At 43.3% G+C, this 72,089-nt stretch overlaps 2 protein-coding genes and 1 non-coding gene across 5 annotated transcripts in view; 2 read left to right on the top strand and 1 right to left on the bottom strand.

Annotated features, from left to right (window-relative positions):
- Positions 1 to 23,837: 23,837 nt before the first annotated feature.
- E2F8 (E2F transcription factor 8) lies at positions 23,838 to 41,778 on the top strand. 3 transcript variants are annotated; one of them, XM_061167980.1, is made up of 13 exons: positions 23,838 to 24,096; positions 25,277 to 25,397; positions 27,045 to 27,323; positions 27,669 to 27,825; positions 29,892 to 30,206; positions 30,431 to 30,592; positions 32,510 to 32,647; positions 34,304 to 34,507; positions 34,825 to 34,912; positions 35,170 to 35,701; positions 40,014 to 40,146; positions 40,264 to 40,658; positions 41,030 to 41,778. In XM_061167980.1, exons 2-13 carry the CDS (start codon positions 25,383 to 25,385, stop codon positions 41,210 to 41,212), a joined length of 2,601 nt encoding a protein of 866 aa, XP_061023963.1. In that variant the 5' UTR covers positions 23,838 to 24,096; positions 25,277 to 25,382; the 3' UTR covers positions 41,213 to 41,778. The 3 variants fall into 3 exon arrangements, with proteins under 3 accessions (XP_061023963.1, XP_061023950.1, XP_061023956.1); XM_061167967.1 differs by having other exon boundaries at positions 23,838 to 24,108; XM_061167973.1 differs by lacking the exon at positions 23,838 to 24,096 and adding an exon at positions 24,559 to 24,946.
- Positions 41,779 to 49,024: 7,246 nt separating this feature from the next.
- On the bottom strand, positions 49,025 to 49,129 carry LOC133040985 (small nucleolar RNA U13). Its single transcript, XR_009689090.1, has one exon. It is a non-coding gene; the product is annotated as a small nucleolar RNA U13 (small nucleolar RNA).
- A 17,482-nt stretch (positions 49,130 to 66,611) lies between these two features.
- Positions 66,612 to 72,089, top strand: part of CSRP3 (cysteine and glycine rich protein 3) — a 20,335-nt gene continuing 14,857 nt past the window's right edge. Inside the window, exon 1 of the mRNA XM_061158396.1 lies at positions 66,612 to 66,621. The gene's annotated coding sequence lies outside the window, so the exon portion shown is untranslated. The remainder of the gene's footprint in view (positions 66,622 to 72,089) is intronic.

Here is a 72,089-nt window from a genome sequence, read left to right as displayed (position 1 = left end):
AGATAACCAGACTTCTCAGGAGGGCAGGCAGTGACATGAATTCTTGACATAAGCAGAATTGAACATACTTTGAAATGCCTTATTTTGTTCGGGAATGAAAGAGAGGTCTGAGTCCCGTTATAACTTCCCATGATTTCATCAAGTGAAATTTGACTTGTCAGGGATGATGGGGGCACAGTTGTCGTTCAGTCGCTCAGTCATGTCTGACTCTTTGCGCCAACCCCATGGACTGCAGTACACCAGGCTTCCCTGTCCTTCACTATCTCCCAGAGTTTGCTCAAAGTCATGTCCATTGAATCCATGATGCCAACCAACCATCTCATCCTCTATCCCCCCTTCTCCTCCTGCCCTCAATCTTTCCCACCAGGGGACACAGAGACAACGTTAAGTCAAATTTCAATAGATGGCAGATATATAGGTTAAGTTAAGCTTCCAAGCCGGAGGACCGTTTGCCCTGGTTTGGGTTTACGATCTGCTACATTTGGGGTTTCCTCGCCTTTTGTAATGGCGTTTGAGCAAGTGACACTTGTCATACTACACTTTTCTAGTGTTTGCAGTCAGCACCCATTTGATAGATGACATTCAGAGTTGGCTATGCCTACTAAGAAAATAAGCTGCAGAGCCATTCACCCAGACACACAGGGCAAGCACTCACCCACTGCTTCATTCATTCACTCACCCATTCATTCATTCACAAACATTTATTAAACTCCCACTGTGCCAGCATTCTCTCTAATGCTAGGAAAGTGAAAATAAGACTTAGTATCTGATCTCATGGTCAGGTGAGAAGCCTGTAGTGAAATATATTACAACCTAGCGTGTCAGGAGCAATGGTCAAGGCCTATGCACGAAGCAGGACAAAGAACTGAAGCAGCAGTGTAGTCCAAGAAGTCTTCATGGAGGAGGGGGCCCCTAGTCTGTATCATGAAAGATAAGTTGAGGTTCACCAGCTAAATGACACTAACTACATCCTGATTCTCATTTACCAGTGTGTTTATTTCTGCACAAGTACATGTGTGTGTATGCACCAGTGTACACAGAGCACTAGCATATCCACACAGTGAGGTGGGGGGACCTGGTCTCACTGCTACATCCCCGAGAACCTAGAAAGATGAATGGCACATATTTGTCAAATGAATTATAGGACTATTGCTGTCAAAGAGCATGGCTTGTTCAAAGTGCTCACTTAGAGGAATTAAGTTAAAAAGGACAAAGAAGTGGTGTCCATTGACGCTGGAAGAGAAATCCTGTGAGCTGGCTCAGGAATGGGCAGCTGCTCAATCCAGTGGGCAGGAGGTTTGCCAAAGAGGAAGTTTTCTGCCAATGAACAGGGAGATGTAGCTGAGGCTTTTAAGTGGCCGTATTTTTTGGAAGGGTTCAGATCCTCCACTCCACCCTACCCCCCCGACACACACAATTTTTGCACTAAATTTGCCTGGAAATCAGCAGACAGAGCAGGCTGGCACCAGCCATAAGGGCAAAGGCATTAACCAGACTGAGAAAAACGCCGCAGAAAAAGGACGGGTGGGCACCACCCATAAACCTTCCTCCCCTGACAAGCCAAGACCCCCCAGACGGGCTAAGATGACAGCTACAGGGCCTAGAAGGCCATTCTTACAGAGCCGCCACTTGGAAGGCAGTGATAGGAGCAAATAACGCTCATTCCCAATTCCACGGGCTTAGGTTGAAGGATCTCGAGACAATCGAAGAGGCATGACTTGGAAGTGAAGTGAGAAGAGTACACCTTAACACCGCATTTATCACTTATTCCTGAGCCAGAGAGTAATCGGGGCCTTGGATCTGCAAGTATCAAATGGCAAAGTAATGTCTGACCTTGCCAAAGCGTACGGACTTTGTCAGGAGAACGTGTCAGCCACGGCGAGCTCGGTTTGCAAAGGATCAGAGCGGGAGCAAAGGAGGGAAGTTAATTCTCCAAGGGGAGAGAGGCTGGTGCAGGCAGCACGCGCTGCAGCCGGTCACCCAGGTGGCTGCAAATAAAAAGATGGGACCTGCCTAAGTGTTCAAAGTGGAGAACAACTCCCAAGGAAGATGCATTTATCACAGCTTCAGAACAGACTTCAGAGAGAGGCATGCACACGAGAGAAGAGAGAAGTGCCTTGATTCTGCTCACAGAGGCAGGCAGAGGAGCCTCCAGCCAGAAAACAAGCCCGTGCAAAGAGAGTGGTGGAAAGCCACTTATTGGGCAGAAACGGAGAGAGAAGTGACACTCAGAAGAGGTAAAGCTTCAAGCGATGGGGTCATCAAAGGGAACGTGTAGATTTAACAGGTTGTGGAGATGCACCCATTAAGTGATTTAGGTCCCCTAAACCACACCTCTTCCTTTGAAGTGGTCACTGACTTCTAGCTGGCAGGGCCAGACAGTCCTGCAAAACAAACCCATCCCTCATCTTCCACGAGACATGGTGATGTGGCAGGATGAAAGGGAAAGTGTCAGTCGCTCAGTCATGTCCGATTCTTGGCGACCTCATGGACTGTAGCCCACCAGGCTCCTCTGTCCATGGGATTTTCCAGGCAAGAATACCAGAGTGGGTTGCCATGGCCTTCTCCAGGGGAACTTCCTGACCCAGGACTCGAACCTGGGCTCCTGCATTGCAGGCAGATTCTCTACTATCTGAGTCACCAGGGAAGCCCCATGGCAGGATAAGCTGGGAGTCAAAAGTGCTTCCTCTCACTAGCTTCTAGCCCCTGCAGCCTCTAAGCGGCAGGATCTTCATCAGGGATACAGGAAAAGTGAGATCGATAGAACATGACTGTAGGGAAGCTTCCATCAGAGATGTGAAACTGCATCAGAAATGTTGGGCGTGTGCCTATATTTTTAACAGGTGAGGGCACTCAGGTTGAGTTCAATTCAGTTCAGTCGCTCAGTCGTGTCCAACTCTTTGCGACCCCATGAACCGCAGCATGCCAGGCCTCCCTGTCCATCACCAATTCCCAGAGTCCACCCAAATCCATGTCCACTGAGTCTGTGATGCCATCCAACCATCTCATCCTCTGTCGTCCCCTTCTCCTCTTGCCCTCAATCTTGCCCAGCATCAGGGTCTTTTCAAATGAGTCAGCTCTTCGCATCAGGTAGCCAAAGTATTGGAGTTTCAGCTTCAACATCAGTTCTTCCAATGAACACCCAGGACTAATCTCCTTTAGGATGAACTGGTTTGATCTCCTTGCAGTCCAAGGGACTCTCAAGAGTCTTCTCCAACACCATAGTTCAAAAGCATCAATTCTTTGGCGCTCAGCTTTCTTTATAGTCCAACTCTCACTTCCATACATGACCACTGGAAAAACCATAGCTTTGACTAGACAGACCTTTGTTGGCAAAGTAATGTCTCTGCTTTTTAATATGCTGTCTAGGTTGGTCATAACTTTCCTTCCAAGGAGTAAGCGTCTTTTAATTTCATGGCTACAGTCACCATCTGCAGTGATTTTGGTGCCCAGAAAAATGTTGAGAGGTGAAGTGATTTTAGCCCAAGAAATCAGCAAAAGGGAAACAAAAGCAGAATTCCCAACCTTCCCTCAGTGCACATCTTGTCTCCTCAGCAAGTTTCTCTGGGACAAAGATTATGTGCTCTCCACAGTTCAGGGTATTTAACAACAAAGACAACATGTATGGAGCTGTTAAATGGGGCTAGGCTTTGCTCTAAGGGATCTTCCTGCACTAACTCATTTATCTACCTGTGAAATCTATCAAGTAAAGTATTATTATCTCCATTATTACAGGTGCGGCAGTCGAGGTCCAGGTTAAGAAACCAGCTCGTATCACTCAGTAAGGAGGTTAGTGGTATTTCTCTACTGATACGTTTTAATCAAAGCTCTGCTCTAGGTACCTAAACAAAAGCACTAGGGTCACCCAGAGCTGCCTGCGCCACCCCCGGGAAGCCTGGCATAAGGCTTGTACACACCAAGGATGCAATCGACTGTGGATTCCCTTAACCTGAAGAAAATCCTGTGATTAAAAAAAATTAACCACCTTCAGCCCTGTCCCAGCTTCCTGCTCTTGGGATGACCTGAAACACTTCCCTCCTTCCCCTTCTCTCACAAAGGACTCAGGGAAATGTGTCCTAAAATGTGATGGACAGTCACAAAGAGACATTAACAAGCCAGGAGAAATCTTCACCCTCGCCGGGAGTCAAAAAACACAAATTAGAATTAGACAGTCTTTTCACCTGTCAAATTAGAAAAGATTTTTTTTTAAATGATAAAATCAAATGCTGGCAGGCATGCAGTAAAACAGACATCTTTACCTCCTGCTGGTAACAGGCTGCATTGACTGTACTTCTCTGGAAAACAGTTTGGCCTTGTTCAGTCAATTCTTGCTATTCCCCATAGTTACATCTTATAAAGTCACCACAAACATTGAATTTTAGTGAATACTGAACCACAGCTCCTAGAGGGAATACAGGGTTAGGTGACTGTGTGCCTCTGGTCATGACAATTTTGTCAACCGATCAATACGTAACATATCTTATGTGTGTCTTTGTTTAAAGAATCTCTCTTTCAATATTGGGCTTCCCAGGTGACTCAGACAGTAAAGAATTCGCCTGCCAGTGAAGGAGTTCTGGGTTCGATCCCTGGGTCAGGAAGATCCCCTGGAGAAGGAAATGGCTATCCACTTCAGTATTGTTGCCTAGAGAATTCCATGGACAGAGATTTTAGAGGGCTACAGTTCACGGGGTTGCAAAGAGTTGGACATGACTGAGCAACTAACATTTGACTTCACTTTCATTCAATGTACTGGATATTGTTGACTTGTTAGTACTGAAGTCACAGCAGCAGTATCAGGCAGGCCTAAGTGAAGCTTACCAAACACAAGTATTTTCTGTGTGAAGCACATCACAGCTTTCTTGTGCTTACAAGCACTAGACAGCACAGCAGGCGGGGGACACTTTGAACAGAAAAACTGCCAACAGAAAACCCCCAAAATGCATGGCCCTGAGCAGGCCACGTGAAGGATACTTCTTCATAAGGGAATGAGAAGGCAGGACATCTCAGCTGGAAGTAAGTCTGATGGAGACTCAAATTTTTCAGTAAATAACTGTAAATACCCAGCAAGCACTGACTTGGAGGTTACCAACAAATTTTAGCAGGAGGTAAATTTGCAAATCCACTTAAAATGAGGAGCCACGGTGTCTATTAAGAACCTAAAAAGCACAGGAACCTTGAAAAGGACAGGTGACACAAAGCCAGACTTGATTTCATAAGTACCTTCTGAACGCATCCCATTTCAGCTGAAAAAGATCCACCTGACTCTCAGAGTCAGGGCTTGCCTGGTGAGAACCACTGGGCGTTTCAGGCTGAGAATGGCAGTAAGGAGAGTTAAAGGCCCCCCACTTGGATTTGGGGACGGGGAACATCAGCACGCCAGGCACAGGCTCCTCTGCCCCCTCACAGACTCCAGGCTCTGTCCTCTGGGGGAAAGTTCCCAAGAACCACGCCCTCCTCAAGTCTGTGCCAAACCCTTGGCCCTTGGGACAGCGTGGGGTCCGAGGCCCCTTCTCCCTGACTAGTCTCTGTCCCACTGGCCTCCCTTCTGTTTCCTTGAATGCACCAGGCAGGGTGTGATCCCACCTCAAGGCCTTGGCACTTGCTGTCCACCCCACCTAGAACTCCTGCCCCCAAATCAATGGCTCTCTCCATCACCTGTTTCCTGTCTGCTCAGCGAGGCTTTCTCTGCCTGTCCTCACCCATCTCTCGACTCTCTCCTCTGCTTCATTTTTCTTTACCCATTATCATCTGACTTATCATTCACTTTACTTGTTCATTTACTGCTATCTTTCCCAACAGAAGCTAAAAGAAGGGGCTTTTTATCTCTTTTTTACCCCCCATTCCTAAAAGAAGGCCTAACCCATGCTAGGCACTCAGCATTTGTTGATCAAATGAATGAAACAAATTCGTGTCAGATACTAGTAGTAATACCAGTAGTATAGCAACAGGAGTGAACATTTTGGTACTACTCACTGTACTGCGTGCTTTATACTTGTTTCTTCACCGACGTTCCAAGCTTTAACAGATGTGCACTATTAAGCCCATTTTATTGGTAAAGGCACCAAGGCACCGGGAGATAATACCCTTGAATTAACATCAACCAGTTAGTAAGCGACTGAGCTGCAATAAAGCCCAGATTTTTCTCATCCTATAGCTCCTACACCAATGCTTTTCAAACTGTCTGTGATGAAGGATCACTAGGGTGTTTCTTTCTCGGTCCATCCCAGACTGACAATAGAAAAATAAAATGAAAACAAATTATAAGATACCATCGGCACTTGGATGTGGCCACAGTGTCAGAGTTTTCGAACGCTTTCAGAGTTTGTATATATCTCACCAGACTGGTGGAAACAGTGCCATCCAGACGGTACTGAGCAGGTCTGCCCTCACAGCTAAAGAATCAAACAGTCCTGAGTTTCCAGGGGGCCTGGAGAGCAGGGCTGAGGTTCCATGAGAAAAGTTCATAATCCTTTTCACACACAGAGAACTTGAAGATTTCACACATCAACCTTCCTTCATTCAACCCTTTATAGTTCTGTGAGGTGGGAAGTAGGTTTTCTCATCTTCAATATGCAGGTAAGAAAACCTGCTTTTCCCTCAGCCCAGAAGGCCCCTTCCCTGGACTGACTCCTCATCAGCCCCGGGGGGTGCGGGTGGGGGGTCTCTGCTCAGCATCACCTTCTCAGGATGCCCCTCCCGCAACCCCCGCATCCAAATAGCACCTCTGACCCTCTCTGTTCCGCATCCTATTTATTTCTAGCACAGCACTCGTCGCTATCAGAAAGTGTCTTTTTTCTGTGCTTTACCTGTTTAATTTCCCTCTTCCTTCTTTATAAAACAAACTCCAGGAGGGCAGAAACCTCCTTGGTTCATTGTCTCTGCCTAGGACCTAGCAGAGTTAGGCTCCCTGAAAGAAGTCTTGAAGGAACGCGTTAAAAAAAAAACAAAAGCACAACAGAAACAGTGTGGTTAACTAGCTTACCTAGGGTCAAAATCAAGTAAGTGCAGGAACTCGAAAGCAAATCCATTCAGTCATTAGTCCAACAGACAACGTGTCTGCGCATCTTTCCCAGGGTCGGCCACGTGGCCGGGCGCTGGGGTTGCTGGGGTGGGTAAGAGCAAGGTCCCTGCCCTACAGAGGCTCACAGGGCTCAGTTTCCAAACCCAGGGGTCCTCCTCCCTGCCTTTCTGGCCCTCTCTAGTTTCTTTCACCTGTATGTAGCTTTCTGCCCACACTTTGTCACAATTGTGTTACATGTAGCAGGGAATGTTTTACACCTGTGTTTGCCAGATAAAACACAGTTACATCTGAATTGGAAATAAACAGTAATTCTTTAGGATGGTCAGGAGGTACTTATTCTAAGAAATTACTGTTTATCTGAAATTCAAATTTGACTGGATGTGCTGGGGTTGTCCTTCTTTTCATCCTCTAAGCCTGGTAACATTACCCATTTTACAGATAAGGAGACTGAGGCTCAGTGAGAACAAGTGGCTTGCCCCAAGGGTACACAGCCAGTGGGAGAACCAGCACTAGCCTTATCCGCTGCCCCACAGTGACCTGTGTCCACATCCACTCAAAGACCCTGACCTTCTGCTGCCGTTGTCCAGTCACTCAGCCATGCCCGACTCTTTGCGACCCCATGGACTGCAGCATGCCAGGCTTCCCTGTCCTTCACCATCCCCCGGAGTTTGCACAAACCCATGTCCACTGAGTCGGTGATGCCACACGCTTCTGGGCCTGAGCCAGTTCCCGGATGGCTCTCTAAACCCGCATACGGTGAGGATCATCTTGCCGTTGAAATGTCTCCTTGGCCTCCAGCAAGTTTCTGTGTCTATAGGTAAGCATTTTAACTAAATCTTTTTCTGATTATGAAAATACAGACCTGCAATATATTCCTACAATGGAATACTGCACACCAATGAAGAAGAACACACTTCCGCTGCACAGAACAACAGAACAGACTGGCGAGTCTTTACTGTATTTACACACATCAACTTAAATAATACTGAACAAAAGTCAGACACGAAAGAAGACAGCCTGTATAATTCCAGGCTGCAAAATACTCACAACTAACCCATGGTGATAGAAGAGTGGTTCCTAGCAGCGGAGGGGGTCCCTGGGCAGGGATCCAAGGGAAACGTCAGGGGCTTAGGTAATGTTTATCTTGATCTGAGTGGAGGTTATGTATATAAACATACAAACCCAAACTGCTTACAATTTACATATCTTCCTTTTGTAGGTTGTACTTCAATGAAAAACTAAATATAAACAAACATGAAAACTAATACATGCCCATTGTAAAAAATGAATAAAGGACAAACCAATATGAAACAAAACCAAACCATTGGTATTCCCACCACTGGGAGATGTTACCACTAACATCTTAGAATGTATCCTTCCAGATCTTTTCCCAATAGCATTAATGTTTCATTAGCATTTCCTAAGAAAGGAATTTGGGACCTAGAACCAATCATGGGAGGTGCTCATTTATTTTGGAGTCTGAATTTCTTGGACATTCTTCACTTACCCACAAAGCCCTGACACAAGTAGATTTAATTTGACTATTTTAGAAGAGCATGGAACAATTAATGGCAAATAAATGGAATTAAAATCAAATTGAATACAGCCTTTCAGGGATAAGACTTAGAATTTGATTTTAAATACACTAATGAATATAAAATGAAAGCTTAGCGGTGGAAGGCTAAAGGGCTCTAAGCCTCCTGTGACCCAAAGTGCCACCTACTGCTCACAATCTGCAATAACACCCCACTACCCCATTATCCAAATATATGGCTTTCTACTTAAAAGCCTCAAAATGACACCTCCTTTTCTTGTATGAGTTTAATAAATCTCTCCTAAGAGCTTTCTAGATGCCTTTGCTTCACTAGTGACCTGCAAAGGTCCTAGAATATCAGTGTAGTAAATATTTATTGAATGAATGAATGAATAAAGGGATGATGGATGATCAAACAGATGGATGCTCTTATGGGTCATTGTGAAATAAGAAAATAATCTCTGCTCTCCTCAGCTCACAGGATTTTTTTGGCTTATTCTGTCTTTAATAAAAATGATGATTTGATACACATAATGAAATGCTTACCACAGTCAAGCTAACTAACACATCATCTCAGTTACCTTTGTGATGAAAGCACCGGAATTCTTTTCTCTTAGCATATTTCCAGTATTCAACACAAAACTCTTAGAATAGGTTTCACGCCACACATTAGATCTCTAGACTAACTAACTCACCCCACATAACAACCTTGTACCCTTTGACCAATGTCTTCTGATTTCCCCCACCTCCCACCCCCAGTAAATACCGTTCTACTGTCTGCTCCTACTTATTCAACTGTTTCAGAATCCATGTATAAGAGCCTGCAGCTTTTTTTCTTTCCTCATAGGCTTTTTTTGGGAAAGCGAACAAGACGATGCTTGGAGGAGACCAGATGAATGTGAGGGATTATCAAGACCACCCAATGCCAGGGCGTGGAGGAGTCCAGCGCTGACCAGAGTGAGCTGTGAGCTTGCAGACAGATGCTTCATGAGAAACAGGAAATGCAAAGAAATGGGAAATGTCTTGAGCCAGACACTCAACAGGCACCTGCCAGGTGTTGGCTCTTTCCCCTTCCTTCCTCCTCTGTACAACCCAGCTCACAAATCCTTGAGCAGGACATGAGGAGCTAAGGACGGAGATTTGTTCTTTCCTGGGCTCACTCAGAGGGGAGGCGATGTTCTAGGTTTGTCTGCTGTCAGTTTTTGAAACAGGGCAGGGTCACCGTGCTCGCAGTGTGAGCTGGCCTGTCAAAGCCCCGCATCAGGAAAAGTGGTTTCTGAGCCATCACTGTCAGGCTGCCGGATGGCGAGGTACCCATCTGAGCGTGTCCACTCTTGACAGCCAATGCTTGACAAGCGTCACACCAGCCTTGCTTTTACATGCCACCCAGCAGGGGCTCTGCAAAAAAAAAAAAAGTGGCCTGGTGCAGTTGAAAGAATACAGACAAGGGGCCAGAAGGCTGGGTTCAGTCAGCTACTTGCCAGGTGACCTTGAGCAAATTAGCTTGCCCTTACTGGTATATAAACTGTCTTTAGCACAGTGAGCAGGATAATGCCTGAAAAAACAGTGTAAACTAAAGTACTGGACCAGGTTAAGGTGTGGCTATTAATGAAACCACAGATGAGCCTCATGCCTGGGTGACCTGTATGAGCTCAAACAGCTGGGAGCCTCAGCTGCATTGATCTGAACCTGGCTTCTTCTAGTGGAATCCAATCCTGTTTCAGCAGCTGCATCACAATTATGGCTCGCCAATACCTACCCCCATTGGCTTTTTTAATACGGATTGCACCCCCTTGAGTATCAACTACTCCCTATTTGGGCAACTGCGTTTTCAAACTAAGTGTAGACTTTGTGTTACACTTAGAGTTTGTGCTTAGTTGCTCAGCTGTGTCTGACTCTTTTTCGACCCTATGCATTGTAGCCAACCAGACCCCTCTGTCTATGGGATTCTCCAGGCAAGGATACTGGAGCGGGTAGCCATTCGCTTCTCCAGGGTATCTCCCCAACCCAGAGATCGAACCTCAGTCTCCTGCATTGCAAGCTGACTTTTTACCATCTGAGCTACCAGGAAAGCCCATACTTACACTAGGCAAATTTAATCTTATTGCTCTCATCTGTCTATATTAATACTACCTTGGCCATCTTTCTCCCTGCTGACTTGGTGAGAATCATACATTTCAACAGTGTACAATCTATGCGTTTGTTCATTCAATATACATTTACTGAGCAGCTACTATTCCCTAAACATTGTTAGGAACCAGGAGATTCAGTGCGTATATCTGATGGAGGGTAGCCACAGTAAAGGCTCAGAGAATAGGGCATGCTATTGCTGTCAGCAGCATGGGAAGGCCACTAACCACTTGCCTCTTCTTTTCGAACAAACCACTCGACTGTATTTTCCAGCCCTGACAATTTCTAATGCTTCTGCATTAACAACCACATCTTTCTCTCTAGGCAGATAAAGAGATGAAGTCCACTGTGAAAGGCTTCTCATGGTTTCTTCTGCCTTCCAAGCAAAGAAATTGCAGGTTGGCAACAGCTAGCTTGCTTTTATTCATCTAACCTTATCGCCCCATCCTCATCCCCTTGCCAGTACACACATCCATTCTGCAAATACCCAGACAGTTACTACAATGGACCAGCTCTGCTGGGCATTGCAGTGTTCTCTGAAATCCTGAGTTCAAAATCACACTGGGGAGCAGGTGCCTTCTCCATGCGGGCAGATCCCCTTCCCTAGACCTTTCATCCCAGCCAAGATCAAGCTCAGAGTTTCTGCTTCTTCATACCCTGGCTTGGTACTTCCAGGCACTGTGTAAAGGTACCAAGTGAGGGAGGGAAGGAAGGAAGGGAGTTAAGGCACAGTTTGTACTCCTGGTCTCTTCATTAGCAAAGCACCGTTGTGAGTAAAACTTGAACACAGATAGAAATCCAGACTTGAGTCCCAGATCTGCGACGAAGCAACCTTGTGACTTTCGTGATGGCATGTAAAACAAGCTGAGTAGCCCAGATCTTTGAGTTCCCCCCAACTCTAATATTCTGATTCTTTATAGATAAACCCTCCACTCTCTTCTAAAATCTAGCTTTATAGAGGAATAAAAAATTTCCACAAAGAGGCAGAAGAAAGGGAAGAGCTTCGCCAGCCTCCCTTCCAATGAAGCATCTGCTGGCAAGAATGAGCCTGAAGAAGCTAAAAAACAAATGCTAAGAGCTATAACTTCAGAATATAAAAAATTCTTCCTTGCCTCTAACCTGATTTCTTTTAGACTCAGCCTAATCTTGCCCAGACTCGGGCTCCATGCTGTCAAGACCAGCTTGAATTATTCATGGAATTTCCACATTGACATGGTTTGGGAGATGTTCTTTGCAGACATATTCATCCCTTCCTGTCTGCAGGAACTCTTAATAACAAGCTGTTTGGATAGGCGAGTCCCTTCACTTTCACGGGCCTCTGTTTCTTCACCTGTAAACAAAGGAGGCAGCTCCTCCCAGAATATCTTTGGTTCTGTGATGGCAGGTGCCTTAGCCAGGAATTCTACACGCAGCTGACAACCAGCAGCAAACCATGGAGACAGAAAAAAAAAAAAAAAAAGGATGCCATCCGACGATTAAATGCAAAAGGAATTATGCAATTAGCAAAGGACGTTGATCACAGAACATGGGAGTCTAATTGCAGCACATGCAAATGTCTGCTAAATTAGATAAATATGGGTTTGCAGTCACTCCGGTGCACAGATTGAGTTGTAAAGTTAAGGAAAATATAAAAGTTAATTATGATATGAGATGGGAGTGATAAACATAGGGTACATGCAGCAGGCCGATTAGGATTATTAACCAAGTAATCATCTCACACCAAAAGTGGAGTGTTACAGGAGTCCCAGGCCCATTGTCAGCATAGAGTGCACTGAAATTACCACGTGTCACAGGACATGGAAAACACACTTCATTTTTACATAGCACCAGTCCCCTGAGGGAGCCCAGCACTCGGGGCTGGTTCCATTGGCCAATATGCCCGGTGCACATTGCCAAGGTCCGCCAGGCTCCGTGCGCTGGCTCACAGAAGAAAAGCTGGATCCTAAAGGTTCTCAGACTCTCCTGCACCTGTTGCAAGTCATAAACCTATTAAGCTCATCAAGCAGCTCTTACAAGAATGTATCTATCAGCCGGCTGGGACATTTCAGGGAGGGGGCAAAGAGTCCCGGAAAGGCAGCTACAGTGAAAGCCTAGGCTCTAGAGGCAGACTGCATGGCTTTGAATCCTGGGTCCACACTCATTCTCTGACAAGTTGGCTTACTTTGCTGTGCCCTGGCTTCCTCATCTCTGCCAGGGGGACAACAACATCACTTACCTCTTGAGGTAGTTGCAAGGATTAGAGGAGTTATGACCAACAACAGAACCCTGGCTGGCACACAGCACACGCTCAATAAGTACCTTGTTTCTTACTCTCTGGTTTCCCCTACTCAGTAGATCATTCATTCAACCAAGTAAGGATCTGGTGGGCAAAAGTGAAATGGAAAGCCGCTCAGTCGTGTCTGACTCTTTGCGACCCCGTGGACTATACATACAGTCCATGGATTTCTCCAGGTCAGAATACTAGGGTGGGTAGCCTTTCCTTTCTCCGGGGGAATCTCCCAACCCAGGGATCGAATCCAGGTCCCCCACACTGCAGGTGGATTCTTTACCAGCTGAGCCACAAGGGAAGCCCAAGGATACTGGAGTGGGTAGCCTATCCCTTCTCCAGGGGATCTTCCCGTCCCAGGAATAGAACCAGGGTCTCCTGTGAGACACTATGCTAATGAGAATGATCATGAGGGTGGGATGGGGGGACACACACACACAGTTTCCACCCTCACATTGGGAATAGAGAGGAAACGGCACACAGATAACAGCAATGAAGCCACAGGGAGGTACACTGCTTAAGTGTTATGAAAATGCTCAAGGGCACATCATTTCTGCAAGGTGACTGGGGAAAGTTTCATTGAAGACAGGCCACTTTCAGGTGGGCCATGGTGAGATTTTAATGGATGACAGGCTGGGTGGAAAGATGCATGACATTCAGGCAGAGAATATGTTCGTGAGCAAAGATGTCAAGGTCAGAATATCAAGTCATGGCAGGAAGTGATGGATAAGACTGGCAAGGAGTTTTAAGGTCAATTGTGGCAGTGGAAGGGTGGGAAGGTCTTAATGTCAAGGCCTGAGTATCGACTTTGTCCTGTGAGCCACAAAGAATCCTTGGGATGTTTTAGATAAAACATTTCAGGACAAAGCAGCGTTAAAGGAAGATGAACCTGGCGGGGCGAGCCAAAAGGATGGAAAAACAGAAAGAATAGTGATAACGGGAGCTGACAGGCTACTGCAATAGTCCAAGTGTGAAGTAATGATACAAATGAAAAGAAATGCAAGAGAAGGACAAACTGACAGGATTCAGTGAACAAGAGGACATGCAGACCACGGATAGAGAGGAGGAGATAACAGAAGGTTTTGAACCTGGGGAGCGTGGACAGAAAAGGAGGCTTGCTAGTCAAGCCAAGATTGATTCCTAGTCCCCCAGCATATTAACCAAGCGAAGCTCTACCAGTAGGAGGGAGCGTAGAGAAGTTCTGAATGCAGGTTTGAGAGGCCACATTAGAGGGTCCCTGCTCAGCTGCTTGCTAGCTGTGTTACCCTCAGCCGGGCTTCATCTCCTAGAGCTTGCCTCGTTTGCAAAATAGGGATTAAAAACAACCTCCCTCTGAGGGATGTGGTGAAGATTAAATGAGATAATGTGATGATAATGTAAAACACCTGGAAAGTGCCTGCCCCCTTGGGGACCTCTCATTACATGCTGGAAAAAAAAAAAAGGAAACCAATGTCTCAAACGAGCCAAGACAAAAACAAAAGGTCCTACATAACCCTGAAATTCTCCTCAACGTAGCTTGTTCACGTTTTGACAATTCAGAAGCTCTTTCTGGAAGAACTGTGCAGGAGTCTCACATATCCCTCCACGGACACATGGTGGGCACAGGTCAGAGTAAAGATAAACTAGCTCACTATACTGATTCTGAGCCTGAAGAAGGGAGGGCAGTGAGCACCAATCCCAGATCCTGCTGATGGACCCAGACCCTGACTTTGGGTAAATTTCTCCCCTGAGAAATTTTCCATCAGGGACCTCACCATTTCCTTCTCTTGCCCCTCAGGGGCAAAAAGCCAGCTTTGACATGTTTCTCCTGATTTCCTGGGACAAAGTTTATAGAGGTGATCCAGGGCTGCTGACCTATCCACTGGGGTGTGTGGACTTCAGAAGCCTGCTGAGAAGCTGCAGGCACATGCCTGGGCTGGGGGTTGATGGTGGGAGACAGGCGTGTTTGAAATGCTTGAGTTACTCTTCGAGTGCATTAGAACCAATGGCAAGGGGACCAATAAACCATCCCAGCTCTTGGAGCACTGTTATTTATTAAAAAAAAAAAAATTCAACATGCAAAAAACCAAACTGGTCCTAGCAAATGGGCCACTGGTTTTTGGAAATTCCAGACCTGAACCTTGGCCTGATCCATTTCATCACTGTGGAGCACTGCTCACAGCTGACGTCTTCCTGCAGGCTAACCTACCCTCCAGTCAAACTGCAGTTCTCTGAGACAATTTTTAAGGGTCCAGAAAGACAAAAAGACAGCAAGCTGTGAAGTGGGGGACTGACCCCAGTCTATCAGCCTTCAAAGCCTGCACTTTTTCCAGTTCCCAAAGGACGCTCAACATTAGCATAAAATTATACAGCGTTGGGAGATGTAGGTAAATAAGTCTGCTCTCTCCACATCACAGATTACACTCTATCCAAAACTACAGTTCAGAGGAGTTGAGTGACTTGCTTAAGATCACACCATGCATGGTAGCTCCTACTACAGAAATCAAAAAGCTCACAAGAGATTTGCTCATATTAATAAGACCATTTCCTTGTAATCAAATCACAATTCATGTTTCCAAGTATTTTTTACATATGTTGCTTTGCGTGGTCTCTCACGATCAGTGAAATTTAGGCCACAAACATTACCAGCCCCTTTCAGAGAAGGAATCTGAGGCTTAGAGAGGTTCAGGGGTCTACACTAGGGCACAGAGGCAGAAGGTGCCACAGCCAAGGCTAGGGCCCAGTCCTTGTATTCTACTCCAGTTGGAAAACTCTATGCCCAGGCCTAGGATAAAAGCCTTTAAGATGTTTGTGTGCTGGGAGCAGACAGACAGGAAAACAAAGAGGAGACCCAATATGTAGTAGCAGAGCCAATAAACTAGGCAGTAAGCCTTCAATGATGATGTATTTACTGATTCTAATCAGAGATAAGAGTGTGTTATCTTTGAGTATTTTCCCTCTTCCAAGTATCTTTCTCAAGCATTTCTATAAATAAAGTCCTTAAAAAAGGCCTCAAGTTCTAGGGCTTCCAAGAACACTGGACGTGTGCCCCCGACACTGAGCACAGAACCTCCTTCAGGGGTGGGAGGAAGAATAGGGTGGAAAGATGCAGACTCTGCTGGTAAAAAGAAACAATTTCCTGGCCAAACCATCTGGTTACTGGGAATCTCTTTCCCCAGAGTGATTAAAATCAGGAAAAAACAACATGAAAAATGAAAAACTGAAAAATTAAAAAAAAAAAAAATGAACAATGCTCTGCCTGGATTTGTTTGGGTTATAATAACATGTAATAATAACTGTTCAACAACTCAGATATGCAAATGATACCACTCTAATGGCAGAAAACAAAGAAAACTAAAGAGCCTCTTGATGAAGGTGAAAGAAGGAAGTGAAAAAGCTGACTTAAAACTCAACATTCAAAAAACTAAGATCAAGCCATCTGGTCCTATCACTTCACTGCAAATAGATCTGGGAAAAAGTGGAAACAATGGCAGATTTTATTTTCTTGAGCTCTAAAATCACTATTGACGGTGACTGCAGCCACAAAATTAAAAAAGACACTTGCTCCTTCGAAGAAAAGCTATGACCAACCTAGACAGCATGTTAAAAGCAGAGACATCACTTTGCCCACCAAGGTCAGTATAATCAAAGCTATGATTTTTCCAGTAGTCATGTATGGATGTGAGAGTTGGACCATAAAGAAGGCTGAGCATCAAAGAATTGACGCTTTTGAATTCTGGTGTTGGAGAAGACTCTTGAGAGTCCCTTGGACTGCAAGGAGATCAAGCCAGTTAATCCTAAAGGAAATCAGTCCTGAATAATCATTGGAAGGACTGATGCTGAAGCTGAAGCTCCAATATTTTGGCCACCCGACACGAAGAGCCAACTCATTGGAAAAGACCCTGATGCTGGGAAAGATTAAAGGCAGGAGGAGAAGGGGACGACCGAGGATGAGATGGTTGGATGGCATCACCGACTCGATGGATATGAGTTTGAGCAAACTCCCGGAGATAGTGAAGGACAGGAAAGCCTGGTGTGCTGCAGTTCGCAAATGTTGGGTATGACTTAGCCACTGAACAACAATAATAACTATACTGAGTACTTACTGTAAAATGTTAAACATTGTGCTGAGCTCTTTAAGTAAGTGCTCGATAACAGTTATCACCTCACCCAATCCTCACAACATCCCGTCAAGGTGGGTATTTTGATCCCTGTTTTAGTGAGGAGGGAAAAGTGAGTTTCAGAGAGGTTAAATAATTTGCTTAAGGTTATACAGTCAACTTCACTCCAAAGTCCTAACTTGTATCCACACTGTATCCTCTCTCAAGGAAGATGACTGACTAGAAGATGCCTCTCCATCCTCCAAACCCTGAGTTTCACTAAGAAGTGGCCACGGATGGTATGTTACAGATAGGAAATAATTATCACAATGATGGTGGTTCAGCTGGTAAAGAACCTGCCCCCAATGCAAGGGACACAAGAGATGCAGGTTCGATCCCTGGGTCAGGAAGATTCCCCTGGAGAAGGAAATGGCAACCCACTCCAGTATTCTTGCCTGGAAAATTTCATGGACAGAGGATCCTGGCAGGCTACAGTCCACAGGGTCATAAAAGGTCAGACATGACTGAGCACACACACACATACATACACATATCACAATGATACCAAGATAACCAGCATCTAAAAACTCTGATTACCAAATACCTTTCCCTTTTTTCATAAAAAGTAATATCATTTCCTATTATTCAAATTAACTTTTAAACAATTGTACATTTTTATTCCAAAAACTGAATTTGAAACAAAGCTTAGCTCTATTATTTATTGAAAGAGTTAAACTTTAAAGCTTAGCTCTATTTATAAATGCATATGTAGAACTACTTATTTTGTGGGCACATTCATATGCAATTACTCCAGCCAATTTCCATACTGAAAAATATTGTGAGCTTTTATTGAGCATTTGCAATTAAAGCTGAGAGGACAGCTATGCACTAAGTATTTTGTCAACAAAATTAATTATGTACATCCTATCCAATCTCTGTACTATATGATGAAGCAGTGGTAGTGAGCCATTAAACCATAATATGTCGGGGTACCGGGGTACGTTAGGTCAAGTCAGAACCTAAAAACTATGACTTGAGGGGAATTCACAAGTGCCAGTGAGTTAGAAGAAATGTGTAAGGGGAAGAAGTGGGTTTTTAGAGGGGCTTGGTGACTGCCTGTAACACAGTGCAGGACATGCCCCTAGCCCAACTTGGCCTGTCTTCCTGGCTCCCATCTCCAAGACTTGGCAAACAAGAGCAAGCCAGGATTTAACTAACCCACTTAAATTTGACCTCAGTAACCCTTCCAGGAGAAATCGGGCTGCCTCCAGAAACTCTGGAACAGCAGGCTGAAAGCCTCAGAAAAACAGGCAAGTTGTCCAGGTGAAGTCTGTGTCCCTGGAAAAGACAGACAGAGAAAGAGAAAGGACGGTGGTGAGGAACTGAAAGGTTGGTTTTGTTGCTGGGATCCGAGGGCAGGCACTGGGTCCTAGAGCAGGTGCCCAGCATGGCCCCCTAGGCTCAGAGCAAGAGACCTATACATGTGAGCTGAAAGAAAGAAAAATCAGAACTTGGGTTCCTAAGGAAGAAAAATACCTACAGAAAACTTAAAAAAAAAAAAAAAAGTACTATAAAGGTAGGACACAGAAAAAGAGACATTTAGTAATTGAGGGGTGACAGGGAAGTCTCACATTTACAGGAAAAAAAAAGAAAAAAAAGATGATAGTAGTAATAATAAGAACAGCTAACACTTTGTGCCAAACACTGTTTTACTACTTGACTGTAAATTCCAGTAGGACAAGGACTTTGCCTCTTTCACTCACCTATATACACCAAGTACCTACGTCAGGGCTTGGGGCCATAATAGGCATTCAGGATACTATGCTTTAGTGAATGAACAGATAAAACAGAAGTCATGGGGAGGGGAGGGGAGGTGGAAATAGCATTTAGCTAAAAGTAAAAAAAATAAGAAGAAGAAGAATTAAAGGATGATAATTATGAGCTCGTTTCTTTCTAACATTATTGAGCACCAAGTTAAGTGCCAGGCATTGAACTTGACCCTGAAGATAGAGATTAAGACAAGGTATATTCTGGGCTTGGTGAGATGGCGCTTATTCAATCAACCAACACTTATCAAGTCTCTGCTCTGGGCCAGGCATCCAGCTGAGCACTGGGGGGACAGAGATATAAGGAAGTTCCTCTCCCTGCCATTCAGGAGCTCACAGTGGGATGGGTGGGGTGTGTGTAACAGAGACGCACACACAGGGTTATGGTCAGGATGGGGTGTGAGGAACCTACCTAAAAGGGGCCAGCACAGCTACCCTTCCCTACCAGACCCCAAGCGAAGGGTAGCCATCGCTCATCAGAGAGGTTATGGGATTCTTCCATTGACTGGGACTTTTTCATGTAATAATTCCTGCCCCTACTCCCAGGAATCAGCATATATTTTCAATAGTGTGGAACCTGGAAAATGGGCTCTTCCAATCCCAAATAAGTGCTAAACATAAAGACCCTCAGCTTTACCACTGTTTTAAGATCAGATGATACAGTAAGGGGGCTTCCCCGGTGGCTCAGCAGTAGAGAATCCGCCTGCTAATGCAGGAGACATGGGCTCAATTCCCAGGTGGGGAAGATCCCTTGGAGAAGAAAATGGCAACCTACCCCAGTATCCTTGCCTGGAGAATCCCATGGACAGAGCAGCCTGGCGGGCTACAGTTCGTAGGGTCACACAAAGTCAGACAGGACTGAAGAGACCACGCACGCATGCACATGATGCAGTAAGGCAATGAGGACAGAACTTGGACTCCAGTTCTATAAAAATGGCCCTTGGTATTTTGTGTTGTCATTCCCAAAGCATTGTAAAAATTTAGGTGCAATAATTGCTCAATAAATGGCAGCAACTGTTGCTGCAGCAGCTGAGTCTAGAACTGCAAATACCCTTCCAGGGCTCAAAGTTGAGTGGAGTTCCACGCAGGAAGTCACAGGAGAGTTGGAACCAACCTCACACACAGCCCCGCCGGCTCTGACCAATTCTGGCTCCACCCCGTGGTCAGCATAAGTCAACTCCAAGCTCTCCCGCCCTCTCCTGCCTCCCTTGCTAAATCAACCCGCCTTAAACTCTGCCCAAAGTGGACGCGGCACCCTTCATTTTCAGGAAGAGCAACCAACTAGTTAAAAAGCCCAGGGAGGGCTGAGATTTGCTTGGGAGCAGCTGTGATCTAACCCAGCACATGGGGATTTGTGCAATTGAAAGCTGTAGACAGCTGTTTTGCAGAGCCTGTGCTGCAGAAAAGCACAAGCCCGAACTGCCCCCCACTGGGTCAGGAAGTAGAACTGGTGACCCCATTGGGTCAGGAAGTAGAGTTGGTGATAGAGGCACGTGGGAGTGGAGGCAGTAAGAGAGCAAGGGGGAAGTCCTAGGATCCCACTGGCTAGAGCAACCTTTTTCTTAGCCCCTTAGCCTGCCCCAGTGAACAGGGAAGAACTTGTTCTTTTCACACTCTGTGTGTGAGGCTCTGGTGATAATGAAAAGGGATATGATTCCAAATCCCCAATGTTACTTTTGAATCTAGACACATCAGGTGATTCCCAGCTTTCCCCCTTACTGCAGATATCTTTTTTATATTGTTTAATGCTGAATGTGTTACATAACATCTCACCCTCCAAGTTATACTAGCATAATGGTGGCAGCAGAAAATCGAAAGTCAGGCCTTGTTCAGCGAGACACAGATTACACAACATGGTAAACAAAAGACCAGAAACAAATGCACAAATAGTCCCTTGGACTACATAACTAGAAAACACAACTGATGGTAACACAAGAAAAACATTTCAAATCTGTCCCTTCAACCTTTCTTCATGGTTGTGCAGTAAACGTCAGTTTTCAACAGGCTTGTATCTTTCCTTTCCATTCAGGCTGAATTTCAAATCAGACACATGATACAGTGTTGAGTAGAATTGTTTCAGCTTGGTTTCTTTCTTCATTTCCTTTCAAACCCATGAAGGAGTTACTAAAACTTTAAAACTACATCATTTGCCTCTTAATAGGGTCAATTTCCATCCTAGTCGGGCTTCCCTGATGGCTCAGTTGATAAAGAATCTGCCTGCAATACAGAAGACCCTTGTTCGATTCCTGGGTCGGGAAGATCCCCTGGAGAAGGGATAGGCTACCCACACCAGTATTCTTGGGCTTCCCTTGTGACTCAGCTGGTAAAGAATCTGCCTGCAATGCGGGAGGCCTGGGTTTGATCCCTGGATTGGGAAGGTCCCCTGGAGAAGGGAAAGGCTACCCACTCCAGAATTCTGGCCTGGAGATTGGACTGTATAGTCAATGGGGTCTCAAAGAGCTGGACACGACTGAGCAACTTTCACTTTTTTCACTTTCCATCCTAGTCAGTGAGCTGGATTACATTTGGCATGCTTCAGTAAGACAATTGTCATTCAAACAAGGATTACAGATCCCATTTTTTTCTATATTTTGTTATGTTAGAGGAAGCGTTATGTGGTTACAAGAGTGGTCTAAGGTGTCACCAACACTGCTTTTTTAGGAGCTTTCTGAGGCATTGGAATGGGATATATGAAGTGGGGGCAGATAGACCTGGATTATAATCCTGACTCTATAGCTAACTTGGCCATCACTTAAACCTTTTGGTGCCTCAGTTTTCTTCTCTATAAAATGAGGCACAGCTATCCTGTGAAGCAAGTAAGGACCAACCCAAGCACAGTGGAGAACATGGCTTTCAGTGGAAAGCCCTTAAGAGTTAAAGAGACTTGGCTTCAAATCCCAGACCAGCCACTTACCTTAAGACTGGGGTTTGTTAGTTAAAAATGCTCTACTTTGGGGTTGGTAGAGGCAAACTATTACATATAGAATGGATAAGCAGCAGGTTCTACTGGATAGCATAGGGAACTATATTCAATATCCTGGGGTAAACCATAACGGAAAAGAATATAAGGAAGAATGTACATATGTGGACAACTGAGTCACTTTGCTGCAGAGCAGAAATTAACACAGCATTGTAAATCAACTAAACTTCAACTAAAAAATTAAAATTAAAAAAAAAAAGAGGTATTTCACTTTCCAGATGGTAACCCACAGTTAACAACTACGCTGAGTACTGAATGTGATGCCATCTGTGCAGCCTAGTGAGAGGTGGCTGCCCCAAGCATTATTTGTGGCATTCAGACACCTGGGAGAAGGAATGCCCCTGCAGTCACAGACAGGAGCACGGCAGTCACCGGTTCTGAACACAGCGGCATCAGACTGTCGCTTTAAAAAGGATACCCAGCTTGCATTAATAAAAAAAATTAAGGTAGGCTGGGCAGAGGGGGACACCACGCACTGCTATAAACGTTGGTGAGGAAAGGGGAACAATCTGTGAAACAAAGGCTAACTCAGAAGCGCCAACTGCCCCCCTTTGGTTGATGTATATAAAAACTTACACCTTGCTCCAGAAAAGATGCACGGAGCTCAGTAAGTAACAGTTGCTCTGTGCAGTCTAGGGCGGGGCCCTGCCCGGTGATCGCACTTTATTTTAAATCTGAAGGCTCTAGGTGACCGCTGGTTTCTGCACGGCACTGATCCTAAGGCCGGTTTTCAGGTGGCGGCGCGCTCTTGAGCGACACTTGCCTGAAGCCGGGTGGTGGAGAGCAAGAACCGACCCAGCGCGACGCTGACAGTTTGGGGCAGCCACCCTGCGCGCCCTGAGGTTGCGTTCCGCGAAGAGAAAGAACCGCGGTCCGCCACCGGGACTCCCCCGGCCCTACAGCCTGCAGCTACAGCACGGCGACCTTGGCCTCAGTACCAGAGTATCCCCGCCCTTATATCGCGACGGGGAATATAAAACTATCTGGCGCTGCAAGTCATTGACACACATGAATACGAGACAGGACAAGGGGATCGCGGCTCCGGGCTTTACTGGAGCTTAAAAGATGCGAGATTACAAAAGAGGAGGAAGAGCTCAAACCAAACTGTCGATAGATGGGCCCCTTGATCTGGGCGCTATTGGGCAATACGTGCGGTCCCGCAACTCCGGCACAGGTCCCCAGAAAAGGGAAGCGCTAGAAAGCCGAGTAGAGCCAAGCAAGACAACGCGGGCGCAAACAATCCAGGCACAACCAAGGGCAGCGGTGCCGCGCGGCGTCTCAGTCTCCCCATCTGCAAAGCAGAGCATTGGACTAGAGTGTCTCCCAAAACTCCTATTAATCTAGAAGTCAAAAATATTCCATGCTGGAGCTGCCCGAGGCTTGGAAACCGGAAAAAGAGAGGAAAGCGAGGGAAGACGACAGGGAGGCGGGAAGGGAGGAGCCGGTGGGAGACCTGGAGAGGGAAGACAGGGGACGCCCGGAACAGGCTTGGCGGGTTTTTAACCTTACTCCTCCTCCTCCTCCTACACCTGAGTTCTCTCGTTTGGGCCAAGACCCCGCGCCCATCAAATGGGAGCACCAGTTAGCCAAGCTTCTCCCATCACGCCCCAGTTTCTTAGAAGCCATGGGCAGATGGTGGGCAGCACAATAATGCATGCCATGGATGGAAGGGGAAATGGTCCCGGCTGGGGTCTCCAGCACAGGTGAGCGGACCTGGGACTGGGCAGGCCGTGGGACGGACCCAGGATGGGGATTGCGGAGCGTCCGCGTCTCAACCCGCGTGTCCTCGGCTGACTAAACTTAATTTCCCAACTTCGAGCAAGGGGAGGGGGTGTTTGCCCCCCCCCAAAAAAAAAAGTTTCTGAACTTTTCCCCTAACTCTGCCGTGGAGGCGGCACCGGAGGGCGGTGCCTGCACCCTGATTCGCCGCCGGCTCCGGTCTGGAGACTCGGATTGGCGCGCGTGGTCCGGGGCCGGGAAGAGCGGGCGTGGGGGAGGGGAGCGGCCCTCCCCGCCCGCGGGATCGGCTCGCGCCGGGAGCGGGTTAATTTCAAATCGGGGGCTTGACTGCTCCTGGACGGTCACGTCCACTCTGCCCGCCCGCCGGCCCGCCAGTCCCGGTCCGGGCGTTTCCCTCGGGCACCCACCTCAGCGCGGCGTTTAAGGACCGACTGACGGCCCGACACGCGGGCTCCCAGGCCTGAGCGGGGAAGGGGTGCAGAGGCGTCCCCGCTCAGCCCCCATCGGCTCCAAGTGTGAGGTGAACTGACAGGTCAGCGGGGCGCAGAGGGGCGCGGCGCAGGGCCAGACTGGCACCGGGAGAGGGATCGGGAAGGCAGCGGCAGCGGCGGCCGTTTCCCGCCTCTCGCTCCGCCGGGGGCCGTGGAGGGAGGAGCCGAGATCCCGCGCAGAGGGGAGGGGGCGAGTGAGGGGGAGGGGCGGGGACGCCGTGGTTCCGGGCGCGGGTTTGCCCGCGCTCTAGCCCCGCGCAGCTTAAGGGGCGGCGCCGACGATGGGATGGCTTTCCGCGCCAAATTTTTAAATCGAAGGCGGAAGGTCCAGACCCGCCCCTGGCGCCGCCAGCCAATCGCAGGCCTGCAGCCAACGCTCTGATTGGTTGGGAATCGTTGCCCTAGAAACCGCGAGGATGCTGTCCGGGAACTGCCTGACTGGCGGCGCGCGTACTGGGCCCAGGGGGGAGGGGAGTTGGCCTGGAGCTAGGGGAAGCGCGCCGGGCGCGGGAGCCGGTGGCGACTGTACCTGGTTGCCTTGCTGAGCAAATGCAGCCTTCCATGGTAGGGTCCAGGATTGTGGCGTGAACTGGCCACCTGAATAGCAAGTACATTTTTTAAGTCGCAACTTTACAGAAGTCTTAAAAAAGTTTTAATCGGAAGGCGCTCTTTAAATGCCCAGGAGCTTAAGGACTGAATTTGGAAGTTACCTATCAAGCTTTTCCCCCCAAGACTTTGTTGCTGATCCCATGCACGTGTGTGTCAAGGGAGAAATTCAAGCATCTAGATGTAGACTTTTATCCAGATACTTGGGGTTGTAGCTCCTTAGCCGGAACCTGGGCTCATGCGCTTGAGTCCGGAACTCTGATCTGTGAACAGGTGGGTGCTTGTGCTCGCTGGAGTCCATTCGGTGGGGTCCGGAGAATGCTTTGCCCTCTCTTAAGGTGGACGAGGGCTGTCACTGGAATTTCTGTGGGTTGCTTGAAGTCTTACTGACGGCAGATCGGCTTGCTGAAGTAATTTACGGGCGTTTGATGGGCGTCCTTTGCCCTGTGGGGCTATCTCCGGTCGGGAATAAAATGTTAAGTGTAGTTTATCAGTTTTCTTTACCTTAGCCTTTGTTTCAGCAGACTAGCGTCCCGTCAAGGTATTTTCAACAGATCTCCTGCATTTTTCTTTAACTTTTTCTATTTTCTTTTTTTCTTTAAGGATATTAAACTTCTTAACTGGACTACCTGAACTACTTGAACCATCAGGATAAAGAACTCCAGATTTTTCATTTTTAAAGAAACTAAATGTATGAGGAATTTACAGAATGGAGAACGAAAAGGTACTTTTTTAGCTTCAGTATTCATCCTTGTAGTTTTAAATGCAACATTATCCTGATTTTACTGAATAATTTTTCAGTATCCAACATCTTACTAATGCTACATTCTTTTTTGGTTAACCCCTATAAAAACCTAGAAGGAAGGGAAATTTAATTTTTGAAAAGGGGAAATGTTACCCAGGATTAATCTTTCTAGTTTTTAGTGATTTGGTGGAAGTTTCAAAGAGATAAGTAGAGAGAAAAGATATTTTTAAGAATAATAAAAGTTTGTTAGCTGCTTTATGGTATTTCTGAGAATTCTTAAACTGTAAGAATTCAGAAAGGGCATTTGACATGATTTGACATTAGATCTCTTGTTAAGATAATTTTCTACCAAATCACCAGTTTCTTTTAACTATAGGGGCCACTGTCACTGGGGATATCTTGATTGATGTCTAAATACTGATAGGGTTAAAAAATGATATATACAAATTTCCAAAAAATTTTAGATGTAAACAAATAAGAGAACTGCTGTTGCTTCTGACGGTCAGAGGCAAAAGACAGCAGCCCTGAGAAAAATCCCATTCTTGGATCAGAACCTCTCAAGTGTACCATCTCGGTGCACTTACCTGCCATCCCAAGCATTTTCTTTAAAATAGATACAGATGGTGAGAATGTGTGAAGTCGCCAGTGGCCAAAAGTAGAAGAAACATAGTCTCCTTTAGTCTTTAAGGTATATGGAGAAGGCAATGGCAACCCACTCCAGTACTCTTGCCTGGAAAATCCCATGGATGGAGGAGCCTGGTAGGCTGCAGTCCATGGAGTCGCTAAGAGTCGGACATGACTGAAGCAACTTAGCAGCAGCAGCAGCAGTCTTAGGTATGAACTGCTGTTAATTTACCCTCTTACGTCTCAGTGGCAGCCCAGCCTCTGCCAGGAACCAGCTTTGTGGTCTTGGGTTAACTAATTTTACTTCTCTGGGTTCCATTTTCTCCATCTGTAAAGTGAAAAGGGTAAATATTCAGAGAGCAGAATTTTCTGCTTGTAGCCACTCTGGATTTTGCTCCCTAGTGGATTTTGCTAACAAGTCTGACCACATGCTAGCCCTCACCCTGTTTCCTTGGCTCTCTGACTTTTTTTCATCAGTGGTATTTTACTGAGTATCCACTGCATGCAACTGTTGTACTAGGTGTACACATAAGTGAATGGCATATGGTTTCTGCCATGGAGACCTTATACTTACTACAGTGTCATGAGTCAAGTCACTCCAAGGGGTTTGGGGTCACTTAAAATTATCAGTCCTATCAAGAGGAGTTAAGTAAAAGGTATATGGGAACTCTCTGGAGGATCTTTGCAACTCTGAATCTAAAATTATTTCAAAATAAAAAATTTTAAATAGTAAGTCTTAAAGATTTCTTTTTAAATTCTTGGAACATAAGATGAAAATTTTAAATCCATGCATTGTTGCAGAATTAAAAATAGGGAATTTAGCTGTTATGGACAAATGTCAAAGTGATCACTGGAATATAGTCACTAATTTAATCATCTCTTACAACCTCACTGAGCATGTTTCCTAAGTACTATTTCTATTTATACAATTCTTAGAGTCAAAAGCCATCTGATAAATCTTTTTTTTATACTTGATTTAATGATTGACTTGTTTTGAACCAGGAAAATCTCTTTTTCGAGCCACATAAAAGGGGACTGATGAAAACACCTCTGAAAGAATCCACTGCAGCAAATATAGTGTTGGCAGAGATCCAGCCTGACTTTGGCCCTTTAACCACACCCACCAAGCCCCAGGAGATCTCCCAGGGGGAACCGTGGACACCAACAGCCAACCTCAAAATGCTCATCAGTGCCGTGAGCCCCGAGATCCGGAACAGGGATCAGAAAAGGGGTTTGTTTGACAACAGAAACGGATTACCTGAGGTCAAAGATTGTTTACATGTAGGTTGGTTTGCAGAGGACTGGGTGGAAACTGGGGGATTTGGGGAGCTAGGAAGGGGGGTGGCTGTTGAGGAGGCAACTGGCAATATAAAGCGCTATCCCAGTCAGAGCACTGGAAAGGTTTGGACCCCATCAAATACAGCTCTGGGAAATCTGAATCTGTCACTTATTTATGAGCTTCTTCCCTTTCAGATCCTTCAAGCAGTTTATCCTGACTTCTCCCCACTTATCTTCCCAATTTTGCAGCCACTGAAGCAAACTATATATATAAGTGTTAGTCATTGAGTACTAATGCCTCCAATAAATCTTTCTCAATAAGACATTATTTTACATCTTTCTTTGTAGGAACACTTCTCTGGAGATGAATATGAGAAATCCCAACCCAGTCGAAAAGAGAAAAGTTTAGGATTGTTGTGTCATAAGTTTTTAGCTCGATACCCTAACTATCCCAACCCTGCTGTGAATAATGACATCTGTCTTGACGAAGTAGCCGAAGAACTTAGTAAGTATGCAAAGAGCTCGCTGAAATGGTCAGTCATTAAAGGCACCTCACAGACTGAGTCCTTCAGACCCACGCTCCTTCTAGCCAGTGTTTGTAATGACACAAGGCCACACAGAAATTATCCATTTGTCAAGCCCTATTAATTTCAGAATAATAGCATGTAGTTCCCAGTCACATTTAAGTCTTAAAACAGAAGCAGAAAATCACAATGGAGATAGCTCTGACTGCACTGTGAAAGCTCTGAAGCTTTAAAGTAAGGCAACATTGTGTTATGACTTATTTCACAAACAGCTACAACTCTGAACTTGCATCTTGTTTCTCATTGAGGAGCCAGGCTGCCAAATGCTTTCTTCACAGTTGACATGAGGGTCAGCCTCTGGGCATGGGAGCCAAGCTTTAGCCCTCTCTGCCATTCAGCACTTTCTGAATGTTTTGTTTGCCAAAAGTTACTGTATCCCCCTGCCCTCTTTTCCTCCTCTCTTCATGGACTCAAATCTAGTTAGAGCTTAAAAAGGAATCCGTGGCAAATGTGGGATACCTTTGGAGGCATGAAAATACTACGACCTGAATCTGTAAAGAGATATACAGGATATTTTAGTATATAGCTATCACCCCATGAAGGACAGTTTTGCCTTTCTAATACATGTTTATATGTATCAACTTTAAGAAATGCCATTTAGATTCCTCTCTTCACATACACTTCATTATAGCTATAGAGGGTGTACCATTTAATTTAGCAGGTATCTGGATTACCTACTATGGCAGGCAATGTCGTAGCAGCTGGGATAACATCAGTGGACAGAAAGAACAAAGTTCTTGCTCCTGTGGAACCTGCTTTCCAGTGGAGACAATAGACAATATGCAAAGGACATAATAAGTGGGTAATTAGGATGTAAGAAGGTAATGTGTGCTAAAGAAAAGCAAATGCAGACCAGGCTAGATGGAAATCCAGAGTGCTAAGAGTGTGCTCTGTAATTTTAAACTTCATTTTAAATTAAGTAGTTGGGTCAGGCCTTGTTAGGAGGGTGACATCTGAGCAAGGACTCAAGAATAGAGGTGGGGAACCATGAGGACATCTGGGAGAGGGATTCCAGCTGGAAGGAACAGCCTAGCACACAAAGGCCCTCTGGCAAGTTCCAAGAACCAAGGAATCGCAGCACCTTGTACCAATCATATGACAGCCATGTTTGTGTGTGTGTGTTGGGAACTAATATAAGAAATGAAGTGTAGAGGGTGGAATTTAGAGCTCTAAAGACTTGATTTTGCCACTTACTAGCTCTGTGCTCTTAGCTGCTCTTTGAGCAGCTTAACCAGCCTGACCCTCTTATCTCCTCATCATTAAAGCATGGATAATAAGGAGAAGTTTCAAAATGGCAACCTACTCCAGTGCTCTTGCCTGGGAAATCCCATGGACAGAGGAGCCTGGCAGGCTACGGTCCATAGGAGTCCCAAAGAGTTGGACACGACTTAGCAACTAAGTAACTTTCACGCTCAGGATGGATTTTCTAGCTCAAGTCTCCCTTTGAGGAACTGCCTCATTTTGTACTGCTCTGTGTAAAAGTAAAGACTATTGTTAAAGAAATAAAAAAGCATGGATAATAATCACCTACGTCACAAGTTAGGGTAAAATCTTCCTAAACCTGTATGATGCATCAAAGACCCTCAATAAATGTCACCTTTCTAATTTATATTAACTGTACCCTTTGAGAACAGGGGCATGCCTTTCTCATCTTTATACTCTTTAGCATGTGCTATGCTCAGACACTCAGTTGTATTTGACTCTTTTTGACCCTATGGACCATAGCCCACCAAGCTGCTCGGTCCATGGGGATTCTCCAGGCAAGAATACTGGAGTGGGTTGCCATGCTCTCCTCCAGGGGATCTTCCCAACCCAGAGATCGAACCAGGTCTCCCACATTGCAGGCAGATTCTTTACCATCTGAGCCACTAAAGTTATTTAATCCAGAACCTACGGACTAAGAATCCCTGGGGAAAAGAAAGGTATTCGATTCTATCCACATTACAATATCTGATCCTAGTAAGATGCCATTGCTTGTTCTCCGCAGATGTTGAGCGCCGACGCATTTATGATATTGTCAACGTCCTAGAGAGTCTACATATGGTGAGCCGGCTCGCCAAAAACAGGTACACTTGGCACGGGCGACACAACCTCAACCAGACCCTTGGGACTTTGAAAAGCGTCGGGGAGGAGAACAAGTACGCCGAGCAGATTATGATGATCAAAAAGAAAGAATATGAACAAGAGTTTGACTTTAGTAAGAGTTACAGTATAGAGGATCCCATCATCAAATCAAACACTGGCCAAAATGGACACCCAGACATGTGTTTTGTCGAACTCCCTGGAGTGGAATTTCGGGCAGGTGAGAGAGCTGGTATTGAAAAGCTCAGGTGGAAGGGAACCTCTTGGAGGTCTAAAGACCAGGTTCCTTAGGGAACCCAGCTCAAAGCTACTGCTGCTTTTCATATGAAAAAAATGCTGCATGTCAACCGTGGGATCAGGTTGTGGTATTTTTAGCTTTGTTACTTTAGAAAGCCCTTGTCCCTTCATGAATTTTAATTCTCTAATCCTCTTCCTTTTCCAAAGCCTCTGTAAACAGCCGCAAAGACAAGTCTTTAAGAGTGATGAGCCAAAAATTTGTGATGCTGTTTTTGGTGTCAACGCCTCAGATAGTAAGCTTGGAAATTGCTGCCAAGATTTTAATTGGGGAGGACCATGTGGAAGATTTGGATAAAAGCAAGTTTAAAAGTAAGTGGCCCAACTGCCGTGGACTTTTGGACCTACTCTTAAATTACTTTCAAATACATGGGCTATGTAAACAGATCATCTCTAGTTAGGCTATTATATCTTCACTTCTCCCCAGAATTCATGAAGATACTGCTTGAGATAGCTTGTAGGATTCAAAGATATGTATATAGCTACTCTTACCTGACACTTTGATTTATCTACCTCACTTGATACTGTAACACTGCCTCCATTTTACAGCGTCTGAAGTCTAAATAAGCAGTAAAATGGGACTGGAACCCAAGTCTCTGTTCTCTCCACTGACTCTCGTATTTGAGGGTATAAATAACTTCTAACACTGTCTCCAGAAGTGACCCGCAACACAGTGGATTGGACATTTTGAAAGAGTAGTTTTACAGTGTCCCCGCTCTGCACTTACTACCTTAGACAGTTCGAGTCCATAGTGACTTGGCTGGCCCAGGCAACCCAGCCTGTCTAGCATGGTAGGCAAGGCTTGCTGTCTGCCTGAAACCAGAGCCTGACACTCTGTCCTGTGTGCGGACGACCACCATCAGGAGCCATCCCAAGGGCTTGCTCCTGAGAGTCTGCCCCATCTTTAAGCAAGGAGTTACCTAACAGTAGTTGCTCTTCTTTTTACAAGCAGAAATGTTTATTTAAATATTGGATTTTCTTTCACGGCTACTAATTATTTCCAATTCTTAAATAAAACTACTTGATTTCACTATGGGGAAAAAAAAAAAAAGCATGATTTTAGCCAGAATATCTGCTCTCTGTTGGGAAGAAATCATAGATTGGAGTCTTAAAACAGCTCTGCCCTTGCCTCTAGAAAAGACTTTGTAGGAACTGTCCCATGCATACACGAAGAGGAGCAGAGAGAAGGTGTAGAAGGCATTAGCTGACCTCCGAGCAGGGCATTAGGCTAGCCTGGACATGGATCACTTGGGGGACCGGCTGACTGGTGACCCCGAGGCATAGCAGAGGCTGAGGGAATGCCTGGGAGGTGTCATACAGACCCCTTCCCATCCCTGTGAAGCTGTACTGGTCCCATGAAAGTATTGAGACACCTCCAGTTTGATGGTGTCTCCATAAAGACAAAATGAGTAGAGATTAAGGCAGTAAGGCTAGCATTTGGCTTAGGAGATTTGTCATTTCAGAAAACACATCCCAGTCCTACCGATGGGCCACCTGCTTTCTCTGAGTCACCAGTTTTCAGCTCTTTATTTCACTGGTTAGTCACAGCCTTGGAAACTATTCCAGGAACTACACATGTGTAATTTGCTGAATCCCTAGGGAATTCAGAACTTTCTTGCATGGCTGTGAAGGCGGGGCTCAATCTGCAGCTTTGTACTATAAGCTAAAGTAAAGGCAGACTTCTGTAGAAGAGCTTTTCATGATATGTAAGACTTACAGAATTAGCAAATCTATGCTTTGCGTATACATATGGACAGTATACATGTTTATAAATTTTGATAGGTATAAAAATTTTCCATGCTTGTGAAATACATTTATTTTCACAAATTATCAGAAGCTGGAAAATAATACATTTATCATTGATTATTTCTATTTGTTCCTAAAATTCTGAATCCTCATTAGGAGATGCCCAGCAGTGGTAACTTTTTATTAGAAAATCTGTAACATGTTTCCCAATAGGGTGATCCAATTGAGTCATTTTTCCTTTTTCAACGTGTGCTTTTGTTTCAAAATCCAGTATCAGCAGTAATTGAGTCTCAATATTTAAAACTTTTTTGTTTTAATTAAAGCAGTATCACTATAATAACTCAAGAAAAGTCACATTTTTCTCTGACATTGATGGTTAGGATAGCTCTTTGAGTGTACACTGTACTCGTGAAGTCCTTAGGAAGCAAAGTCCTTTGATCTTTCATTATTCCATTAAGTGATATATATACTTTTTTCCCCCAGCAAAAATTAGGAGGTTGTATGATATAGCTAATGTTCTGAGTAGCCTGGATCTTATCAAGAAAGTTCATGTTACAGAGGAAAGAGGCCGAAAACCAGCTTTTAAATGGACAGGCCCAGAAATCAGTCCAAAGCCTAGTGGTATGTATTTATTTCCTTTTATTCATTGCTTCATTACTTTGAATTAATGCACATTTAGAAATATACTTCCTTTCTCTTCCTACCCTTACTCCCACATGGGAAGAGCATATATAAGTGACTGAAAAGACAAAGATGAGCACCAATATGGACAGCCTGGCCCTTGGTTCCGTCAGTAACTCAAGGTCCATAACCATCACACCCCTGTGTAGGAGGCAAAATCTGTGTGTAAAAGAATTTGACAAAGTTGAAACAGAGCCTCTGCATGTGGAGAATATGAAATGGATTCACTCCAGAATGAATATTCTGTCTCCATCTCAACTCTGGGATTCTTACCTTTTGTGTTCTACCAAGACCCCACACACAGAAGTTCTGGAAAATGGCAAGAACACAGGCCACGGAAGCAGAGGGGAAGCTTAGGTTCCAGTCCCAAGTCTGTCACTTATTCCAGCTGTGTGGCCTTGGGCAGGTGACTTCTGTAAGACTGCTTCCTCACCCCTAGTAGAAAGAACGACAGCGCCTTTGCGAGGTTATTGTGGTTTTGGATATAACCTCAATGAGAGGTCCTTCAGTGCAGGGGTTTGGAGGACAGGCTCTGGGCTAGACTGATCAAGTTCATATCCCAGGCCCACGTTCTTCTAGCTGAGAGACCCCGAAACAGTTAGTTAATGTCTGAAACGTCTCCGAAATGAGGGTGCATTTCCTGAGAAGTACCTGCCTGAGTTGTGGAGAGTATCTTAGTCTGTTCAGGCTGCCACAACAGAGTACCATCGACTCGGTGGCTGATAAACAATATATTTACTTCTCATAGTTCTGGAGGCTTGGAAGTCCAAGATCAAGTTGCTGGCAGAATCAGTGTCTGGTGAGGACCTGCTTTCTAGACTTTTCTAGTCTTTTCATAGTAACCTCACATAGTGGAAGAAGACTAGAGAGCTCTGTGGAGTCCCTTTTATAAGAACACTAATCCTATTCAAGAGGGTTCCACCCTCATGAACATCTCCCAAAGGCCCCACCTCCCAGTACCATCACATTGGACAACAGGTTTCAACATGTGAATTTGGGGAGAGGGGATGGGGCAGGGGATGCGAACATTCAGTCCATAGCAGGGAGGGTCACCCTATTTCATCAGATGAAGTCTCCACTGATTCTGAGATACCCGATGTTTTATATTTCAATAAGAAATAAAAACCACTAACAGTCACCCTGAGAGCATACCACTGGTTGTAAGATGACAAAGTCTTTCAGAGATGTTAAAGTGAATTATTATCTCAGAATTCATTCAGAATAAGATGAACAAGTTTTTTTAGGTAAAGCCCTTGAAATGGTATCTGGCACATAGTAGGCACATAACTGTTGCCACTTTAATCTGAAATCATTTTAGAAGCATTGCCAGGTGGCTCAGTGGTAAAGAACCCATCTACGAATGCAGGAGACACAGGAGATGCCAGTTCGATCCCTGAGTCAGGAAGATCCCCTGGAGGAGGAAATGGCAAGTGTTCTTGCCTGGAGAATCCCTATGAACAGAGGAACCTGGCGGGCTACAGTCCATAGGGTCGCACAGAGTTGGACATAACTGAGCAAGTGCACACTCACTGACCTCATACCCCAGAAGGAGGCTGAACCACTCATGTCTTAACACATTGCCCTTTCCTGTTTCAGGTCTCAGCCCAGTCCTTCCTTTTGCTGCCTCTGATTTGGAAGCAAGGCGGTCTTCAAAAGAGAACTGTGCCAAAAACCTCTTTTCCACACGTGGGAAACCAAACTTCACTCGACACCCATCTCTCATCAAACTGGTAAAGAGCATAGAGAGTGACCGGAGAAAGATAAATTCTGCTCCCAGTAGCCCTATCAAAACCCACAAAGGTATGTTTGCTATCATGTCAGGGCTCTGCTTGAAAGAATCCCTCTCCATCTGACTTTTAGCTTCCTTGATCCCTCCTCGGGACTTGCTAGAGAATTGTTTGTTTCCATAGTCCCAAACACACTTGAAACCCAACTTACATATGAATTAAAGGATAAAATGTGAATTGTGGGGTTTATCATTTAATTACTGTGTGATTTGGGGGAGGAGGGCAGTGCAATTTTTCTGTTCCTTTGACCTCAGTGATGTTTCATTTGTGTGAAGATTCATTCTTTTGCTTTGACCAACTCCCTACCCCACCTTCTTTTTATTTTACCAGCTGAGAGCTCTCAGAATTCTGCACCTTTCCCGAGTAAAATGGCTCAGCTCGCAGCTATCTGCAAAATGCAGTTAGAAGAGCAATCAAGGTAGGTGGGCAACGCTCTTCAGTAACAGGATGCATTACTTTACATTTCATCATTAGGATTACTTATTTCATGTAAGAATAGGCAATAACCTTGGAAACTGGTGAGAGAATCATCTCTAACTCATAATGTGGAATCATGACAGAAACTATCTGCTAGTTTCATAAAAGCGTAGCTTCAATCTGGGGCAATCTAAAATGGTAGAACGTTTTAGAGAACATGTGTTTCCATTGTCTCATGTTTTCAATCTTGTCTTTTAGTGAACCCAGAAAGAAAGTGAAGGTACAGCTGGTAGGATCTGGGCACTGCAAACCTGTGGCCCCTCTGGACACTCCAGCAAATGCCGAGCTAGAGATGACAGCACCGTCCCTCATCCAGCCCCTGGGGGTGGTCCCCCTCCTCCCCAGCCCGTTGTCACCGGCAGTGCCCGTGATCCTACCTCAGGCCCCTTCAGGCCCATCGTATGCCATCTACTTGCAGCCTGCCCAGGCCCAAACTCTAACGCCACCCCCAGGCCTGAGCCCCACGGTCTGCCCCACCACCTCTTCTAACGCTATGAGGTCAAAAGACTCCGCTGATACCACCGGTGAGAATGCAGACAGTGACTCCCCAAAGTCCAGTGCATCCACCAGGCCTGGAAGTTTGCTGCCCGGGCTGGAGAGACAAGGTGCAAAGAACCGAGAGAGGGAGTCAGCTGGAGAAAAAGGCTCAAAGAGGGCGAGTGTGCTCGAGGACAGTGGTTCCAAAAAGAAATTTAAAGAAGACTCGAAAGCTCCTGAAAATGTCTCCACAGTGAGTACAGCCTTGAACTGTGCAAAGCTTTAGGTACTCCCCAGTTAATTAGGAGGGACTCTGCTGGCTCGTGATTTACCAGAGCAAAAAGCAGTCTCCCAGAAAACAGGCGAACTGTTCCTTAGCGTCCCATAATCCAAACAAGGCCTCAGACAGCTAATCCCCTGACTGGGATGGCGGCAGGGGCATTTTTAACCTTTGGAGGAAGGGATTATCTGCTCTCTTTTTAAAGCACCGTGGGTGGTTGTCCTTAAGTCCATTTCTCTGTCCCCCACTGGAATGCAAACACCTGCCATGAAAGTCTTAAATAATTTACAAGCAGACGTGACCCCAAATGAATGGATGGACGCATAGGGTTCCTCTAACTCCTGCTTTCTGAGTCATTACTTGATATTTGTTTGACGTCATGTAAGTGGTATCTGTGGCCTAGCAGAGAAATGGCTCCCCCCTGTTTTTACTTTCTTCGTCAAATTTAAACCAAAATTTCCATGTTGTGCAAAAAGAAACATCAGACTTAGCTTGGCAAGGTTTAGGTGTATTTGATGCATTGGTATCTAGATGTTTTGATGTTCTAGACAGTTTTTTCCTGGATGGAGTTTAATTCAGGAAGGAAAGAACGTGTATTGGCTGCCTACCCACATGCTAGATGGCAGAAGTGTTAAGCACTTTTGCATACGTTATCTCATTTTCCACTCTCGGGACAACTGTATATGAAAGACAGCATCACCAAATAAACAAACATCACTAAACATGGAAGCAGAAGTTAATCTCTCATTTTATCCCTGCTGTTAACTCAGGTTACTTTACTTCTCTACGTCTTATTTTCCCACATCTATAAAGAATTTGTTCTGCCAGTTTTTCCTGATTGTCTACTGGGTATGAAGCACTGGTGCTCCGGATCAAATCAGCACCTGCCTTTGGGGATGATTGCTTTTGAGAACTTGCCCCAGGGCCTTATTACAGTTTTTGTGAGGTTAAGTGAATTTATGACATGATGATATACATAAAGGGGTTTGTGATCCTTTCAAGGCACTATAGAAGCTGAAGGGTATTATCTGTAACTGTTGTTGTTAAGGAGGCTTTAGAGTCTGTCAGATCTTCCCTGAGGATGGCCTCCTAGTAACCATTCAAAACATCCATTATCTTAGCATAGTATCATTTTGCATTTAATACACATGCTAGGGGGAAAATCACAAGGCTTCAGCTTGATTTGATTTTCTGGGAGGTCCATAATCTCTTTGGGGCAGTGGGTATGATTTAATAATGGTCTCCTGTTGCTCACTTAGTTATTCAGGATTAGGGTTTTCACTGGATAGATTCCTCACACCCACTTCTCTTCTTTTCATCTCTGACTTCATTTTGACCATTTCTTCTTAGCATGGACTGAGCAGCACAAAGAAAGGGAGAGATTCACGTGTTAATTCTTTCAACAAACATTTACTGAGAATCTACACTTCTAGGGGTGGAGAGAAGAAAGTATACAAACAAACGCAAGCATATCAGATAGTGAATAATAAGAAATATGGTGAAAACAAAAGAGGATAGTGTCCTAGGAAGAGGGGTAGGAGTGTTCATATTGTCTGGGTGAGAAGACGTACAAGTAATATGTCCAATTATTTTCATCCTGCTACTTTAATAGTTCTAATTTTAAAAAAGGAATTGGCATTATAGATGAAACAATTTTGTGATGAATATAGTTTATAGGAAAAGGAAAAGGAATTATTATTAGAGTTTTGCTGGAGATTTGAAGAGAGTTAAACCAGAAAACATTGTACTATAAGATGCCAAAGAGCAGCTGTTGGTAAAACACCTAAATCTACCCCTTGAAAATTCTCTATTCCTGCAGCCTTCAAGGAACCTGCTAGTAAAGATATTGAACAGAACCAAGCATCTAAGAAACAAAATTGAAAGTTTGTGGTACCCCTTAGCACTGGGGATTCTGACCGCACCTATTAACAGCTAGATCAAAACATAGGCCGTTGTTTTGACAGCGGTGAGAAGAAAGATCTGCAGGGAGATGAAAGGTGGGCCTCTGGTTTACAAGAGCTGCTTTTCACTTTTACCAGTCCTGTTCCTGCTAAGACCGATCAGACTTTGCAGGCGGCTCAGCCACCCATGTAGGCTTTGTTGGAAAAGTACTGTGATGAGCAGGCGTGCTGCAGACACACACAGCCCAACACTCTGGCCATTTCTGTGTGGAATGTAACTTTATTCCCTAAAGCTTTTTCTGCATGATATTTGGACATCTAATATGAATTAATCAGTTCTCTAATCTGTCATTTTTGAAACCTGGTATCCTGCCCTTTCATTTGTATATTATAAAAGTGTTTGCTTGGTATCATTGAAACCTAAAGTACTAGGGGGAATAAAGATCTATAGTTGTATAATTCCTTTATTCCAAATCAGGAGTCAGCAAACTTTTCTGTACAGATTATGTGGTTTAGTCACTAAGTCATGTCTGACTCTTTGCGACCCCATGGACTGTAGTCTGCCAGGCTCCTCTGTCCATGGAATTCTCCAGACAAGAATACTGCAGTAGGTTGCCATTTCCATCTCCAGGTGATCTTCCTGACCCAGGGATTGAACCCACATCTCCTGCATTGCAGGCAGTCTCTTGTATTTCAGGTGGATTCTCTACCAACTGAGCCACAAGGGAAGCTTTCTGTAAAGGGCCAGAGAGTAAATGCTTTTGGCTCTGTGGGCCATAAGGTTTCTGTTACACCTATTCAACTCTGCCATTGTAAAAATTTTTTAAAAAGTAGGAATGCATCTGCAGACAATATGTAAATGAATGGGCATGGCTATATTCCAGTACAATTTTATTTGCAAAAACAGCCAAGAGGCTATATTTGGGCCTGTGGTTTGACATTCCCTTTCTCTAATCAACATTTCTTAACATGTTTTTTTTTTCCCTTAAATACCAATATTACCAAACATTTAGTTGCTGAATAGCCTGGGAAGTGTTATATGATGAACACTCTCTTGGAGATTCACATTGTATGCCATCATGAAAGTCCCTTAGAAATTATGTCATAAAGATTCCATTTTCCTTTGTTGAATTCAGCATTTCCCCAAACATAATTTAACTATGATTCAAGTAGTACCTACTTGCATCCCATAGAAAGAACTAGAGTCCCTCAGAAAAGTCTCTGGGAAATACCATCCCACATAATTCAAGGACAATCACATAATAACCCAGCAGTGCCACTACGGTATCTGGCTGCATTCAGCTTGTTCTGACAGCACCACATCATACCGAGAATTCTGGAAACAGACTTAGGATGTTGAGGGTAGTGGGGAGTGCTAGGTAAATCTTGCCCTTAAGCAAACTCAGTGCTAACTTTAGGACACTTCCTAAGACCCCAGCTGGCATTTAAGAAACATGTGGTTATTCAGGACAACTGTTGGGATGGGAAGGAGGGATACTGTCTTCAAAGAGCCATAGAGCTGGCCTGCCGTGGCCCATTCCAGTGGAGGCTTTGGTCTGATGAGACAAACAACCACCAAGGGATATTAGTCCCAGAAGAGGCATGTGGTCATTTTTCTTCCTGTTGTTTTTGTTCAGTCACTTACTTGTGTCCGACTCTTTACAACCCCATGGACTACAGCACACCAGAATTCTCTGTCCTTCACCATCTCCCAAAGCTTTCTCAAACTCATGTCCATCGAGTTGGTGATGCTATCCAATCATCTCGTCCTCTGTTGTCCCCTTCTCCTCCTGCCTTCAACCTTTCCTAGTATCAGGGTCTTTTCTAATGAGTCCGTTCTTTGCATCAGGTGGCCAAAGTATCGGAGCTTCAGCTTCAGCATCAGTCCTTCTAATGAATATTCAGGATTGATTTCCTTTAAGATTGACTAGTTTGTCTCACCACAAAGAAGGCTGAGCGCCTTCTTTGGAAGAAGGAAAGGATGGGAGAGTGAAGTGATTAAAGGCCTGCCTTCCTTGCAAACCCAGGAAGACTGCTCAAGGGACTCTCAAGAGTCTACTCCAACACCAAAAGTTCAAAAGCATCAATTCTTTGGTGCTTTCTCAGCCTTCTTTATGGTCCAGCTCTCACATCCATACATGACTACTAGGAAAACAATAGCTTTGACTAGACAGACCTTTGTCTGCAAAGTAATGTCTCTGCTTTTTAATATGCTGTCTAGGTTTGTCATAGCTTTTCTTCCAAGGGGCAAGCGTCTTTTAATTTCATGTCTGCAGTCACCATCTACAGTGATTATGAAGCTCAAGAAAATAAAGTCTGTCACTTTTTCCATTGTTTCTTTCTGTATTCATGTGTAAAATAAACCCTTCCTCTTTGTTTTCTAGACCTTGTTCCCATCAGGATACCTAATCCCTCTCACCCAGTGCTCAACCCTGGGGGCAGAGCCCATTCTGTCTAGTAATGAAAGCTCAGGTACACTTTCCCCAAATCACAGGATCTACAGCTCCCCGATTGCAGGTGAGTGTACTTAAAAACATCTTTCAAACACAGTCATTCTCAAGCTCACTTGAGCCTTATATACTTCTTGGACAAATGCCTGTGCTTTTAAGATATTCTCCTGCCTTTTCTTTCCAGGTGTTATTCCAGTGACATCATCTGAACTCACTGCTGTTAATTTTCCCTCTTTTCATGTAACACCTTTGAAGCTAATGGTCTCACCAACTTCCATGGCAGCCGTCCCTGTTGGGAACAGCCCGGCTCTCTCTTCGAGCCACCCAGTTCCCATCCAGAACCCGAGCTCAGCCATTGTAAACTTCACCCTGCAGCACTTGGGCCTCATCTCCCCCGGGGTGCAGGTGTCTGCCAGCCCCACACCCGGAACCGCTGCCGTGTCGCCAAGAATAGAGGCTGTTAGTGTCACACCCGAACATGCAGGCTCTCAGCAAGGAAGGGCCACCAAGTATGACGCGTCCATCCTGAGCCAGAACCAACCAAACGGACAATCAGCTGTAGGGACAGGGGCACAACAGGTGAGAATGTGTCCATTCATTGATGTTTTTTTCTCTTTCAGTTCTTAGGTCCCAAATATCAGTATCATGGGAGACTGACTTTTGCTTTCGGACAAGGAAAGGATGGGAGAAGGAAATGCTTAAAGGCCTGCCTTCCTTGTAAATCCAGCAAGAGTGCTCAAGGAGTCCAGATTATGGGGTTATCATGAGCTTTTTCCCCCCTTAACAAAAATAGTTGAGAGTGTGAAACTCAGGCAGACTCACTTAGTAGATTTCAGGGCATTCAAGGTTCCCATCATGTGACACGTCCTTCCAGTCCACTTTGCTGAGTTTGCCAGGACATGTACCTGTCTGTCTGGGTCTGACTTTTCCCCATTCTTCTTTCCAATCAGCCTGTTCCTGTGACACCCAAAGGGTCCCAGCCAGTGGCCGAAAGCTTCTTCCGTACTCCAGGTGGACCAACAAAGCCAACAGGCTCCACCTGCATGGATTTTGATGGTGCTAATCACACCTCTGTAGGAACTCTCTTCATCCCACAGCGAAAACTGGAAGTCTCAACAGAGGATGTCCATTAATTGACATATTTGGCTTCGTTTAATCTTCTGAAGAGTTGTTAACAGAGAAGATGGCCTCAGACTGATTTGGAGAACACGTTCTCTGAAAATACTGTAAATACGTTGAGGGTTTACTTAATTGCAAAACCGACACTTATTTTCATACTTAAATATATATATATCCACACAGACATATAAATATATATTTGTATTAAGCTAAGTTCAGCCATCAGTCCTACAAAATAAAATGTTGAACTAAGGTATATTAACTTCTGGGGGAAGGGGTTCGTTTTTTTCAGCTGTGCCTATCCTATTATGCCAAGTAACTGTGTTACTTCCCTTTGGGTGAACCTGTGACAGGCCTAACACAGCGCTCTCTTCAACTTTGCACAAAGAAAACGCTGTGATGTATAATGTATTTTTAAATGGGAGGACTGTAGCTATATTTTTTTGTAATTTCTTTCCGCTGTTGTTGCAGTATGTCTTTTTGTAAAGTTCGCAACAATCCTTAATCAAGTCTATGGAAAAATTATTTATAAAATGTATTTTTAATCATAAGTTGTTCAAATTAAAACTTTTCTAAAATGTATTTAACATCTTCATTTGGCCTGTTGGAAGAAAGTCTTGGTATGGAGCATGCATCCTGGTTCCCCTCTTAGATATGCCAAGCTTATCACCTATGTTCTTCCCCTCTTTTGATCCTGCATATGGCTCCACTTTTACAGAAGTGAGAATGGCTTCAGAGAAGCTGCTGCTTGGCCAAGGACAACCAGCTTAGTCCTGTGTGCTTTCCACCACACCCTGGGAGGTTGGAAATGAGAGGTGGGAGTCGGGGTGCTCCCTGCCCTACCCTGGCATGGCCAGCATCCACCCCGGGCCTCCCACTGTCAATAGAAGAGGGGCTGCAGCTACACAGTCCTCTTTCCAAATGGCCCAGCTCCAGGGATGGGCAAATAGGATTCTGATTTCGAATCCTATACACACAAGGAATTACCGCATCAAACCCTCCATGAGCTTCAAGAGAAGGAATGAGCTACAATGTGTTCAGCATGCATTTTCTTGATCCTCTGGTTATGTGATGAATTGTACCTTAAGAATTGACACGTGCCTTCTCTGGTTGGGGTTCTTAAAGGATCATCATAACATCTATTTCCTGCATGTTTACTAAGTGCCAGGCATCACCTTACACATTCTAAAGGCATTACCTCTACAGGCTAGTATGACAAGGTCACTGAGGCTACCAGAGATTCAAGCAGCAAGTCCAGGGTCACACTGCAAGTTTATGCAAGGACTTAACCCATGTCTTTATCCATTTATTACCCATCTGCCTCCAGATGTGTACCCAGCAGCTCCAGGAGAACCAGGCACATCATTTCAGAGTAATCTGAATGTTTATAAACTCACCCCTTTCAAATACATTTTGTTTGAACAACCAAGTACAGCTAAGAGGGCAGATTTTCTTTCATTTTTTTTAATTTTTATTGACGTATAGTTGACCTCCAATGTTGTGTTAGTTTCAGGTGTATAGCAAAGTGTATCAGTTTTACATACGCATTGTTGTTCAGTCGCTAAGTCATTTCCAACTCTTTCATTCCTTCCAATGAATATTCAGCCGTGACACCTTGACTACAGCCTTATAAGAAAACCCATCTAAGCCATTTGCAGACTCCTGACCCACAGAAACTAAGAGATAATAAATTCACACTGTTTGAAGACACTAAGTTTGCAGTGATATTGTCATGCAGCAGTAGATAACCAACACAGCTACATAACCCACTGGTCTTCATAGATGTCTTTTTCCAGTTTATCTTATTATTGTTCACTGGTTTTATAGGCATTCATAGAAACAAACATCACTGGGACACAGAAGCCCCAAAGGGTTTCATGGAAGAATCACTCTCCATTTTTAAAGCTGGAAGCAACTTTAAAGATGCCAGATAGTAGAGTGGACAAAGTTACCTGCCCAGCACGAAATTTCTTCCTCAAACTGCCTCCTGAATTTCCTCTTAAGGAATTACTAGGTGGAGCCCAGCAGAATGTAACTGGGGTTCCCAACCCATATCAAGTAAGAGCGGGCTTGTCATCCAGTCTAAACCAACCTCCCTGGAATTTGATATTCATTTCATCCTTGCAGTAGCATTCTTACTACTCTGTCCCCACCGCAAGACTTGCTGGGGTTCCTGCTTCCCAGCCTCTGGAAAAGCCATGACACCTGCTGGAGTTCAAGCGTGATTTTCAGTCGTCTGCTGACGCTGCACATCTTAGCTATCCTTCCAAGAAATGTCCTAAAAAAAAAAAGAAATGTCCTTTGCGGCAAGCTGCTGATCACACCTGTGACTGGCAAACAAAGGACCCTTACCAGATCACAGAGTGAAACTCAGAGCCAAGGTTTCCCAGCTCCCGGACCCTGTTCCCTGGGCCTGGTGAAATCCAGCCAAAGGCTGAATAGAAGAGACCTTAAGAAATGCTTGGCAACAAAAGGCCTGTAAAGTCAAAGATATGGTTTTTCCAGTAGTTGTGTACAGATGTGAGAATCAGGCTAGAAAGAAGTCTGAGCGCTGAAGAATTTATGCTTTCGAATTGTGATGACTGGAGAAGACTGTTGAGAGTCCCTTGGACTGCAAGGAGATCAAACCAGTAAATCCTAAAGGAAATCAACCCTGAAGGTTCATTGGAAGGACTGATGCTGAAGCTCTAAAACTCTGGCCCATCTGATGCAAAGAGCTGACTTTGATCAGAAAAGACTCTGAGGCTGGGAAGGACTAAAGGCTAAAGGAGAAGGGGGCAACAGGATGAGATGGTTAGATAGCATCACTGACTCAGTGAACATGAATCTGAGCAAACTGGGAGATTGTGGAGGACAAAGGAGCCTGGCTTGCTACAGTCTCAGGGATTGCAAAGAGTGAGACACAACTTAGTTACTAAACAACAGCAGTAGCTGATTCATATTGTTGTACAACAGAAACTAGCACAATATTGTAAAGCAATTATCCTCCAATTAAAAATTTTAAAAAATTAAAATTAAAAAAAAAGAAAGAAAGAAATGCTTGGGCTTCCCTGGTGGCTCAGAAGGTAAAGAATCTGCCTGCAATGCGTGAAACCCAGGTTCAATCCCTAGGTTGGGAAGATCCCCTGGAGAAGGTAATGACAACCCACTTTAGGATTCTTGCCTGGAGAATTCCATGGAGAGAGGAGCCTGGCAGGCAACAGTCCATAGGGGCGCAAAGAGGTGGACACAACTGAGCAATTACACTTTCACTTTAAGAAATGCTTATCTCACCAGAAAACGTAAGCAACTCACATATGCTCAAATGAATGCAACATGCTGTTCAAAATACCTAGAAGGGTAGTGATAGTATGAAGAAGAGATGCAAGTAACCCAGGGAATTAGAGCAACAGAATTTGCTGCAGAAAAAAAAAAATTGTTTAAACCCAGCTTTAAAACAAGTTTTCCTCAGTCTTGTCCTTTTCAAGCGATTAGTGTTTCTGCAGATAAAGGATAAAGAGATTTTCAGAATTTAAGCAGATAAGCTGCCTGAGCAATCCTATTAATTATACAGAAGAGTGTGGGTTGACTGCAGATTCTTTACTGTGTTTACCACTGACTGGTAGTTTTTAAATCTTGAGAACCTAAAATAAGAGATAAGCTGGAAAGAAAATTATCATTATTCTAGGTTGAAAAAAAAAAAGTATCAACCTTTTAATCAACTTATAGAGAGTGATTTTATATCGCAAAGTTCTGTTGAGGGCATTCAGGTCAATTACTTGCTCAGTTGGATCAGTAACTAAATTAGATTTATTGTGATTGTCAACAATTTGTAGAAAAGTAGGTAGGGAATATATTATCAGTGTCCTTCAACAGTCAGGTAATTGACTACATTTCTGAGAGATTTCAAGAGAATCTTCCATATTCCATGAGTTAAGTTCAGAGTCCAACCTGCCCTGCATAATCTGATTTCTATTTTAAAAGCATTATTTTAGTTCAATCTCAGGTTTCATTCCCCCCCAAAAAAAGCATTTATTCAATTTTTACCATATGCTCAGCATTGTTATGGTAAAACAATGCCAATTATCCTACTTTTGATAATAAAATATCCTCTGTGACTCTTCTAAAAGTTTATCCTTCATAAATTTTTCATTTTAGTTACTACTAATTAAAGTCTTTCTAAAATGATAATATAGCTTTCCAGATTCCTAAACAGAGTACTGTGAATATAACTAAAACTTTTCTTCATGTTTCAGAGGTTCATGAGCATTATTTTATTAAATTCAAATTCAACAAACAATTTTGGGCATCTATAATACAGTAATGTTCCCAAGGGCTATCAAATATATAGGTCTGTATCCTCCTAAAATTAATGGCTACAGAATAATTATGCTTTTCAAGTTCTGTTCTTCTGCTTCTCTTTCTCCAACTTTGATATCAGCTTCAACTTGCCTCTTTCTTCTAACTTCATGATTAATGAATCTCTCTCCTAACCTAGGAAAATGGAAGGATTCCAGGAGAGCTGATGTCACCCCACTCACCTTTATAAACCAAGTCAATACAGAGGGATGGATAAAGATGTGGCACATATATACAGTGGAATATTACTCAGCCATCAAAAAGAATGAAATAATGCCATTTGTAGCAACATGGATGAACTGAGTGTCATACTGAGTCAGACAGAGGTGGAGAAATATCATATGACATCCCTTATATGTGGAATCTAAAAAGAAATGATACAAACAAACTAATTTACAAAACAGAAAGAGATTCACAGACTTAGAAAATGAACTTATGGTTGCCGGGGGAAGGGATAGTTAGGGAGTTTGGAATGGTCATGTACACACTACTATATTTAAAACAGATAACCAACAAGCACCTATTATATAGCACATGGAACTCAGCTCAATGTTATGAGGCAGCCTGGACGCGAGGGGAGTTTGGGGCAGAATGGACACATGTATATGTATGGCTGAGTCCCTTTGTTGGTCACCTGAAACTATCACAACATTGTTAACTGGCTATACCCCAATACAAAATAAAAAGTTCAAAAATAAATAAGCCAAGTCAATAGATTCCTAACTACTGAGAGAGCACTCTATTTCTCTCCTGTGGGGTCAAGTCCATGAGCTTCATCAGATGTTTCTCTTGCCAAATAGTGGTCCTTTCACTGTCAATACAAATCCAAAATTATTGATACTAGGAATCTGGGACATGATGGAGTGCCAGGATTGCTGAATATTATATACCTAGATTCATGATCAAAATCCAATACTTAAACAATAAGAGCATTCCTACATGGAGATATTCTGAGAAATAGTACATGTCTTAGATGTACTAGGAGAAAGGGTTGAACTAGATAAATAAAAGGAATCATTTTTATTAGAGCATCTACTAGTATACCTACTCCAAATCAGTATTATGGTCTGATTACGACTGGCCCCATTTACGAATGAGAAAGCAAATATGTAGCTTTTCAGAAAGTATAGCTCCAATCCCACAGTAAGTGTACAAAGCCAGCATGCATGTGCAGATCAGCCTGGCGACAAAGCTATTCTGATGCCAGAATATCCCACGTCCCAGAGCTCCGTCACACTAAAGCTGTCACACGTTTTCAGACTGTGGTGAAACAGGCTGATTCCAGATTGTTCATGACAAATGAGAACAGAGCCAGGAACATTACTCTCAAAGCATGACAGCTATTTCTATTTTAGGCTCCCTACCTATAGTGATTAATGTGGTATCAAGTTGCTTAAGCCAAAACACCATTTCACAAAAACCCCTTCGTGTAATGGCTGTGCTTCTGAGTTCACCAAAAGAGGAATGCTTGGCTCCATGGACTGACAGGTTGGTGCCAGCCCTGATTCTCCATTTCACCCTTTCAAACCTTCACTCTCCCAGCTCCTCCTACAATGGTGCAAGGTCTAATTCCTGTAAAAAAAAAAAAATACATATATATATATATATATATATATGTATATATATATATAATATATCCCTTATCGAGGTTCTGCTTCTCTGATTTAACCCTGACTATAAAACACTATGCAGCACATTTAAAAGGAAATGGGGTCGGTGGAGCTCCAGAGGTGACCAAGGGCTGTCTAGTGCCCAGTGTGCAGAGAATAGGATGTGCCAATATGTTGGCACTTTATAAGTTGTGGGTCATTTTGGTTGCCAAGACTTTCGTAACTGCAAATTCAGGAGCTAAAGCATTTTTAGGTCAACGTGTCCTTTACAAATGCGCTGCATGTAACTTAGTCACTGCGTACCCACTGCAGCATCTGACCCGGCTCAGTTACAATGCCAGGAGACTTTGCATCCGAACTCTCACCTGCCTCAGCTCAGTCAGACAGAAAATATGTGGCTTGGGAGCCAACGGCTGGCTTCTGGCCCCAGCTCTGACCCCCTAATTAAGACACATAACTGTGCAGGCCTGGTTTCCTCTTGTATCATTAGAGGTGTAAGCCCAAGGAAATGATTTCTGAGGTCCCTTAGAAATAAATTTTGAAAGCATGTTATGAAAAGCAAATTTAAAGTCCCTAGTGATTCCTAGCACATAGCAGAAACTGCACTCAACCAAAAGAAGTTTGTCAAATATATGGGAAAGGGATAATCCTAGAGAGAAAAGGAGCCACTTAATGAAACCACTAATCCTCAGACCTGAAAATACATAGTCTCCCCTCCTGGCTAACACCACATAAAGCAGATTGAGAATTTTTCACTGCTGTTATTACAAGAAGTTCTCATTTCCAATGAAACTCATCTTACAGGTTGAAACTCTGTTCGTTTCCCTGTTGGTATTACTATTTGATTTTGCCTATCAGTTCTATGTATTTTTGGTCTGCCCTGTGGCATTATTTGAGACGACCTATGTGATCCAGAGCAACAGTTACATATTTGAAGGAAATGGATAGACAGGCACCTCCCTTAACAAGCAGCTTTCTGAATGGAATAGTCTCAACATAGAGCCTGAGGATTTCATGGTTGAAAAGGACCTTAGAAATCATCTCATCCAGGGCTTCTCACACTTCCAGCTCAGATCTTAAGTCTGAGCGCCCCGCCCCCAAAACTGGTGCCAGGTTGGCTATATCAGAAACTGAGAAGCATCTTCTATAAATTCTTAGATTTCCATCTTCAAGAGATGAGTCTGGGATTTTTTTTTTTTTTTTTCATTTTTATTGGAGTTAATTTCTACTATACAGCAAAGTGAATCAGCTATACGTTTGCATATAGTCCCTCCTTTTTGGATTTCCTTTCCATTTAGGTCACCACAGAGCACAGTAGAGTTCCCTGTGCGGAACAGTAGGTTCTCATAAGTTATCAGTTTTATACATAGTAGCAATAGTATCAATCCCAATCTTCCGTTTCCCCCTTGGTATCCATACATTTGTTCTCTATGTCTGTGTCTCTGGAATTTTCTTTTTCTTAAGCTTGCCAGCTAATCAAATTTGTTGCTAGGTTTGAGAATAACTCTCTGCAAGAACCATCATTTGGCATTTAAATTGTCATTACAGAATTTCTGGTGCTGATCAAGACAGAGCGAGCCCATTATAGCCTCTCTCTCCCATTGATTATAACTAAAACCTCTGGAGAGAACACAATAGCAACTAGCTGAGGACTCTGAAAAATGAACAGTAGCAAGTAGATTGAGAAGGGAAGTCAAAATCTGAAGAGCAACTGGTGTGGCAGTGAGATGACTTGGTTTTTCTTTCCTGTATCTCTTGGCTTTGATCCAAGGATGGGCTAAGGCCTGCAACTGTTCACCAAGTATAGACTGCAACAACAAATCAAAAGGAAACCCCCTTTTCTTTCTTTTTTTTTTAATTTCATTTTTTTTATTTTTACGTCAGACAGGTAATGTGCCGATGTCTTAACAAGGTTTGGAGGGAGGCACATGTCACGCAGCAGTGTGAGCACCCAGTCATCATGCTCATGAACTACAAAAGGATCAGAAACCCCCTTTTCTAACTGGAGGATCAGGAAAGTGGGCTTGCCAAGTAAAGAAGATGGGAGAGAATCCCTTTTTCTTTTTCTTTCCCTCCCAGACCTCAATGCCAGCCAAAGTCCTAAAGCTTCACTGTCATGATGGTGGCCGCAGAGGTGTGGGCACCTAAAACTCAAACAACCATCTCTCACTTTACACAAAATTGGGAAAGGAAGTTCCAATGGCCTGAAGAGTGTGGGAGGATTCCTGTTATCTTTCTCTCTTCTTTCTCTTCATGTTGCCTAGGAAGCACCACAGGTGCTCAGAAAGTGCATGGGCTAAAATTCTGGGAGAAACAGTGGGTTTCTAGCCAGAAGACTGCCAAAAAGGACCCTTGAGAGCCAGAGAGAGTCAGGGAAAGTCCGAGGATGAGAAAGTTGGAGAAGGAAATCCATTAGTTCTGAATACGAACTATTACCAGTCTCAGACTCACTCCTGGGTTACACACTGCGCAACACAGACCCAGAGAATAATGGAGAAGGTTTTGGAAACTCAGTTATGATGTAAGTCACTGCCCAAGGAACAGATAAATACCTGAATGGTGCATGCACTGGGCAGACACACAAGCACAGCAGAAGCTTTGAGAACTGAACTGATGTTGGAACCACCCCTCTCAGAAGGCAAGACACAGCTTGGGGTACGAGCCTAACCAGGTACATTGCCTACTAAAATAAGCAAACAAAAATTAATGATCTCCAGAGGATTTTAATACAACCCAGAATCTCACAACCTAATATTCAAAATTCCAGAATACAATTCAAAATTACTCGACTCACAAAAAATGCAACAAAGAAAAGAGAAAATCTGCACAATTCTCAAAGGAAAAGAGCATCATCAGATGCCAAACCCAAGACAATCCAGGTGCTGGAATTATAAAGATTTTAAAGCGATGACTATAACCATGATCCATGAAGTTGGACACTCTTGAAATGAATGGAAATATAGCTGTTTTCACCAGAAAAAAAAAGAAATTATAGAGAAGAACAAAGTGGAAATTTTAGACCCTTAAAATAGAGCTTCTGAAACAGAAAATTCACTGGGTGGCTCAATAACACAAATAAAAACTAACATTCTCCAGAGATTTTAGAGGTACCCAGAATCAACAGAGATCAGAAATAGACCCATACAAATATGGTCAATTAACTCAATACAATTTTTTTATAAAAGTGCAAAAAAGTTTTAATGGAGAAAGAATAGTCATTTCAGCAAGTAGTGATGGAACAGTTAGACATCCATACCCACAAGAGTCAACCTCAATATTCACCCTATGCCATATACAAAAATAAACTCATTATGGATAATATGCCCCAATATAAAGTATAAACCTATCAAACATCTTGAAGGAAACATTGGAGAAAATCTTTGTTATTTTGAGTCAGGAAAAGTTCTTAAATACAACCTCCAAAACATCCATAAGTAACAAAAGACATTATTATTAACCTGGACGCCATCAAAATGAAAAATACGGAGTCATAAAAGGTTTTCGAGACCAAAAAAAAAGAAAAAAGTCTTTCCCCCATGGCTCAGCAGTAAAGAATTCACCTGCAATGCAGGAAATGAGGATTTGATCCATGGGTTAGGAAGATCCCCTGGAGGAGGAAATGGCAACCCACTCTAGTATTCTTGCCTGGACAGTCCCATGGACAAAGAAGCTACAGTCTATGGTGTCACAAAGAGCTGGACACGATTGAGCGAATGAGCACACACACACACATTCATAACAGGCTTTAAAAATGTTTTTAAAATGAAAAGAACATCACAGACTGGGCAAAAATATTTGAAAATCACATAACTGATAAAGAACTTGTATCCAGAATATATAAAGAACTCTCAAAACTCAACAACAAGAAAATAATCCAGATTTTTAAAAATAATCCAATTTTTTAAATAGGCAAAAGATTTGAACAGTTTACCAAAGAAAATATATGGATGGCACATGAAAAGATTTTCAACATCATTATTCACTGAGGAAATGCAAATTAAAACCACTTATTAGAATAACTGATTAAAATACCATTATTAGAATGACTAAAATTTTAAAATCAAGAAACTGATCATACAAAATACTGGTAAGGATATAGAATATGGAGTTCTCACTTATTGCTGATGGGAATGCAAAATCATACAGATTTTGGGAAACAATTTGGCAGTTTCTTATAAAATTAAATATGGACTTACTTTATGACCAGAAATTCTCCTTGGTTTATTTACTTCAAAAAATGAAGAGTTACGTTCACACAAAAACCTATATGCTGCTAATGTTTGTAGTATTAGTAGTTTATTCATTCTAAACTGAAACAACCCAAATATTCTTGAAATTTATCCTAATTGGTGTTCTCTGAGATTCCTACATCCATGGTTTGGTGTCTGGCATTAATTTTGGGAAATTCTCAGTTATTATTGCTTCAAATATATTTTTTTCTGTTCCTTCCTCTCTTCTGGTACATTATACCTTTTGTAGTTATCCCACAGTTCTTGGATATTCTGTTCCAGCTTTTTTCCATCTTTTTTCTCTTTGCTTTAGTTTTGGAAATTTCTGTTAGCATGTTCTCATGCTCACTGATTCTTTCCTCAGTTGTGTCCAGTCTAGTAATGAGCCCATTAAAGGCATTCTTCATTTCTATTTTGGTATTTTTCATTTCTAGCATTTCTTCTTGATTCTTTCTGGGATTTCCATCTCTGGATTTCCACCTATCTGTTCTTGCATGTTGTCTACTTTTATCATTAAAACTTTTAGCATATTAATCATGTGTGCTCAGTCACTTTAGTCACGCCCTAATATGTGCATCCCTATGGACTGTAACCCCACCAGGCTTCTCTGTCCATGGAGTTCTCCAGGCAGTAATACTGGAGTGGGTTGTCATGCTCTCCTCCATGGGGGATCTTCCCAACCCAGGGGCTGAACCTGCACCTCCTGTATTGCAGGCAGATTCTTTCTCGCTGAGCCACTGAGCCATAGTTGTTTTAAATTCCTGGACTGACAGTTCTAACATTCTTGTCATATCTAAGTTTGGCTCTGTCTCTGCAAACTCTGTTTGTTGCCTATTGACATACCTTGTAATTTTTGTTGAAAGCGGGATATGTCGTACTGCATAAAAGAAACCCAGTAATCATTCTCATGAAGGTCACTACTTGTAAGTTTCTGTTCCAATAAACTGTGCTTCTCTTTATCCACCTATCTCTCTCTTCAATTTCAGGGGCAGTAGTCTTTCCTGTGATCTCAATTCTCTGATGAATATAAGAAAAGTTGTTGATTTTCAATTTGTTCAGCTTTTAAATTGTTGTTTAGAGACATGACTTCCAAGCTCCTTACATGCCATACTAGAAACCAGAAGTCACTTAGATTTTCTTCAACTGGTGAATGGAGGGACAATGTCGTATATCTGTACAATGAAGTACTACTCAGCAATAAAAAGGAACAAACCCTGGATGAGTTAACAATATGGATGAATCTCAAACATACTATGCTGAGTGAAAGAAACATGTTCCGAAAGGCTGGATAGTATATACATTCATTTACATGGCATTCTAGGAAAGTCCCAGGCTTCCCTGACAGCTCAGTTGGTAAAGAATCCAACTATAATACAGGAGACCCTGGTACAATCCTTGCGTTGGGAAGATCCCTTGGAGAAGAGAAAGGCTACCCACTCCAGTATTCTGGCCTGGAGAATTCCATAGACTGTCTTGTCCATGGGATCTCAAAGAGTTGGACACAATTGAGCGGCTTCCACTTTCACTTTCTCTCCACTTTCACCGGGAAAGTAAAAACTTTACAGTAGAGAACAGGTCAGTGGTTGCCAGTGCTAAGGGATGGGTGTTGATTTGACTACAATGGGGAAGTACAAAATAATTCTGGAGGATGGTGATGATTCTGTATCTTGATTGTTGTGGTAGTTGTAGGAGTCCATGCATTTGTCAGAATTCATAAAACAATACAATGAAAAGTTCATACATTTTAAACAATTTTTTTAATTGCCATTATAGCAGCCCATCTAGATTGTTTCCAAACTCTGCCTGAAGGTTGCCTATGATGAGGAATTTACTTTTTTCAGAGACCACTGATCATATTATTAAAGAATTTCCCCATAAATGTGCTGTGAATGGATTACAAGTTGTCAAGATATTAAACATCTCAGCCCTCAGGCAGGCAGGAGTCACTGAACCACTCTTTTCTACAATGAGCTGTAAAAATTCTTTCATTTTCTATAATTGCCATAAAGTTAAAAAGGATGCACTGTTAAAAGGATTTTTTATACATTGAAACAATATCAGCCTATCTATAATGTTTATTCTTATTGGTCCTAATTTTTCCTTGAAACAAATGTATTGTTTCCTTATATATATTGAAGCTCATCAGGTATTTGAAGATTTGCTATAGGTTTTCCTGTTCCCACCATCACCAGTTCTTCTCTGGTTCCTTGGGCTGTTCCTCACACGGCATATTCTAAGATTCTTTATTACCTCCTGGAACATGATTTTTATTTTCAGTATTCCTTCCCAATCTCCAGAATATGGTATTCTATTTTCAGCTAGCGTAGGATCTATAAGGAAAACATTTTTTACTGAAGTTGGTCCCCTGCTATCTACCTTCCCATATCCATCAGAAAATGAAAACTGCAATCTTTCTTTGCAGACTGAAAATACTACAGTGTCTCATGATGTTCGAGTTTTGTGGTTTAACTGTACTGGCTCTGTGGCCTCTACGAGTTCTTGGAGCACTTTCAAATTCTAGCATTTGGAGACAACTCACTAGAAGGAATTCATAGACTCAAAATATCACCAACCAAGTCAACAATAACTACAGCACAACCACCAGCAGCATATCTCAGCATCTATAAAAGTACCCACATCTATAAAAAGATCCACAGTTGTCACACCATACACTTGGCCACCCTCCACCACCGTGGCATTCTGTAACTAGAGCTCCTTATTGCTCTGACCCCTTTCTTTCAAATACTCATGGGGCAAAGCTCTCCTCTCATCCAGGAAACAGACCTTTCTTGGGTTCCAGCTAATCCTCTTAGGAAACTGTTCCTCACTCACATCAACTCACCATCTACTTAACCCACATTCCAGCTGACAGACGTTGCCATAATATTATATATACGTAGTCAGAAATAAATTTTATCTACTGTGGGTTTTGGGGACATAAGTTTAAATCCCTTGGTCTATGACCTCAGATATAGCAAAAATGGATTTAAGAAATTAACTCACACGCCTATGGATACCAGATTATTTTTGACAAAGGGGGCAAGAATATACAATGGGAAAAAGACAGTCTCTTCAATAAGTGCTGCTGGGAGAACTGTACAACTAAGCATAAAAGAATGAAATTAGAACACTTCCTAACACCATACAAAAAGATAAGCTCAAAATGGATTACAGACCTAAATGTAAGACCAGAAACTTTAAAATTCTTAGAAGAAAACACAAGCAGAACACTGTATGACATAAATCATAGCAAGATCCTTTATGACCCACCTCCTAGAATAATGGAAATAAAAACAAAAATAAACAAGTGGAACCTAATTAAACTTAAAAGCTTTTGCATAGCAAAGGAAACTATAAACAAGGTGAAAAGACAACTCTCAGAATGGGATAAAATAATACCAAATAAAACAACTGACAAAGGATTAATTTCCAAAATACACAAGCAGCTCATACAACTCATTACCAGAAAAATAAACAACCCAATCAAAAAGTGGGAAAGAGACCTAAATAGACATTTCTCCAAAGAAGACATACAGATGGCTAACAAATACATGAAAAGATGCTCAACATCACTCATTATTAGAGAAATGCAAGTCAAAACTACAATGTGATATCACCTCACACTGATCAGAATAGCCATCATCAAAAAATCCACAAACAACAAGTGCTGGAGAGGGTATGGAAGAAAAGGGAACCCTCTTGCACTGCTGGTGAAAATGTAAATTGCTATAGCCACTATGGAAGACAGTATGAATATTCCTTAAAAAAATAGGAATAAAACCACCATATGACCCAGCAATACCACTTCTAGGGATATATTCTGAGGAAGCCAAAACTGAAAAAGACACATGTACTCCAATGTTCATTGCAGCATTATTTACAATAGCCGGGACATGGAAGCAATCTAGCTGTCCATCAACAGATGAGTGGATAAAGAAGCTGTGGTACATATATACAATGGAATATTGCTCAGCCATAACAAGAACACATTTGAATCGGTTCTAATGAGGTGGATGAACATAGAGCCTATTATACAGAGTGGAGTAAGTCAGAAAGAGAAAAACAAATATCGCATATTAACACACATATATGGAATCTAGAAAGATGGTACTGATAAACCTATTCTCAGGGCAGCAGTGGAGACACAAACGTAGAGAACAGACTTATGGACAAGGGCAGGAGAGAGGAAGGAGAAGGTGAGACGAATGGAGAGAGTAGGATGGAAGCATACACACTAACGTATGTAAAAGAGATAGTCAATGGAAATTTGCTATATCATTCAGGGAACTCAAACCAGGGCTCTGATGGTGAAGCTGAAACCCCAATAATTTGGCTTGGCCACCTGATGCGAAGAGCTGACTCATTTGAAAAGCCCCTGATGCTGGGAAAGATTGAGGGCAGGAGGAGAAGGGGACGACAGAGGATGAGATGGTTGGCTGGCATCACTGACTCAACGGACATGAGTTTGGGTGGACCCTGGGAGTTGGTGATGGACAGGGAGGCCTGGGGCGCTGCAGTCCATGGAGTCGCAAAGAGTTGGACACGACTGAGCGACTGAACTGAACTGAACGGAAACCAGGGCTCTGTAATAACCTAGAGATGTGAGAAAGTGTAGGAGGTGGGAGAGAGGGGACATAAATACATTTATTGCTAATTCATGTTAATGTCTGACAGAAATCAAACCAATATTACAAAGCAATCATCAATTAAAAATAAATAAATACAATCTTCTAGAAAAAGAAATTGGCTTGAAGTCTCCCAACCCCAAGTCATCCCCTCAATGGATCTTTGAAACACATCCTGCAAGTTATAACTCAAATCTGATGACAGATGATTTCCCCAACTTCTATTTATAACTCTTAAATCAAGGAAATATAAATGAAAATAGTCTATTTCTATAGGTTAGAAAGAAATTTCTGGATAAAAAGGATTTCTGCTAAACAATTTAAAAGTAGAATTTTGCTTGAAAAGATCTATTAAAAATGAGACCGGATCCACAGAAATGGGTTTCTAGTCTTACCTCTGCCGTGAACTGAGCTGTGTGCCCTTTGGCAAGTCAGTCCCCCTTTTGGATTTCTTTATGTACAAAATGTTCATGCTGGGAATTCATGCAGTGAAAACAGAATAAGGATACAAGTCACAGATGGAAGAAAACATTTGCAAAAGACATATCTGATAAAGGACTGTTATCCAAAATATACAAAGAACTCTTAAAACTTAACAGGAAGAAAATGAACAACCCAAATAAAAGATGGGCAAAAGCCCTGAACAGACACCTCACCATAAAGACGCGCAGATGCCAAATAAATATATGAACAGATGCTCAGTATCATATGTCATTAGGGAACTGAAAATCAATACAATACACCTTTTAGAATGGCCAAAATCCAGAAAACTGACAACAGCAAATGCTGACAAGGATATAGAACAACAAGAACTCTCATTAATTGCTGGTGGGAATGCAAAATAATACAGCCATTTTGGAAGATGGTTTGGCAGTTTCTTATAAAATTAAACGTATTTTTACCATATGCTTCAGCAATTGCACTCCTTAGTATGTACCCAAAAGAACTGAAGACGTTAAAAACCTGCACATGGATGTTTATAGCGGTTTTATTCATAACTGCCAAAACTTAGAAGCACTCAAGATGTCCTTCAGTGGAAGAATGGCTAATAAACTGTGGTACATCCAGACAATGGAATAATACTAAACACTAAAAAAAAAAAGAAAGAGCTATCAAGCCATGAAAAGACATGAAGGAAGCTTAAATGCATATTATGAAGTAAAAGAATCCAATCAGAAAAGGCTACATACTATGTGATTCCAACCACATAACATTCCAGAAAAGGCAAAACCATGGAGGCAATAAAAAGTTCCAGAGGTTAGTGAGTGAAAGAGATTGAATAGACACAGCACACAGAATTTATAGGACATCGAAACTATTCTGTATGAAAATATGACTGTGGGAACATGTCCTTACACATTTGTCAAAACGCATAGACTATAAAACACCCAGAGTGAACTCTAATGTAAAACTATGGAATTAGGATGATAATGATGTGCAGTGCAGGTCCATTGATTCAGTCAAATGTACCACTTCTGTGCAGGACACATATCAGAAGAGGCTGTGCATGTTTATGAAAATTCTCTGTACCTTCCACACGACATTACTATGAACCTAAAATTCCTCTAAGAAATAAAGCCTAGTTTTAAAAAATAGCATTTCAGAATACTAGAAGACTTTCAAGTTTCCTGTACACAAAAGGAAATTGTTAGGTGCTGTGACATCACTTCACTCAACACCTTGAGGATTTCCAATTCTCTTTGCCCTGTGACATACTGTAGACTGCATTCCTCAAAGACTTGAGTTTAAAGCCCCACCTCCAAGCATCTTCTCCTTCTCCTCCAAACCATCTTCGTGTACCACCCGACCCCTTTATTCTCTCCTCCATCTTTCTGAACCCATCAGATCAACTAATCTTTCTGAGGTCTTTTTCTTGGCCTTATGCATGGCCTTTCAACTTTAAAGGACCAAAGCCCTAACATTTTGTCAGTAAGGAGCTTTCTTGTTAGTTAATTTTGCTTTTTTTTTTTTTTTTTTTTTTTACCCTATATCAAGAACTCTTGCTTCATAAAATATTTGGTACTATCTCTAATACCTACATTTTCTGTAATAGGGCCACAGTAGGAGAACGGTGTTTCCATGACAGTATAGAATGACTGCTCTTTTTGCTAAGGGACCATCACACACAGAAGGAAATAGAGACTTACTTTCCCTAACTAGAAAATAACAATATTGACATTTTAGAACTAGAAGACACCTTCAAGTCATTTGGTCCAGCATGAACTTTTGGCTGTGCTATGCAACTTTCAAGATCCTAGTGCCCCGACTAGGGATTGAACACTCACCCTCCATAGTGAAAGCATGGAGACCCAACCACTGAATTGCCAGGGAATTCCCAGCATGAACATTTTGTAAATAAGGAAATCCGAAAGGGAGACTGACTTGCCAAAGGGCACACAGCTCAGTTCATGGCAGAGGTAAGACTAGAAACCCATTTCTGTCCATTCCAACCTGGTGCTATTTCTACTTCAGGCTGTATGGAGTGGTTACATGCTTAAATAAGGAACTTCTTCTTGCTGATTTTGTGCTGTCTCCTTTGCTGTTTATCTAAGATCTGGAAGGAATTTAGCCCTTTCAAGACTTCTCAAAACCACTCAGTTAGATGAATAAATTCAACCAAAAATTTTCAAATGCCTGCAGGTGCCAACGCAGAGGACACAAAGATAAATATGATGCTCTCTGTTCTCCTAAGGAGTTCACCATCTCATGAGCCAAAATGACATATGACAAACCAGCCAAAATTTCTTGAAGGAGGCACGTGAAAGGAGTGTTTGGGGGCCAGCACACAGAGTGGCATATCCCACCTGGAAAGGGGCAGGTGAGGAGGCCCGCACTGAAGAGGTGGCATTTGAGCTGCTCACAGAAGGCCAAGGAAGATTCCACCCGAGGGGGTAGGTAAGGAGGGGAGGACATTCCAGGCAGAGGATGGAGTGTGAGCAGAGCAGAGAGGCATGATAGAGGGCTGGCTATTTTTAGAGAATAGTGATTAGCTTGGAGAGGCTGGAAGATAGGATAAAGGAAAGTAGGGTGGTGGGAGAAAAGGTTGGAATGTTAATCTGCAGCGAGAAGAAGAAAAGAAATGCTATGTCAAAGTTTTTAATATGACTGCATACTAATGGGGTGTTAATGGGGGCAGGGGTCTTTTTGAAAGCTCCCATCCTCAGATCTGTGTTTCCAAAGACAGACATTCTTGTAGCAGCGTGAGAGATGGAAGAGAGGTGGGGAAAACTGAGCAGGAAGCTTCCCCAAAAAATCTAGGCAAGACATCTGAGCTAAGGCAATAAGAGAAGCAGGGATAAAAAGAAAGACTGGATTCAAAAGCATTTCTATAGTTGATACGAGGGCTTCACTGCTGGCTCAGTGGTAAAGAATCTGTCTACAGTGCTAGAGATGCAGGTTTGATCCCTGGGTCGGGAAGATCCCCTGGAGAAGGAAATGGTAACCCACTCCAGTGTTCTTGCCTGGAGAATTCCACGGACAGAGGAGCCTGGGTGGGCTGCCGTCCATACAGTCGGAAAAGTGTCGGACACGACTTAGCAACACAACAGCAACAGCAAATTGTTGATATATGTGAGCAGTGATAGATGCCACTCAAGCTATAGCGATCACTCCTAAAATGATCCCACTGATCCTCTTCAGAACCTCCATGTGTTAATCTGCATCTGTCAATTTGCTGGCCCTGTGAGACCCACCTAAGGGTTTGCACTGCTTTGGGCTCCTCCTAGAGGCTTTACCCTGGCTGAACAGTGAATACAAAAACAGCCTCTACTGAACCCCAGGGAACATTGATGCAAATTAAGCCCTGCTAATCTCTCAGGGCAAGGTGAAGTTGAGTTGGTGCTTTGACGGCAGGGTTGTTCTGACCTGCAGGGTCCTGCCCCTGCACTGTCCTCTCTCCCACCTACACAGAGCGATCAGATCAGCTGAAACTTCCCTCAGGGCATTGGCTCTGAGGCAGAGAACCTGGAGCAGGTTCTCACTTTACCATTTACTGGCTATACGACCTCACCTCTCAAATCAGGTTCTTCATCGGTAAAAAAAAAAAAAAAAAAGGGAATAATACAGACTTCTCTGGTGATCCAGTGGTTAAGAGTCTTCACTCCCAATGCAGGGGCCTAGGTTCAATCCCTGGTCACGGAACTAGATTCCACATGATGCAACTAAGACTTTGCATGCTGCCACAAAGATCAAAAATCCCGCATGCTGCAACTAAGACACAGCACGAATAATAAATAAAAATAAATATTTTAGAAAAGAGAAAAGGGAATAATAACACCTATCTATACCCTCCCATTGCTTGAGAAACAGAGAGAAAGGGACAGAGAGAGGAGAATCACATCTGAGAAAGAATCAAACGCTCGATGATACCTTTAAAATAAAGGCGTTATGTAAGGAACCCTGTCATCACTACAATCAGCAGGGATATATGGTCATAAGAACAAAGAGGCCAGTAAAAAAAAAAATCTCAATGATGCAAGTACATCAATTATTTGTTTCTCCAAGTCTCACTTTATTGCAGTGAGGATGACTATATATATATGTGTCTTGGGAAAAAGGAACCATTTTGGTGCTCTTGTTGCTTTGCCCATTTCTCTGCCTCTCATGAAAGAACCACATGGCCAGGGGCAACCTTTGAATGGTAGTTTTAAATTAACTCTCTCTTGGAAATAAGAGCCAATGACAAATGTCAGACCACTGGTGCAGGAGAAATAGTGAAAAGCCCTATTTACTCCAAGAATGCGGCTGATGTTGAATACATTATAGTCCAATTATGTTTCTTTTCAGAGTGGTTTGGAGGAGTGGATGGAAGCTAAGATTCCCAGGCCTGTAAGTTCTCCCACTGCACATTTTCTCTGTGTCTGACATGGTTTAGAACAGTGGTTTCCAAAGTGGAAGGGAGGCCAGCATCCTAGAGAGCATGTGAAATACTAGAGCATGAGAAAAAGAATTAGAACATTTATTTTTATGCTTTTTAGTGCATGGTATGGAGTGTGTTTTATAGTATATTGACAGTAATATGTTGGGGCTTTCCCCGTGGCTCAGAAGGTAAGGAATCCGCGTGCAAGGTAAGAGACTTGGGTTTGATCCCTGGATCAGGAAGACCAGGAATGGCCACCCACTCCAGCATTCTTGCCTGATGAATTCCATGAACAGAGGAGCCTGGTGGGCCAAAGTCCATGGGGTCTCAAAGAGTAGGACGTTACTGACTGATTAACATTTTTTCATGGAGTGTGTTTTATATTGTATAATATAGTAATACATCTATAATTTACATATATATGTGTGTGTAAGCATATAAACAAAAATGTTTACTGAGGGGTCAATTATTCAATGAATCTGGGAACCAATGTTGTAGAAGGGATTTGAAATTCTATCTGGGTTTGAATTTCCTGTCTCCTTAAGAGATCTGTGTTTCCCAGTGACTTCTCAATTTTTGGTTATCCTAGGTGAACGGAAGGGAGGAAACAGTGATTCTAGTCCTGATATTGCTACTGACTCACTGTTGACTCTGCTGTATGGCCTTGAGGGAGTTACCTAGCTTTCAAGAGCTGTATTTATTTCATTCCTCACTCATGGGTATAGTAATGGGTACAGAAATATCTTCTTTACAAAGTCATTGAGAGAATTAAATAAAATACAGCTTATTCTGATCTGGGTATAAAGACTGTTTTCAGGCGTGTATTTAAAATCATCATCCCATCTCACCGTCTTGCCTGATCTTATTTGTGTTCTATGTTTCACAAGTGACTCATTTGTGACTATTCTGGGGGAACAATGGGGCGGGAACAGTGGGTTCTGATCCTAGTATTACTATTTACTCACTGTTGAGTCAACACTCAGCTAGCATTGATTAGACACCCTGCCATGTGTCCAACGCATGCTTAATATTATCTAGTCCTTGTAGAATCCAAAAGGCATTTGCTTCATTTTTCAGAAGAAGAAACTCTAGAGCAGTGCTAGTTAATAGAACTTCTGCGCTGATGGAAACACACTATAGCTGCACTGTCCAAGGTGTAGGCAGGAGCCACACGTGGGCAGTAAGGGCTTGGACTATGGCTACTGTGACTGTGGAACTGAATTTTTCATTTTGTTTAATTTTAAATAATTTCAATTCAGCTGCAGGTGACTATTGGCTACTGTATTGGACAGTACAATTCTGGAGACTGCTGAGCTAGCATTCAGGTACAGGCAAAATTGACCCTGTTATGGGCTGAATTGTTCCTCCCAAATTTCTGTCGAAGACCTAGCCCCTGGAACCTCAGAATGAGACTGTATTTGAAGATAAGGCCTTTAAAAATAAAATAAGGTCCTATGACTACTGGGCCCTAAATCCAACATGACTGGTATCCTTTTAAAAAGAGAAGATTAGAACATAGACACACAAGGGGGAAGACCTTCTGCAAACATGTGAGAAAGATGGCCATCAACAAGCCAAGCGGAAAGGCCTCAGAAGAAACCAGCCCTACTGACAACTTGATCTTGGACTTCTAGCTCCAGAATTGTGAGAAAATTAATTTCTGTTGTTTAAGCCACCCAGTGTATGTCTGTTACAGCAGTTCTAGCAAACATAATTTTCAATTATGTGTAAAACCCAAAATACTGTCATGGGTTAACTCTGGGAAAGCGAGTAGGATTGTGGGAGGGCACATTCTTGGCTTTTGTCCCACAAATACAGTTTGTGGGATCTTAGTTTCTGGACCAGAGGTAGAATCTGTGCCCCCTGCAGTGGAAACACAGGGTTTGAACCACTAGACCACCAGAGAAGTCCTGGGAGGGCACTTTTACGATTTATCCCAAGTACATCTTTACCATTTAGTCTTTCACAATAAAAATACATTCTTGTGTTACTTGTGTCATTAGAAGACATTTTTATTTTAAGATCAGAAACATCAGAGTCAAACCTAGATTTTCTGGCTCCAGAAATTACTCTACTGTACACATTGCATTGCCCCTTGAGCAAACTAAATCTCTTCTTTAGGCCTTCATATTTGGACTGATAAAATGAAAGTTGTGGGCTACATTTGTGACTTTCAAATTTTGTCTCAAAGAGGTATTTTAGAAGCTACTTTAGAGGTTCAGAGAAAGGCTATGTAAGTAGATCACCTATGTTTTTCAAGCAGTGAAGTTCCTATTTTATTTGATTTATATATTTATGTCCCAATGAGGCTTCTCTGATAGCTTAGTTGGTAAAAAAAATCTGCCTGCAGTACAGGAGACCCTGGTTCGATCCCTGGGTTGGGAAGATCCCCTGGAGAAGGAATAGGTTACCCACTCCAGTATTCTTGGGCTTTGCTTGTGGCTCAGTTGGTAAAGAATCTGCCTGCAATGTGGGAGACCTGGGTTCAATCCCTGGGTTAGGAAGATCCCCTGGAGGAGGGAAAGGCTACCCAGTCCAGTATTCTGGCCTAGAGAATTTTATGATCTATACAGTCTATGGGGTTGCAAAGAGTCAGATACGACTGAGCAACTTTCACTCACTCGCTATATTTGTGTCCCATTTAACACTATTTATAGAAAATAGTATTATAATTCTAAAAAAGACACACCAAAGTCTGGAAGCTGCTTTCCCTAGATGACTTCTAAGTTCCTTCTAACTTGAACATCCTAGAGTACTTACCATTTCAATAACAAACACATTTTTGTATGAAAACACAGACTAGGGAAATCTCATATTGGGTTTTGCTGTATTCATATTTGTGAAATTATTGCAAGCTTCTTTATAGTGAGGTATTCCATCAGTTAACCAACAGCTTTGGGTCATGTGATTAACAGGCTAATACGACTGATTTGGAGGGCTGGATTTCACACAACTCTTGGTTGGGTATTACCCACACCTAATCTCAACATCCAGATCAACACTAGTGGAAAGTACCTTTCCCTAAGAAACAGATAACTTGAATTTTGATCTAGGACCTGCCAAGTCCTAGATACACAGAAGAACTGTACAAAAAAAAGACCTTCACGACCCAGATAATCACGATGGTGTGATCACTCACCTAGAGCCAGGCATCCTGGAATGTGAAGTCAAGTGGGCCTTAGGAAGCATCACTATGAACAAAGCTAGTGGAGGTGATGGAATTCCAGTTGAGCTATTTCAAATCCTAAAAGATGATGTGTGAAAGTGCTGCACTCAATATGCCAGCAAATTTGGAAAACTCAGCAGTGGCCACAGGACTGGAAAAGGTCAGTTTTCATTAAAATCCCAAAGAATGCCAAAACTACCGCACAACTATACTCATCTCACACGCTAATCAAGTAATGCTCAAAATTCTCCAAGCCAGGCTTCAACAATATGTGAACTGTGAACTTCCAGATGTTCAAGCTGGTTTTAGAAAAGGCGGAGGAATCAGAGATCTAATTGCCAACATCTGGGGGATCATTGAAAAAGCAAGAGAGTTCCAGAAAAACATCTCCCTCTGCTTTATTGACCATGCCAAAGCCTTTGACTGTGTAGATCACAGTAAACTGTGGAAAATTCTGAAAGAGATAGGAATACCAGACCTGCCTCTTGAGAAATCTGTATGCGGGTCAGGAAGCAACAGTTAGAACTGGACATGGAACAACAGACTGGTTCCAGATTGAGAAAGAAGCATGTCAAGGCTGTATATTGTCACCCTGCTTATTTAACTTATAAGCAGAGTACATCAGGAGAAATGCTGGGCTGGAAGAAGCACAAGCTGTAATCAAGATTGCTGGGAGAAATATCAATAATCTCAGATATGCAGATGACACCACTCTTACAGCAGAAAGTGAAGAAGAACTAAAGAGCCTCTTGATGAAAGTGAAAGAGCAGAGCAAAAAAGTTGGCTTAAAGCTTACCATTCAGAAAACTAAGATTACGGCATCCGGTCCCATCACTTTATGGCAAATAGATGGGGAAACAGTGGAAACAGTGGCAGAATTTATTTTTTTGGGCTCCAAAATCACTGCAAATGGTGATTGCAGCCATGAAATTAAAAGTTGCTTACTCCTTGGAAGGAAAGTTATGACCAAACTAGACAGCATAATAAAGAAGCAGAGACATTACTTTGCCAACAAAGGTCCGTCTAGTCAAGGCTATGGTTTTTCCAATAGTCATGTATGGATGTGAGAGTTGGACTATAAAGAAAGCTGAGCACAGAAGAATTGATGCTTTTGAATTGTGGTGTTGGAGAAGACTCTTGAGAGTCCCTTGGACTGCAAGCAGATCCAACCAGTCCATCCTAAAGGAAATCAGTCCTGAATATTCATTGGAAGGCCTGATGCTGAAGCTGAAACTCTAATACTTTGGCCACTTGATGGGAAGAGCTGACTCATTTGAAAAGACCCTGATGCTGGGAAAGATTGAAGGTGGGAGGAAAAGGGGACGACAGAGGATGAGATGGTTGGATGGCATCACCAACTCAATGGACATGAGTTTGAGTAAACTCTGGGAGTTGGTGATGGACAGGAAAGCCTGGTGTGCTGCAGTCCATGGGGTCGCAAAGAGTCAGACACAACTGAGCTGAACTCAAGTCCTAGATCTGGCCTTGACCTCATGGCCAGACCTCATGGTCTGGCCTTGAACAAGTTAGGCACCTGTTTCTTTAACCATAACATAAAGACTTGGTCTATTGGGACTTCCTTGGTGGTCAAATTGGCTAACACTCTGTGCTCCCAATGCAGGGGGCCCAGGTTCAATCACTGGACAAGGAACTAGATCCCATATGCTGCAACTAAGACCTGGTACAGCCAAATAAATAAATGTATATATTATATATATGTATATAAAATTTGTAAAAAAGAAAGCAATTTGTCTATTAAACTTCTGAACTTCTTGTCAGCTATCAAATTCTATAATTCATTAAGTCCTTGATGCTTGATCAAAACACATTTGCACTTCAGGCAGCGAGAAATTAGACCTCAGAAAAAAAATGTGGGTTTACAGAGATTTGTCAAGACTTACTTTAATAGGATGCACAGCCATGTTAAATTCTTAAATCGAAAAAGATAACAAAGTAACTGAAAACTTTGGAGACAAAACTTTTCCTCATAGGATAGCAAGCCATGAAGTGACAGGACTTTAATGATTAGCTGACCTTATTTTCCCAAGCTGCTTTGAAGAGATTATCTAAGTATCATTCCAGACACCCATCACTCTTATTTTTAGCTCTGAGTTTCCTTCACAAGAACAGTGACCTGTGTCTTAGAGTTCCAGAGGGCGCCCAGATATGGTTCATGATTCATGTGCAGGTACTTTGCATTGATTTCCAGGAAGGTCAGGGGAGTGGGAGCCTGGAAAAATGATTTTAGGTGTAATATCCTTCCTTGGTTTTGTTCGTGTTCCCTCCACTTGATCAGAAATGCACAGTCCACAAATTGATCCCTGCATGCCAAAGGCGATTGGAAAATACAACAAAACCCAGGCGATACAGTTCTCCAAGGGCCTCGCAGCTGGTGTGGGGGGAACGACACTCAGGGCTTTGGTCACAAGCTATTTTCAGCCTCTGATAGCAGTTGTGTTACTCATGTCTCATTCACCCCCTCCCCTCAGCCTCCCTCCCCTTCCCTGAACCGCGGGCCAAGGCTGGTGACGGCCCCCCCCTATTTAAAGAGGACGTGAGCCCCCTTATGCAGCTGAGCCGACAGAGATCACAGACAGGTGAGTGGAGCGAAGGGCATCAGGCCTGGAGGTGGGCTGGCCTGGGGGCCCGTTGGGACTAGGAGGGGTCCTGTAGAGTAAGGGTGTGTTTCATAGAGTAAGCCTGTATTTCTTTCAAGTGCCACGAGCCACTCTGGTTCTGTGTGAGGAGGCTCAAGTTATGCTCGACTCTGGGGTGGACCCAGTTGTCTAGAACACTCCTAAAAGGGTGATTAGCATTTGAGGGTGCAAGGAAAGCTCACAGAGAATGAGTCTGGGATCATTTTTGGTCTAAAACTATTTTGATGGAATAATGTTTCTTATTGTCTTAGTCAAAAGACGTGCATTCTAGTCCTAGGATCACATAAAGAATGACGTGTGACTTTGAGAAAGTTCCTGCCCTCAGGGTCTTGGTCCCCCCTGCCAGGATCACTATAGATGTGCTGACATTTTCCTAAACTGTGAAGCACTGCGCAAAGTGGTTACAATAGACACGATACAGCAGAAGCCACCTTTCCAATGCTTAAAATACAAGGATTTGTTCTTTTTCAAAAGGTGTGAGTGAGTGACTCAAGATTTCTACAGTTCACCTTATCCTGTCTTGTACTTCGGTAAAACTCAAGAGTCATTGATTTTAAAACTGATTTTATATCCCAAGGATGTTCAGCAACAGGCTTGCTCTTAGTCATTTGAAACTAATCGAAACAAACTCCCCCCAAAAAACATGGCTCTGTTGAAAATCCATTAAAATTTCTGTTTCCTGGGAAGATAATTCCCAGCTGGGGCTTGAGGGGTGATTCCCATTGTTTCCTCTAGATTTCAGTACAGGATTTTGCTGTTGCTGTTATTGTTATATCCCAGTGAATGACAGGCATGAGTGTGGCTGAGAATGAGAAACAAGTGAAAATGCTGCCCAGGGATCAGAGCCTCTAATTCCTGTTCCCTTCACTGAGCCAAGGTGATGGTGAACAGGTCTGAGGACCCCTGTCTCTGCAGTACAATTTACAGTTCATTGCCATCGATGAGCTTGTACTGACTTGTCTCCTGAATGCAAGGAAGGGTGGGCATCAATACAAAAAGGGCAAGAAAATGGGGAAAACCTGTGTCCTCAGTTTATATTTTGGGGACTGAACTGCAACGCTGGGTACATTCAATTCATCGCAATGTGTATAAAACTTCTTTATGACCCAGAAAATGTCAGAGATTCTTCTGGCTTGACTTCGGTTCCATTCTGAACAACTCAGTCCTTAAAACAAGCCCTGCCTGTTGGTAGGGGCACAGGTGACCCCCAGGCTCAGCACCCTCTCAAACGGGCAGACAGCTGCTCCGCAGCCCCCCACACAAGCCATCCACTGGAGATAGAGGAGGTAGGGGGTTGGGGGGCAGAGAAAGAGAAGGAAAGAGTGAGCAGGATCTTTCAACAGACAAATCGCTACCGTCCTCTTGGAAAAAGTGGAGACAGACTCTTGGGAGAATACAAATTCAGAAATCCTGGGGGCCTTCCTTGGTGGTCCAGTGGTTAAGAATCCACTTTCCAATGTAGGGAATGAGGGTTTGATCCCTGGCTGGACTTCCCTGATCTCTCAGTTGGTAAAGAATCTGCCTGCAATGCTAAAGACCCTGCTTTAATTCCTGGGTGGGCAAGATCCCCTGGAGAAGGGATAGGCTACCCACTCCAGTATTCTTGGGCTTCCCTTGTGGCTTAGCTGGTAAAGAACCCGCCTGCCATGCGGGAGACCTGGGTTTGATCCCTGGGTGGGCAAGATCCCCTGGAGAAGGAATAGGCTACCCACTCCAGTATTCTGGCCTGGAGAATCCCATGGACTGTAGAGTCTATGGGGTTGCAAAGAGTCAGACACGACTGAGCAACTTTCACTTTCTTTCACTGGGGATCTAAGATCCCACATGCCATAGGGCAACTAAGACTTTGTACCAGCCTGCACACTGCAAAGAAGACCCAGTGCAGCTAAAAAAAAAAAAAAAAAAGTTCATGCTTAAAAAAAAAAGAAATTCTGGGAAGGAAATAGAAACAAATGAAGAGCCTCAGCCATAGAGGCAGTTCAAATTCTAGCTTTGAATGTCACTTCTCTGAGTTTCCATCTCTGAACAGTAAAAATTAAAGTTAGGACACCTATCCCAAGGGCATTTGTTAGAAACAAATGGAATAAAGTATGAGAAACTAGTCTGTAAGCTTAGTAAAACTGGACAAATAGTCAAGGCCTCAGAGAAAAGGCAAAATCGAACCCGGGTCTCCTGCATGTGCAGGCAGATTCTTTACCATCTGAGCCACTACAAGTGTGATGATAGAAGTCGAAGCAAATAACAAGCTGACCAAGAGTTAGATGATTAACCTGTTTTACAAGAGGAAGGACACAGACAAGGAATATAATACACAGGAAACAGGCAGACTTCCAATTAGAAGTGTGCTGCTCAGATTTTTGGGAGTACTATATCCAAGAGCAGGACTTCACAGCCAAAGAGAAATGGGATGCCTTCAACTGTGAAGAATCACAGTTATTCATCACAGTGAAGGAAAGCAGGAGAAGAGACAATCATTGTCTTCTTATTGGGGCAAAAAAAGACAGAAGCTTCCCTGAGCCTGACCAGGGACCTGATCATGGGAAAGGGGGAGGATCATGAATTGTTGGTTGTTTACTGCCCTGTGAACAAAGTTAGCCTATTTAAGTGTCACCAAAAGTTCTGCAAGACATCATTCTTCAGAGGAAGTAACGAAAGTTCAAAGAAGCAAAGTAATCACTCAGGGGCACACGGCTAGGAAGTGGCTGAATCAGCATGCAAACTAGAGTGCAACATGGTCTTTAAAAACAAATTATAAAGGCCAAGAGAGAACCAAGTGAGTTTCTGTGAGTAACAGTCGGCCACATCTCAGAGACGATTTCAGAAAAGATAGAATATAACCCGTGCGCTACAAGCCTTAGTTTGAGGGGCAGGTGTGTCTACTCTGTCTGAATTTTAAAAGAGCTGGGTTTATTTTTGTACTGGGATTAAGTGACCTATGCTCCCCGGGCTTTGAGAAAGCGCCTCTGGAAGGGGGACTTCATGTATTTCTTCAGAAGCTTAGCAGGAAGCTGCTGACCTTGAATGTCCTACCCAGGGGGAGCCCCAGTCTCCCTGGGCCACAGGGACGCTGTTTGGGTTCACTGCTTCCCTTCCAAGTCCAGAGCACCAGCAAGGTCAGCGGGTATTAGGCACCAGAACTGCCAAAGTGAGGAAGTGGGTGACCCAGGGCACAGGCTCAGAACCCTGCCAATGTGCTGTCCCTGGTGCCAGGCATCCTGACCCCCATCCCCCTGCCCCCCAAGGAGGCTTCATCTGTTCTTGGGTACAGCACACTCTGAAGGCTGAAAAACAGAGTGGGTTCACAGTCTGAACAGAAGAGCCATGGAGAAGGAGTGGGAAAGATTTATTTAAGAAAATGGATTTTAGGGGCTTTCCTGGTGGCCCAGTGGCTAAGACTCTGTGCTCCCAATGCAGGGGGCCCAGGTTCAACCCCTGGTTGAGGAACTAGATCCCACATGCCATAACTAAAGATTTTCCATGCTGCAACAAAGATCGAAGATCTGGCTCAGCCTAGTAAATACATTTTTAAAAAAGAAAAGAAAATGGATTTTAAAACTGGAGATTAAAAACACTAACAGTAATAATGAAAGCAACTAAAATTATTAAACACCTGCTATGTGTAAGCATTTATATATAGTATCTTCGCTATTACTGCTGTCTTATTTAACCAAAAACAACCTTCTAAGAAAAGCCTTCTCATCCTCTCTTTATGTACATGATGACACTGAGCTCAAAGATTTTGAGTAATTTGCCCACAGTTGAATAGATAGTGTTTCTTGAACCCTGGTTTGGTTCTTTCCAAAGCCCTTGCTTTCCCACATTATCTGTTTTACCTGGATGAAGAAACTAAAGAGGCAGTATTTAAGAACAAACACCTCTGGGCAGCTTCTCTGCTAGGTGAGGCTCCAATCACCAATCAGATCCCTAAATCTGTATCAGGGCTTGAAGCACCCTTGAAAGGGCTTCACTACATTGCAGCCACTTGGCCATCCATCCCAAGCTAAGTCAAGAGGGAGAAAGAACTCTCCAGTCCTAAAGGAGCTCTTTCCATGTGTGAGGAGCACTGACTCTAAGAAAGTCCTTTATTTTACTGAATTGAATTCCGCTGCCCCATTACTCCCACCGGTGAGTACTCTCTCTGCCCCACAGAGAGATGACAGGTCAGTAAGACCCCAGTTCCTGCCACCTGTGAAGGTTGGTTAAAGGAGTTGCCGACCCTGGACCCCTCTCCAGGGACGTGGGACAGAGAACCAGCTTAACTGGGGCTTGCATTATGGTTCTGCTGCTTACTGGCTACGGGACCTCAGACTTTAGCTTTAGCTTTCTGTGCCTCAGTTTTCTCATCTACAAAATGGGAATCACAACATTTGCTCTATAGGGCTGTTGTATGAAAAGTAGCATATATAGAGCAACTGACACTCGGTAAACAATAAATAGTAGCTAAGGTTAACAGAAGAACACAGCTTTGGACTTAGAGCCACCTAAGTCCCACCCTAGCCATGGGACACAAACTAGCCAAGTATGGCCAAAACAACTAGCCACCTGAGCAATGTAATTTCCCTCAGATTCCTTGCTTCTGTCTCTAAAGTGAATGTTGTAAGCACCTATCTTGAAGCGTCGCTGTAAAGATTAAATGAGATTTGCCACAGGGCCTGGTCCAAGGGCCAGGCTCCAGACAATTTGACTCAATAACAACATGACTATATTAGTACTGATTATCACTTGGATTCCAGATACGTGTTTCTATGATCCAAAATCTTTGCTTCAGCCAGTGTAGACAATTTAACTCACTATGTGGAATCAGGCCTCTAACAGAACAACCAACACTGAGATAAAAACAGCATTGTCGCTGGCGGTGTCTGCTCAAAGCCCTTGGCCTAAGGATTCCCTCCCTGGCTCTTTAATGGACCCCTAATAAAGAAAAAGCAGAATCACTGAGCACCCATGTTATCTACCTCACCCACTTTTGCCCTAAGGTATCACCTTTCAGCTCTATAGTTGGTAGTTTAAAAAAGAAAAAGCAAGTATTGAATTAGGAAGAATGTGTCCAAAATACACAGTACAGTAATATTTTTTAAAATTAAGACAGATGTGTGACAACTTAGAGTTATTGCAGGACTCATCAGCTTTTACATTTTATAATACTCTGCAATTTCACTCACTCAAACAACTACCATCCTCCCAAAAATAGTGAAATAGATGAGACTCTTATGCCTATTTTAGAGAGAGAGATTGAAGTTCAGAGAGCCTGCATGGTTTTCCCAGATCACACAGCTTCGAAAAGGCCAGGCAGAACTAGAACTCTGGCCTCCTACATCTCGTTTACTGTCTTCAGTCCCCACAATAGCGCATTCCCAGTATAATCTCTTCCACAGCATTATTCATTAAGAAATCCACCCAGGTAGCTC

The sequence above is a fragment of the Dama dama genome, chromosome 2 (assembly GCF_033118175.1).
Source record: "Dama dama isolate Ldn47 chromosome 2, ASM3311817v1, whole genome shotgun sequence".
Classification (NCBI taxonomy): Eukaryota; Metazoa; Chordata; class Mammalia; order Artiodactyla; family Cervidae; genus Dama; species Dama dama.
The sequence above is the reverse complement of the archived record's forward strand: the minus strand, read 5'-3'. Positions and strand labels throughout refer to the sequence as shown.

Excerpts from the sequence above, each read along its gene's own strand:
- E2F8 (XM_061167980.1), top strand. Across the intron at positions 27,826-29,891 it reads CGAAGTAGCCGAAGAACTTA|ATGTTGAGCGCCGACGCATT; the intron begins GTAAGTATGCAA and ends TGTTCTCCGCAG. Across the intron at positions 35,702-40,013 it reads CTCCTGAAAATGTCTCCACA|ACCTTGTTCCCATCAGGATA; the intron begins GTGAGTACAGCC and ends TTTGTTTTCTAG.